General features: G+C 32.4%; 3 protein-coding genes across 3 annotated transcripts; 1 reads left to right on the forward strand and 2 right to left on the reverse strand.

The window, feature by feature from the left end:
• Positions 1 to 7843: 7843 nt before the first annotated feature.
• Positions 7844 to 18532, reverse strand: LOC120085487 (apyrase 1-like). Its single transcript, XM_039041475.2, is given in 10 exon segments — positions 7844 to 8157; positions 8993 to 9182; positions 10633 to 10847; positions 10933 to 11024; positions 11907 to 12112; positions 17610 to 17702; positions 17787 to 17843; positions 17925 to 18020; positions 18022 to 18060; positions 18136 to 18532. Coding segments are annotated over 10 exon segments (1401 nt in total). The 5' UTR covers positions 18415 to 18532; the 3' UTR covers positions 7844 to 8023.
• Positions 18533 to 30245: 11713 nt separating this feature from the next.
• LOC120085224 (cysteine proteinase inhibitor 5-like) lies at positions 30246 to 30593 on the forward strand. The gene has a single exon (XM_039041121.2). The coding sequence runs from the start codon at positions 30246 to 30248 to the stop codon at positions 30591 to 30593; it is 348 nt and encodes a 115-aa protein (XP_038897049.1).
• Positions 30594 to 38719: 8126 nt separating this feature from the next.
• Positions 38720 to 41058, reverse strand: LOC150033907 (uncharacterized). The gene is made up of 4 exons (XM_090317121.1): positions 40912 to 41058; positions 39763 to 40674; positions 39154 to 39307; positions 38720 to 38961 (listed from the first exon to the last, which is right to left on the reverse strand). Exons 1-4 carry the CDS (start codon positions 41056 to 41058, stop codon positions 38720 to 38722), a joined length of 1455 nt encoding a protein of 484 aa, XP_090173247.1.
• Positions 41059 to 72089: the final 31031 nt, after the last annotated feature.

Genomic DNA, 72089 nt, shown 5'->3' on the forward strand with positions numbered 1-72089 from the left:
AATCTAGAAATAGTTCCAAATATGCACTTGCCTGTCACTCTTTATTGTGACAATAGTGGAACAGTTGCAATTTCAAATGAACCACGAAACCATAAAAGGGGAAAGCATATCAAACGAAAGTACCATCTCATTAGGGAGATAGTACACAAATGAGAAGTAATCGTCACCCAGATTGCTTCCCAAGACAACTTAGCTGATCTATTTACGAAGGCCCCCTCGGCTAAAGTGTTCAAGGGTCACCTAGTAGGACTAGGTCTACGAGTTTTGTATCACTAAGGCAAGTGGGAGAATTTATGGGTATTGTAATGCCATAGTTTATTGTATTTGTACATTTTATTCTCTCTGTGTAAACTCAACATTGTATATATTTGTATATATTGATCCACTGGAGTTTTAGTCCAAGTGGTAGTATTGTTGGGTTTTATGTCCTAAAACTCGCAGTTTGTAGAATGATAAACATTTTCTATAATCAATAAACTTATTATTGATTTCATAAATTGTATGAAAGTTTAAACCCAATAAACTAAGACCCATGACTATTGTATGAGTACTTGAACTTTATGTGGAGACATAAGAGTAGATCAGGTTCGAGTAAATAGTCAAAATGATCTATGGTACATGAATAAGGTTAGGTACCTTATTATGGTAACACCATTGGATGCGGTCTACTATGTAGTTGTTACAAAGAGTTGTAAAGTGCTACATACGAAGTGAACCTAATTTGTATATGTTATGACATGAGGAGTGGGGGCGTCCTATGCAATGAGTTTGCATAAGATTGGACCAAGAAATAAGTCACTCTTATTTTATAACGTTGTTTACTGTATAAGACTGACTATTTCACCTAGATGACCTAGGTAACTCGATCTTATCCTGAGCTAACTATGAACTTCTGTATATTCGTGATTGTCCTAAGATTTGCATAAATGAGGGTTGACCCAACAGCGTCGGCTTAATAAGACTCCCATTTCAGGGGTAAGACTGGATAGATAGCTAGGGACATAAAGTGCATGACGGAGTTCACGCCTACACGATTTAGGGATAGGAGAAAGGTTGTTCTTTCAAGTACTGAATCCAGGTCTTGAACAAGGGGCCTTACTCTCTCACTAGGTTGAGAGAGTTTGGTTTAGTGATTGGATCACAAACCAGTTGTTCATTAGAGGTTCAGTAGGAACTTGAGGAATAAGATGTAATCTCGGGGGTAAAACAGATATTTGATCCAACCGTTATTACGAACAACCTGTGAAGGGTCGACTTGCTGATTATGGTTAAATCATGTGGACATAATATATCTACCGTGAGGGGAGTGCAACTATGGGCTTTAATAGAGTGACCCATTAGTTAACGAATGTGGATTAATCTGGTCTAATGAGTTTAGCCAATTAATCTCGGATCGTTGGAGCCCATGATCTATAGGTCCGCTAGGTCCCCTTACTAGCTCGTAACGGGCTAGCTCTAGAATAGCATGATAAGTTAATTTGAAACATTCAAATTAGAATTAAGGGAATTAGTAATTATATGAGATATAATTACGTGTTTAATTTGAGAATTAAACGGAATAGGAGAATTTATATATTTAAATATGATTTAAATATATAAAGATGAATTTGTGTAAAAATTAATTTAATATTTGATATTAAATTAATTGAGTTTTATTTAAAATTAATTTATGAAATTAATTTTATTTTTTAGTTTTAAAATCAGGTTTTGATTTTTAAGATAAAATTGAAAAAGAGAAAAACAAAACACAAATGGAAAAAGTTGATTTTCCATTATCCATCTTTCAACTTGCTCACACAAAAGCTTTCATCTTTGCCTTGTCTTCTCCAAGCATGAGCTGTAACTCATTCAACTCTCTCCTTTGCATGTTGATCTGCAATATAATGAAGAGATTGGAGTGAAATTCGGGCATGCAATCTATAGAGAATTTTAGAGAAAATTCGAGTTGAAGAAAGGGTTCTTCACCAAGATTGTTACTGTGAGCTTTTCTTCTTCATCCCTTGATTCAAGCTTGTTTTGAGTTTCACAACTCAATCTAGAGTACCAAGAGAATAGTGGGGAAGATCTTGAGGTGGTCTGCAACAAGATTCGGAGAAGATAGCAGTTGAAAATGGAGCTTTGAAGAAGTTCTACAAGAGGTATGTCTTGAAACTCACTTGTTTTCTGCAAGAACATGCTTTAGATTTTGCCAAAATCAATAAATTAGAGTGCTTAGATGATCCTTGTACTTCCGTTGTTGCTGATACAATCCTACAGAAACCTGTGGATCCATTATGAGGATTTGTGTTCTTAATCTACATTTCTTTTTCATATTTTTATGATTCTTGAATGTATGTTAATTTCTATGCTTAGATTTATGATTGGATTGATCATCCATCATATTTTTGTTAGGCTAGAGATAAATGCATCTTTGTGTATGAATTATCTTATTAGGGCAAAGTCCAAAGCATGCTTGTTTGTAAATTCTAGGTTGTTTATGACAACTCTTTTACAACATTGCATGATTGGGTGATTCAAGAATGAAATCGGTTAGTAACCTAGACTGTCCATGTTATTAATTGTCTTAGTTGAACCCATTGAACCTAATGTAATTGTTTATTTGTTATGGATGCTATCGAATCCAAACAACTAAGCAATTAGTCTAATTAAGAATTAATTAGAGTTGATGTAAGATTTTCATGGACACTATTGAACCTAGTTAATCAAGCATATATTTTAATGAAATAATTAATTAGTAATTAGGGTACTTGCCTAGACTTTTTGGGCAAGTTGATTCAACACATTAATGAAGGGATGAAATCCCAAGCGGAAACGTGTGATTGCCTTGTAATTTGGTTTTTTATTTTACATAAACAAAATACGGTATAAAAATAATGACATAATAGATAAACAATCAAGATTAGCATGCAGTTAAAAGAAGAAAATATGGAAGAGCTAAACCTTACCTTTGTAGATTCCCAAATTCTTCACGATTCCCTTTGCGTCTTCTCCGAAACATCTCTTCCATGATCAACGGACACCATCGTAAGTGAAACCTTGTTATTCTCTAGAATCCCAAGAATTGGATATGGGGTCTCCAAGACTTGGAAGAGGATGAAGAAGTAGTAGAGAAAAGAAGAGAGATTTTAAGAGAAGTAGTAGGAGACTAAGATTGAGAATTCCTAATTCAAGTATGTCACAAACACGGGTCATGAAGACCTATTTATAGATAGGAGGAGTGACCCCCTATGAAGCACAGACACAGATACGGCTACATGATACGGATACGATCGGATACGGTGATTCATCAATTTCTAAAAAACTAAGATATGGATACGTCTAAGGATATGCCATTTTTTTATATATTTTTTAAATATATATATTTCTAAAAAATGAGGATACTGATATGTTGAAGATACATTTTTTTTCTTTAAAAAAAAATAGGATATAGATAAATTTAGCATACAAGTTAATAACAATAGCACAAAATAGAATACAAACACTGAAATACAATACAAAAAAAGCAACATCTAAGATGTTGAAGTACAATAGTTAATAAAATGCAATAGAAAAGTGACTCATATTACAAAGAAGAAGAAGAAGAAGATTAGAGGGAGAAGTATGAAGATAAACGAATAACTTCTTCATTGAATTGTTGAAGATATCCAAATGGTTTATATTTTGGTAGACTTTGTGGGAACTCAAATGTGAAGATGGAGAATATATAATTCTAGTCTAGGGTTTGGTCCGTTATTTATTAATTTTTTTATTTTAATTTTGGACTCGAGAAGTGAGCTTTTTAAATAGGTTGTCTAATTTTAAATTGGGAAAGATTAGATGAGTTACTTGTCTTTTTTCTTTAAAAAAAAGTACGCATAGAAATAGATACGTGAAATCGTGTGCCAGATACATATCTGAAAAGTATCTGAAAATATAGATACGTCAAATTACGTGTCAGATACGTATCTGGGAAGTATCTGGAAGTATCGGTATGCGATACGTGTCTGATACTGATTCTTTGCCTCACATGAAGTATCTGTGCTTCATAGGTGACCCCCTTCTCCTAGTCTTTCCTATTCCTACTCTAGTTCTAATTTAATTAAATAATTTTTATTTAATTAATTAGTCCAATAATTAAATAACTATACATATTAAATCCAATTTAATATATATAATTAATTAATAATTAAATAAACATCACGTATTTATTTATTTCTACTTCTCAAAAGTTAATTAATTAATTAATCAATTAAACAACTATATTAAATCATATTTAATATAGAATTAATCAACATATAGTTATTACACACACACATATATATGCATCTCTTTAATATTTGAATCTTATTCAAATATTTTTTCCTCTTAATTATAGATCACATCTATAATTAACCATACTATATTAATCTCATTAATATGCAATTGAATTGAACAATTCAAACCATTCATCTTATATATCCTTTAGTGAGCTAACCAGAGGACCTTATGGACCTACAGATTCGAAGCTCCGATAATATAAGATTAATTAATTAAACTCTTTAATTAAATTAATCAATTTTCATTAACAATCGATCACTCCAATAAAGACTGATAGTTGCACTCTTCGCACTGTAGATTTATTTCTGTGTCCACGGATATAACCAATCAATAGTGAGTCGACTCTTCATAAATTGCTTATAACTATAGCTGGGTCAAAATACTGTTTTACCTCTGTAATTATATCTAACTCCTTAAATACCACTAATCCCTCTAATGAACAAACAATTTACAGTCCAACTATAAACAACACCTATCAGGCCAGTGAGAGTTTGAGACATCAATGTTTAAGACTCATAATAAGCTATTAAGAGAGCAATTTATCTACTTTCCCTAAGGTTGAGAAAGGAGTGATTCCATTTTGTATAGTTGTGTTCCCAGCTCCCTACTCGGACAAACCCCAAAATAGTAGGCTTGTTGAGTAGGCTAACAAGGTCACTCTCACCCATACAAATTAAAGGATTGTCTTCACAGATAGAAGTTCACAACTCACTCAAGATTAAGGTCAAGTTACCTATGGTCATCCTAGTGAAATGTAAATCTCTTCTAGCAACGGTGTTATATATAGAGATTATTCATTTTGCAAGTCCGATCTTATACAAACTCTATGTATAGAATACCCTTGTTCGTATGTCTCCAAATGAACGACTAGGATCAGATCATTTGTAGCACTTTACAACAATTGTAACATCTACAAAGCAGACCGTATTCATAGTATCACGAGGATAAGATACTCAACCTTATCCATCTACTACAGACCATTTAGGTTATTACTTAAATATGATGTACATATATGTCTCTATATACATGTTTAAGTTTCATAAAATAACCTTGGATTTTAGTTTATTGGATTGAGTTAATGCAGTCTAAACATTAATAAAATACCTTTTATTTTGTTAGATATATAATTTGTCTTTACAAACTACAGAATACACTGATTTAGAACATTAACTCCAACAATTAATTCAAGAGAAATGTTCCTTAGTAATTCTATGATCAATCAAACATTAGGTGGATCCTAAATTCTGAGCTTGGCGTTTTTACTTTTCTTGCACTTTACTTTTCGGCAATTCAAAATTTTGCATTTTATTTTCCTCGCATCAAATTCTCCTCAACAAATTTTCCAGAGTTTCTATAATACTAATACTCAGATAACTTCTTAATCAGATTTGACAAAACTTACCAAACTAAACAAAATTAAACTAATATGGGACTCAAACATAATAAGCCGACTAATACTTAATACAAGTTCTCGACTCAAACAACTTAAAATAACTTGAAACTACAGTAGGATCCACCATTAAAAAATAAACTCATATCGAAAAGAAACTAAAAGTAACATCTAGTTTCAGAACTAGCCGAACACTTTTCAACAAGAATCTAAAGCTATCTTGGTGAGTTTTAGGTTTTAGAACTCAGTTTTGACCATTTCGATCTGATTTTAGGTGTAGTAATTTAGTTTCTGACTCATGGTTGTTCTTTAATTGTAGTTAGACTTGATTCGAGGTACTTAACTTGAGGTTTAAAACAATTTTAGGTAAGATTTCTTATCCTAAATAATTGTTAAGACTCTAAATAAGGTTACGACTTAAATTCTAACATTTGGAATCATGTGTTACTAGGTCACGAGCCTTCAAATTCATTTAGAAACGCTTTAGGATGCGTAGGTAAGTAGATTCCTACGTGATGGGCTTGGTTACTATTTGTTGCTTGTTATTTTATTTATGTCTGTTATATATAAATGTATGTTTGACTCCTATGATCTGATTATGAATTGGTTGAGCATGTTTGATGCAAATATAAGCATGTTTATGGCCTACTTCTGCTAAATATATATGGATTTGTATCCGTGTATAAGCCTTGCGATTTTGGATCTAAAATGAGCATATTTAAGTAGTTAAGCATGTCTTAATGTTCGTTGTGATGGTTGTGCATGATTTGTAGTTTATTACAATTAGCATGTTGCATTTTGAACATAACATGTGTGAAGGTTATAGAGCATGACGCGTAAATCATGTGTGGGTAGCGGAGCATGACGCGTAAATCATGAGAGTGGCAGAGCATGACATGCAAATCATGTGTTGTGCGTTGTTGCATAGCATGGTGAATCAAACCATGTGTTAGCATGTTTAAATGAGATTATTCTGCTTTAAACTAAGAATGTCCTTTTGTTGTGTGTGGCATGGTATGATCGACATTACTTTGGTTGTATATTTTTCTATATGTATATATTGTTTGGTGGCCCTTCAAGTGTGGGATACTTATTATTAGTACAAGTGTGTATTGACCACCATTAGATTTTGTATGTGTCGACGGGCATGGTAAGCTTGGTGATACTAAGGAGGAAGCCTGAGAAAGACTAGGATTAACTTTTAGTTTCTTTTCGATATGAGTTTGTTTCTGAATGGTGGATCCTATTGTAGTTTCAAGTTATTTTAAGTTGTTTGAGTTGAGGACTTGTATTAAATTTTTATCGGCTTATTATGTTTGGAGACCCATATTAGTTTAATTTTGTTTAGTTTGGTAAGTTTTATCGAATATGATTAAGTAGCTATCTGAGTATTAGTGTCCTAGAAACTCTAGAAAATTTGTTGAGAAGAAGTTGACGTTTTGAATGTTATTGAGAGTGCTATTTTTGAAAAACAGGTGTCGAAGGAAGATTTTGGTTTCGTTGAGGTAGTGTCATTATGCTGCCAATTTTTTTTCTAAAATATAAGAGTTAGTGAAAGTTAGTTTAGGTTAAATTTTGGTAATGATCCCTAGTTTAGTATTAAAATTTGGGGTCATTACACCAACTCCCCCTGTTACCACTTTAACTAGAAATCCTAATTAGCTTGAAACTACATTCGCATTTCCCTAAAGATCGACTCGGTCTTGCCACTTGTACTATATAGTAGTATAGGTAGTAGTGGTCAGTGATTATAAATTTTATTTGATTTTTGGAGGTTTGTAGGCGACAACAAATCGATACGATTAACTATCATTGTTTTCTATTACTGTTTTTGTTTTAATTACACTGAATTTGTGGATCATTTTTAAACATTTTTTGTGGATCTAATTTGGTAAGATCCAAAAATGTTTCTCTTTGGTCTTCCTTAAAAAGGGTTGAATGAGTTCTTCAACTACACTTATTTTCCTTCCTCCTTTTTTATGTTTTGTTTCCAACTTCTCCAAGTAAAGTTGTTTTTTGTTCCAACTCTTTTTTCACTACTACTCGTTTATTAAGAACGTTGTGTTAATTTATAGAGCAATCAGTGTGAGATGATTAGCTCCAAGATCATGTCGAAATTGCTTTCAAGGTGGCAGTCATTTCATGACACGATCATCGTATTCAGAAAAACTAGATAATTCTAACAGGCTTTTCGTTTATCTTCTTCGATATTTAAACCGAAGTTCCCATGTTGAAGTTGACAACTCTCTGGCTCTATCAAGTCCCATCTTTATTCAACTCAACCCTACAATTGTTACTTAAGAAATAAAATGGAAACAAAGCTCCTCTTTAGCTCCATCAATAATTTTCAGTTGAGTACTTTGATGATGAGATGATTGTTACAGCATTGCCCAATGGCCATGCTGCCTCTACAAGAGGACCATGATATGCCACTTGCTTCACCAATGTGATCTTTTTTCTAGAATCAATACCTACCACAAATATAATTTACAAATAGTTAATTACTTATTCACATAAATGTACTATTTTAATTACTTTTAGGATTATTGTTTCATATTATACAAAATTTAATGCCATATTTATAATTCATCGTGTTTAGGTGTGACCCTATTTTTAACCAAATTATATTTTCTATTTTGAATTTTAAAAGTTAGGGTTGTTTTTTCATATCATCCTTAAAAATACATTTTTAAATTAAATTTTGAAATAAAAACAAGTTCATTTTGGCTCCATTTGGCAACCAATTTTGTTATTTGATTTTGAAAATTAAATCTTTAGACACTCCTACCATCTCCAAATTTCTTCATTTGTTATCTACTTTTTACCAATGGTTTACAAACCAAGCCAAAATTTGAAACCTAAAAAAAGTAGGTTTTAAAAACTTGTTTTGTTTTTGAAATTTGGCTAAGAATTCGATCACTGTACTTAAGAAATATGCAAATCATTGTAAGAAACAGGGAGGAAATAAGCTTAATTTTTAAAAACAAAATGGTTATCAAACGGGACATTTGATTTTGAAAATTGATTTAAAGAGTCATTGAAAATGACAAAATAACTTTTTTTTTTATATAAAAAATGATTGTATGTAAATTACTACTTAAACCCCCAAATCTAAGTTAATGAGTTATAATAAATTTAAAAAATGACTTTTTTAGGATCTCAAGTAAATTGTTTTTTACTTTGATCATAGCATGTTATATCAAAACTTGAACCCAAAAACTTAATTAAGCTTAAGTTTTTAGGTTCAACGTTGTAACATTATCATTCAAGACCTATGTTAATAGATATAGTTGGGAAGGAACATACCGAATCCATCGACAAGTAGGGCGTACTCGTAAACGAGGTCCAAGCACGCAAATTGCAAGTCACTTGAGTAAACATTAGTGTATTTGGCCTTTGCATCAACAAAGTTAGTTTGACAAGCAATCCTTACTACTCTCTTGAAATCAAAGGGCTTCACTATGGCATCTGGTTTGTTAGAATCTATGAAACCAGCCTGTTCAAATGGGACATGTCACTATTTGAAGTCTCATGTGCTAAAATTTTAAATGTTTTTTTCCCTCAAGGGCTTCACTTGAGTAAAAATTACTAATTTAATTAATTTAATATCGGACAGGGATAGTTGCATCTATATGGAGATTTGTTAACTCTTCCGCTCCTTATTTGGTCCAAGGAGTTTTTAAATCCACTATAGTCCCTACGACTAAAACACATCCATTCTATGACTTATTAATTAACTTCATACATTATTAGCTCCACCACTAAACAACTTCCTAAACTTAACAACTTTACTCCTTACCTTGAACATCCCCTAAATCTTTACTTTTAATTCAATGAAAATAAATGAATCAAAAGTACATTTTATTGACTTGTTTTCAAATATAGGAAAATAAACCAACTTATTTACAAATATAACAAAATGTCAGTGTCTATCAATGATAGACACTAATGGACATTTGTCAGTATCAATGATCTATGATGCACAGATACTTTATGTGAGGTAAAGAATCAGTATCAGACACGTATCGAATACCGATACTTCCAGATACTTCACAGATATGTATTTAACACGTGATTTGACGTATCTATACTTTCAGATACTTTTCAGATACGTATCTGACACGCGATTTGACGTATCTATTTCTATGCGTACTTTTTTTTTTTTAAGAAAAAAGACAAGTAACTCATCTAATTTTTTCCAATATAAAATTAGGCAACCTATTTAAAAAGCTCATTACTCAAGTCCAAAACTAAAAATAAATAAATAAATAATGGACCAAACCATAGACTAGAATCATCTAATCTCCATTTCACATTTGAGTCCCCACAAAGTCCACCAAAATATAAATCATTTTGATGTCTTCAACAATAAGTTATTCGTTTATCTTCATAATTCTCTCTCTAATCTTCTTCTTCTTCTTTGTAATATGAGTCACTTTTCTATTGCATTTTATTAACTATTGTACTTCAACATCTTAGATGTTGTTTTTTTCTTATTGTATTTCAGTATTTGTATTCTATTTTGTGATATTGTTATTAACTTGTATGCTAAATTTATCTATATCCTAGGTTTTTTTAAAGAAAAAAAATGTATCTTCAACGTTTCAGTATCCTCATTTTTTAGAAATATATATAAAAAAGTGACGTATTCTTAGACATATCCGTGTCTTAGTTTTTTAGAAGTTGACGAATTGCCATATCCGATCGTATCCGTATCGTGTAGTCATATCTGTATCTGTGCTTCATAGTCAATGATAGATATTGATAGACAATGATATTTTACTATATTTAAAAATATTTCGAAAAATTTTGTCATTTAAAATAATTAACTGTTAATATTGACCTAAAATGAAAGAGTTAGACAATAGATCCAACCCTAAATAGTAAATTTTTGGGTTTTGGTGCCTATATATATGAAGTAGCCAATGAGGGATTTGATGTATCACCTGAGCTGCCTTGTCAAAGAAAAAGGAAGCAACATAGAGATTGTTGACGCCGGCTCCTCCGCCGCCACTCCATATGCCATCAAAAGTGCATTCGTTGTAGCCGCATGATTTGTTGATTTTCAAAGCCTCTAGAATTACCTTCCGGCAACGGGCGAAGCTCGACCCCGACCATGGGGATGACACTTTGTACTCCTCCCCACCGTAGGCATATGTCCCTGGTATTTGAATTTAGATCACGTTTATTTCTTTCAAAAAGTAATCCATAATCTAAAAAAATGAAAGGGATGAGTTTATGAATACCTTTATAACCAGCTAAAATACAAGGGTTGCCAAGTTCTTTGGTCACCTTCAAGATCTCTACTCGGCCAGCTTGTAAACTGTAACGCAAGTAACTGATTCACAACACAATTACCAAATTTTCAATTCCACTTTTACATTAATGTTTTACATTCCAAAGATATATATATATATTTAAAAAAGACCTCACTTTTGATAGCAATTATCAATATTTTCCGTAAATTATTTAAAATAAATTTAGGTTGAATTAGAAATACTAAACTTGAAAGAAAGAAAAAAAAAAAAAAAGCAAATGGTAAGAGAATTTAGGAAAATTTTAATTTTAGTTATAATATCAAACACTCCCCCTCATTTGTAGGCTTAAAATATATAGAAGAGTCAAACAAGTGGAAATCAATGTTCATCGGGAAGGAAATAACGATGCTCCCTTCATCATCTGCTTTATACCATCTTAAATCACAAAGTGACCCAAAAGTTTAAATTGATGGGTGAAGGTAAATTTAATTATATATCATCTAATATGCCTCATAAATTTTGGGTAGTATAAATTTTAAATCGTGAACTAATAATGGTATCAATTTAAAACTATAAACTTTCATAAACAAATCAATTTACATCCTTCTTCTCATTTCTTTCAAAAATATTGTGTAAAACATGCAATTGTTTCAATTAAACTTCTAAATTATTATGGGTGGACCAATTTAGACTCTTTTTAAATCATATTTGAAAATCATCAATAAATTTAGTTCTTACACGTGTATAGATTTCTTTAAAAATCATATTAATAAAATGGACAATTCGAATAGATACATGGATAATTTCTTAAAAAATATATATTAATTGAGAGTTAAAATTGATTCACTTATGAAAGTTTAGGGATTTAATTGACGAAGTTATAAGTTTCACAAAATGTTTATTCAAACAGAGAACGTAATAGAAGAAATAAATTGATACATTTACGAAAGTTGGAGTTTTACCTGTGGACGTAGAGGTTATAATTGGAACCTTTGAGATGATAATTTTGAACAAATTTGGTGTTTCCATCAGAAGCAATGGGTGCCTTAGCTGCATCTTCATCAGAAATTGCATATGCCATTTGAACAGAGCCACCTCCAAGATCAATTACTCCCACTGTTTTTGAATATCTCTTCCCCAAATTCTCCAACAAATAGTTTATTGTCAACTGCATCTCCAAACACAATATTAGGGTTTATATATATATATATATATATTAGGTTTGTTCGTGTTAATATTCAGAATGAATTATCAAAAATGAGTATAGTTCAACGGATATAGTATTTGTACTATCAATCTCAAAGTTTAGAGATTTGATTCTCCTAAAAAAAATCCTTTGAATGAAAAAAAAAAAAAAGTTGGTACTTTGGATTCTTTCATTGATTTTAAAAGTAAAATAAATTAATAGACACTAAAATTAACAAAAAAAAACGTTAAAATTTAAAAAAAAAAAAAAAAATGTTTTAAAGTTGAAGTGTTTAGTTTTCAAAAAGTACGGGAGTTTCTTGATTTATTTCATTATTTTTCTATCAAGATTTAAAATAATTACTTTATGAAATTTTATGAAATTAATATTAAATGCATTAAATTAATTTTACCCATTTTATATAAAAAAAATTACGATCATTTAAAAAATAATTTTAAACAAACGTAAAAGGATGAAATTAAGTATATTAATGTTTAAAAATGCCAAAGCTTAAAAAAAATCTGTTAAAATACATTAAACATTCAATTTTTCAATTTTTAAAAAAGTCAAACTTTAGTTTCAGTTGCCAAAGTTTTAACATATATAATGCTTTTAAATAAAAGTTAACGATTTTTTCTTTCTTTAAATATGATTATGAAATATAATACATGTAGTGATACGGTGGTTGTTATTGCTCTTTATAGGGGTATAAGTGGATCAGGTCAGGTTGGTTTTAAAAAATACCGGTTCGATCAGGTCAGGTTGCTCTTTATAGTTATATAATTTGATTTAATTTAAGTACAATAGCTGAATTCTTAACTAAATTCTAAAAATAAAACTAGGTTTTTAAAAACTACGATCTCATTTGGTAACCATTTTGTTTTTAGTTTTTTAAAATTAAGTCTATTTTCTCCTAATTTCTTACAATGATTTGTATCTTTCTTAAGTATAGTGGATGAACTGTTAGCAAAATTCCAAAAACATAAACAAATTTTTAAAAGTTACTTTTTTCGGCTTTCAAGGCTTTTTAAAACCATTACTAAAAAGAAGGTAACAAATGAAGAAATTTGGAAGTGAGTCTAGTGTTTATAGACATAATTTTCAAAAACAAAAAATAAAAAACAAGAGCCCTGTTTTGTAATGGGTTTGTTTTTTGTTTTTAATTTTTTATAATTAAGCCTATTTCATTTATATTTCTTACAATGGATTGCATCTTTTTTAAGTACCATGGTTGAATTCTTAGTCAAATTCCAAAAAAAAAAAAAAAAATTGAAAGCTACTTTTTTCCCTCAAAATTTGACTTGGTTTTTTAAACCATTAGTAAAAAGTAGATAAGAAAAAGAGAAACTTAAATGTGGAAGTAATGTTTATATACTTAATTTTCAAAAACAAAAACAAAGAACAAAATGGTTAACAATTGCACTTAAATGGTTATCAAACGGAGCCTTTTTTTTTTTGTAGTTTTTAAATTTTGGCTTGGTTTTTTTTAAACTATTGATAAAAAGCAAATAATAAATGAAGAAATTTAGAGGTGAAACTAGTGTCTATAACTTAATTTTAAAAAATATAAACAACAAATCAAATAATTACCAAATGGAATCAAGTCAAATTTCACATTTGTCTTTGTCATTATCATATATAGTCAACTTCTATTATATTTTTTTTAATGTACTAGTTTTTTTTTTTTTAACCCATATCAGTTGATTGTATTAAAAACGGAGTAAAAAGTAAAAGAAAATATGAAGATTTTTAAACATAATTTTAGGACAATATTTAAACTTTAACAAAATTAGACCTATTTGAATATTTTAAAATCCTAGCAACCATATCAAAGTTAAACTCAAACCATGAAGACTAATGATCTAAAACTTTGGTGAAAGCATAAAAATTAATTTTATAATTTAGATCTCGTTTAGTAACCATTTCGTTTTTTGTTTTTGAAAATTAAACTTATAAATGTCACTTCCATCTCGAAATTTCTTCATTTGTTATCTACTTTTTAACAATAGTTTAAAAAAATAAGCCATTTTTGAAAGCTAAAAAAATAACTTTTAAAAATTTATTTTTATTTTTAAAATTTAGCTAAGAATTCAATCATTACATTTAAGAAAGATACAAATTATTGTAAGGAATGGTAAAAAATAGCTTAGTTTTTAAAACTTAAAAGAAAAAAAATGAAATGATTACCAAATAGAGTCTTAACTTTTAAAAAAGAAAAAACTATTGCAAAATCCAAATCCACCCTTTTAAAACACTTGAAAACAAAATTCCTTAAATAAATCACAACCTCAAAGTTTGGATTTCATTGCTCTAAAGTTTCATGAAGTTAATTTTATAATTACCAAGTAAAAGCTGCTTTTAATTTTTTTCTTATTATTTCGGTAAAAAAATGTTATAAAATATAATATAGTGATATAGTATTTAGTTAATTAAATTGTCATGGTTGCAGGGTAGTTCAGTTGGGAGAGTGTCAGACTGAAGATATGAAGGTTGCGTATTCGATGCACACTCACTGCACATTGAACAAATTAACATTTTTTTGGTTTTAGTCCCCGAATTTTTAAGAATATGTGCATTTGATCAAATTTCAATTTGGTCGTTTTAGGCTCATTAAATATATTTTCTCTCTCCTCTCTCTTCCCATTCACTCACTTTTCTCACTCCTCTCTCCTCTCTCTTCCCATTCACTCAACTTTCTCACTCCTCTCCTCTCCCCTCCCCTCATTCTTATCTCTCCTTCTTTCCCTCCCTTCACCATTCTTCTCTCTTTATCGATCCATTTTCTTCAACAGCAAAGCGTTTATGCAAAGAAGTTGATCTAGAAGGAAGGAATATTAGAGATCTTGCAAACCACCACAATTGAATTCGATAACACCAACTTGGCGAGAACTTGTTTTTTATTCAGTACATTGGCATGGACAGAAAAAAAATAGAACATTTCAAAGAGTCTGTACAATTTCATAATCTCCATTTGTATCAAGCTCTACTCATCTTTATATTATAGAGTGCAAATATGATAATCGAAATTATCAGTGGCTTGTTGAAATAATTAATATAGGCACAAACATTCTCATGAAACTTAAACGTTGTTGAAGTTTAATCTTTCTCTACTTGACAACATGGTCTATCTCATGAAAGTTTAAAAGGTTTAAAGAATAAAAGAAAATGAGAGGCCAAAGGGAATGTGTTCATTGGAGAAGGGAGGAGGAAAAAGAAATGGAGAGTGGATGGGATGAGAGAGGAGAGAGAAAATATTTTTTTATTTAAAAATGTCATATCAAAATTTAAAAAAATATAAAAAATATCTAATTAATTTAGAAAATGAGAATAATAACTTTTTAAACCTATTTTGTAAAATTCAAAGACTATAATGGTCAAATTGAAACCAGAGGAACAAAATGCACATATTCTAAAAAATTCGGAGACTAAAAATGTATTTTTTTCCTCAAAATTTTTAAATCTTTGAGATCAAATTGAAACTAAATCCAAATTAAGAAGAGTAATTTATTACTTTTATAATTTAACAGTTTAACAAGTAATTCAGAAGAATCGGAACTCATCCTAAAAACATCTCAATTTTCTTTTGTAAGAAATAATTCATTACTTTTTTTTTTTTTTGCCAAAATTACTAATAGAATCCTTTTTCCAATAAAAACAGTATTTCCAAAAATAATAATAATAATTTGATATCTCTCTGTTTAAAAAGCAACATTTGGAATTATCATAAGTTTCGATTTGATATCTCTCTCTTTAAAAAGCAACATTTGTAGTATTAGGGAAGTTTTAGAAATTGCTCACATTAGGTTCCATTATTGAAAGATGGTTGTGTGAATTCTTTTTCTTTTTAATCTCTAAATTTGCATAATCTAATAATTTAAGTCGGTTTGATAATTATTTTAGTTTTTAGTTTTGATTTTTGAAAATCAAGCGTATTTCCTCTTCATTTCTTACCCTTTTTGTATCTATTTTAAATATAATAGTTGAGTTTTTAGTCAAATTCAAAAAACATAAACAAGTTTCTAAAAGTTATTGTTTAGTTTTTAAAATTTGGCCTGATTTTTTAAACCATTAGTAAAAATAAGATAACAAAAGAAGAAATTTAGAGATGAGAGTAACGTTTATATAATTTTCAAAAAGAAAAAAAGAAAAAAAAAACCAAACGGGATCTTAGCTTTTAAACTTAGTTCATAACAATTTTTTTTTAAAATTTATAGTAATTTAATCGTACTTTTAGTTTGTAACAATTTAATTTTTCATTTCAAATTTGTAATAATTTAGTTCATAACAATTTTTCTTTAAAATTAACCAAATTGGCAACAATAAATCTATACAAAAATCTCGTTAAAAAATCATTTTTTTACTATGTAACTACTTAGTTTATAAATATATTTGGTCCATAAGAAAGTTTATTGATTTAGAATTTCATTAACTCTTAGTAATATTTTGGAGAAATAATCAAATTTGATCTTGTACTCATTGAGTTGTATTGATTTTAACCCCAAAATTTAAATTTCATTACGTTGCACCTCAAACTTCCAAACTTGTTGTAATTTTAAATCTAAATTTTAAATGAGTTACAATTTCAACCATCTAATAAGTTCTTACTCTAAATATCGTTAAAAAAAAAAAACTCTTATTTATTGATTAAATTATAAAACATACCTATGATATAAAATTTAAAAAAAAATTGAGAAAAATGACAAACTTTTTCTTTTGTTGAAATTTATGAATTTTGGTTAAGTTTACCGATGGTTAATTTGTGTATTAGTCAGACTTATTTATTGAAATCATTGAGTATATGAGAAGTTTTACACTATTTTCTATTAAAAACTAGTGGGTGAATTAGTAAAAAATGAATCTAGAGTAAAAATTGCAACACTTATAATTTATAGTCAAATTTAATGAAATTGAAAGTTTAAGGTTAAAATTATTACAATTTGATCATTATAGTGTTTGACCTTCTCTCTAATAAACCATTAAATTGTAAAGTACACCAGTAAATATTATGACTTAAATTTGAGAGACTAAATTGTTACTTCCTTGGTAATGAAAAAAAGAACTTTTTGAACTCTTTAATAATAGAAAAAAAAAATCCAATTTTTACCGTCTAAATGAAATCTAACCAATTTTTTATAATATAAATTTTATAACATTTTACTTACGTCATTGTGACCTAAAATTATGAAATCGACCCCATTTTGTACATGGCCTATACCCAATCCTTACTTTCAATTATAGTCTCTTTTTGTGATTCATTAAATTAATCCTCATCCTTTTTAAAATTTTGAGATTTGAAAAAATGTCAAATAAAAAGAAGAAAAGAAAGTTTAATGAGTACTGAGATGGATGGATTCCATAATTTCACTTGTGATAATGCAAGCAAAAAACGGCCTAAAATAGACATTGGAAACTCATGCCTCAAATTCATTTGAGGAAAAATCAGAATGACAATGACTTGAAAACGAACAGAAAAACGTACCCATTGATAAGAGCCTTCTTGATTTCCATCAAGAATCGAAACTGAATCCTTTTCGTACTTGAATCCGCTCTTCGTTTTTAGAAGAACCCTAACCTGAAATGAAAAACAACATCAAAATCAAACTCACCATCAATTTTCATTGCCAACCAAACCGAATCGAATCGAATCACCAATTACCGCTTCCAAAATCCTCTCAGATTTGTCACCTTCCAAAAACCTCAGCCCCGCCGTCGCCTAAAACCACGAAGATTTGATTAACACAACAGTTTCGATCAATTTCGAGCAGAGGAACTTAAGAACAGAGGATTTACGAACCCCGAGGTGAACCGGCGTCACAGATTGCAGTTTTTGAGGAACTGTGTTTTTTGCTTTCTCCAGTAAAGGAATTAGAGAATCCGCGGCTTTCGGCTTTCTGAGGATCGTCGGCGTATGAACTCAGTCCTGGTTTTATCTGAAGGGCAATGGAGATGGATTAATCGAGGACATTAGAGATTAGACTTTGAGAGAAATGTGAATAGATAAGTACCTGTGAGAAAACCTCAATCTCTGAACTGATGAAGAGGAGATCTAGGTTCTGATCGAAATGGAAGACGTGGACGCGGCTGCCGGAGCTTCCGGCGTCGAAGATGACGGCGTAGGTGGAGTTTGAAGTGGAAGAAGAGGAAGTTCCAATGGCGGATATCTTCCGGTGGTTGATGGAGGAGGTTTGGCCGGCGGAAGAAACAGGGAGGAGGAGGACAGAAAGTGAGATAAGAAGCAGCATGGAGATGGAGAACGCATTTCGGAGTTTGGCTCCAGTCGTCATATTCGTCGTTTTAGAGCTCAGTCGCCGGCGACTATGGAGCGACGGAGAAGAAGAAAAGCCTGTAGGTTGTGAGAGTGTTGATGAGCTTCGCCTGTGAATTATCGCTCACGTATATTAATTTATAGATGAATTCAATGATATCATTCTCTTTTCTTTTTTTCTTTTTTCCTTTTTTCCTTTTTTCCTTTTTTGTCTTTTTTGAGAAGGATATCATTCTCTTTCCTTTATTTTTTAACACGAAATTCAATTATTATCTTTGTGGGTTACTTTGTAGTAAAGTTTAAGGAAAGATTAAACTTATGATTTCAATTTACTTAGCTCACTTTTACAAATTTATGATAGAAAAAAAATATTGGAACGTGACATTTTTTAAATAGATCGCACTCGATAATAATGTCACAGGTGATAGTTTTTTTTTAAAAAAATTTAATCATTTTATTTTATTTTTAGTGTATAAATAAAAGGATATTATTTAATCGTTGTTCTTTACAATAAGTTAACCATAGGTTTTCAAGTTGTCAATCCTACATGTATGTTTTGTGAAAGAAACAAAAAAAGGTAAATGATGATAATATATGTTTTAATGTTTAAGATAAAAATGTTAAGATTTCAATTTTGTCACATGTAGAGATGTCCAATTTCTCCATGGGACGGGTCTCACCTCGAACGAGATAGGGACCTCCGATTAAGCGGGGAATGGGGAGGGAGTGGGGGAAAAAATTCTCCGTGAGCTAAACAGGAACGGAAAATGCATTCCCCATTCCCCTTCCCCGCCCCAATTAGATTTTACATATTTATTTAGTATAGTTATCTAATGATATGTTATTATTATTATTATATAAATATTATATTTAAATTTCAAATTTGATTATTTATTGGAAAAGATAATGAATACGTTTAAATTTAGATTATATATGTTTATAATTTGATTTATATTTATTTCTTTCTACTAAAAAAATTAATTAGCTTTTTTAGACCAAATTTTGAGTAATTTATCTTTAAATTCAAATTGTCATTCAAAACTAACCATAATAAACAATTTAGTTATAAAATTAATTATTTAATTAAAATTTTCTCACATTACTAATTTAAATTAATTGATTTTTTTTTAAACAAAAGAAAAGAAAAGAAAGTAACGGGAAAAAATTCTCCGCGGGGAACCCGATCCCCGTGCATTCCTCGCAAGGAATCCCCGTCCCGATCCTCGTAGAAATTTTTACCGACATGGGGAATGAAATGGGAAAAGGGACGGGGATGGGGAATGGCATCCCCGGCCCCGTTTCATCCCATGGACATCTCTAATCACATGTATAGATAATTATGAGAATTTTGTCATATTTTATCTCATCTCCCTACATTAAAAAGGGCTCAGAAGACATTATTTTTAGATTATTTTGTCTAAAGTACTTTTAATTCTGTTTCATGTTTTCAGATTCACTAAGTTCAGCGAATATATTTGACAAACAATCTAACTGTTTCTAGAAACTGTTTTCCATATTTTGTGATTCAAACCGTACAAATTCTAAAAACTAGATTTTTATGTTTCATTTGTATCCAAAATTTTAATTTTAAAATTTAAAATGCATAATTATATTAAATAAGGATAAAAATATTTAGAAATATAGTATATCATGTTATAAATCCAGCTCAATTTTTTTAAAATTAAAATATATATTATATAATGTAATATAAATTAAATTGAGTTAAATTTCAAGTTTGGTCTCTATGGTTTGGATAAAGTTAAAAGTTAGTTCATATGATTTTAAAATCTAAAATTTAGTTCGTATGGTTTGATAATCCATATAATTTGTTTAATTCTCTTAAATAACCCCAGCATAGGGACTACTCACTATGAAGCTTTTATTAAATATAGAAGGTATAATTATAAGCCATAAGACTTAAAATTTAACTTACTTTGAATCATAGGATTTGAATTTTTCCTATAAAATATATAATATTACTAAACAATAGTTATACAATTTTTTTAAAATATAAAACATGTTTGTAAATAAATTAACAATAACTTATTGTCAACTAATATTTAGTGGATAACTATAACTAGTTTACAATTATTTAGATTAGAATTAAATTTCTAAATTCTACTACTAAACCATATATGAAAACATAAAACAACTCTATTTTCATTTAATTGATTGTTTTTAAATTTCTCTTTTCTGACTCTATATCGAACAAACTCTAAATTGTCTCTACTTCAAAAATAAAATAAAATGATTAATTAAATGATATATTATAGACTCATTTTTTATTGCCCATAAAGATGCAAAAGCTTAATCTTTGTCCGTTCCAAAAAATTGAATGATATATTATAGACTCATTTTTTATTGCCCATAAATAGTTTGTGCATATGTAATGTAAGAGGCTTGTTACTTAGCCAATAATCATCCCTTTTTTAGTAAATTGTTATGATTTTTTTGTTATTTTATTTTAAATTCACTTAAGATGATTTTCAAAAATAGAAATATAAGGAAAATTATCCATACGTAAAATTTTAATTTTATTTGATAGAGACTGATAGAAGTCTATCAGTGTCTATCAATAATAAAAACTAATAGAAATCTATCATTGATAGATGTTGGTAGAAGTCAATCAATATCTATCAATATTTTTGTTGGATAATTTGATATTTTTTCTATCTGTGAAAATTTTTCTTTGAGTTAAGTTGTGTCATTTAATTGTATCAAAAAATTACAATCAAATTTAGTAACCATTTCATTTTATGTTTTTAATTTTTGAATATTAAATATATTTTCTCTCTATTTCTTAAATTGATTTGTACATTTCTGAAGTATAAAAGTTGAATTTTCCACCAAATTTCATAAGAAAAAAATAATTTTTATATATTTTTTAATTTTCAAAATTTGACTTGATCTTTTAAAACAATAATAAAAAATAGATAACATTTTGGACTTAATAAAATAATATACAAGGCCTGCATTAGTGCAATGATTGTCTTTACTTTTTGTCAAGTAGATCAAAATGTGACATTTTTTTAAGCCAAATTGTTTTTATTTGTTAACAAAACAAAGCGCGCACACAAAATAAACTAATCGATAAGTTCAAGCTTTTAATTTCATATTTAATTTATTCAAAGACAATTTGAGAAGATAGTGTGACAATTTTTTTTACAATAAATTCGACCATATTGGAAAAGAAGCATATAAATTCTATTTTAAAGGGCGATTTTAAGTGTATATTTTAAATTTGGAGTTCAAGTTTATTATTAATTCAACTTTATTTATTTATTTTTGAAAGAAAATTTTAATTTTGTTAAAAAAGTAAAAATAAATAAATAAAATTTGTTTACAAAATATAAGAAAATGAATTCATCTATTTATAAATATAGCAGAATGTCACTATTTATAAGTGATAGACATAATATTTTATCTATAGTGTCTATCATTAATAGTTACATTTTAATCCTTTATAAATATTTATCAGTGTCTATTAATAACATTTTGTTATATTTATAAATATTTTTAATAGTTTTACTATCTAAACAATTATTTTGAAAGAATATTTGTGTGTTACCACATTTATTTTTGTACAATTCAAATAATTGATAATGGTAGAATAGAAACGTGTCATGTGGTAATATTTTTAAACATATCTAAATCATTTTTTAATTTATTTATAGATAAAATAGAGGGATGCTCATAAATAGAGACGTGTCACGAATCATATCTTCTCGTCATTTTCTCCATTATTTATTCTTTTTTTCGAAAAAAAAAAAAGAAAAATTGTTTTCTCCATTCGGTGGGCCCCAACGATATGAAATCACGTGTAGATTTTAAAATATTTTCACAAAACACGTGATCCTCTTTTGAATATAAAAACACTATTTTTCTTTTTCTTGATGAACTAAACCCACTATTGGCTTTATTAAAAGATGGGCTAAATTATCAAAATACCCTTTATTATGGTATAATGTTGGTTTTAATTATCACACCAATTTAAAATGTTTAAATCCCATCTGGTAACTATTTTATTTTTTAAAATTAAGTCTATGTACACTATTTTTAACCTAAATTTATGAGAAAATTGTGAAAAATAACATGTTTAGGTTTTCACCTTATAAAACTAGCACGTTTTTTGAAAATTCGTAAAAATAGTTTTTCTCGGTTCATCTCGCATAAGATCGACCATCGAGATTTTAGTTAAAAAATAAAAAAAAATTCAACTTATCATTGTTTTCGGCCTTCTCGATACATCTCGCTTGATTACACACCAAGATTTGCTATTTTTTTTTTTTTGGTAATCTTCCCAAATCTTATATTATTTCAAATTTTCTCTAAGTTCGGTTAAGTTTACCAAATATTATATTAAATTATTACGAAAATTTTCAAATCTTTAGCATAATTTGTGTTTTCACAATTTTATGAATTTTCAAATTTTCAAATGTGTTTAACAATTATCAAATTAGACTTTCCAAATTGATTCAACATTTTCAAATTTTGGAAAAGATAAAAAAATTTTGAAATTTTGAGTAAGCTTTGGGATATATGTAGAATCTCGGTGTTAATTCTGTTCAAAGTTCCACTGAGAAAGTTCAAATATATGAATTTTGATGTTAATTATGATGTTAATTTTACCACCGTGGGGAGGGATAGTTGGAAATACTCTTTTATTGCCTTTTGTGCTTCCTCTACCAACTCACTGGTTGATTATTTTCTACTTTTAAATTTTTTCCTAAAAATCCTATCAATCTCTAGAACAAAAGGCAAAAGATTAGAATCTCTAACAAGGTGCATGCACTAGAATATAATCAATCAATCTCAAAGGAAAACAAAAATAAATAGAATACACCTTAAATTAAAATATATCTAAATCTTAAATATTAAACTAATCCGATATTTTGATCCTCAGCAACAACGCCCAAAACTTGATGTGAATGCAAGTACATGCGCTAAGTGATATAGTAAAATGTTCTTGAAGGACCAAGAATCGTCCCCATGGATCAATGTTATAGATTTTTGTTTACCTATTCTAGAATTGTGTCAATTTTATCTACAGGATGAAAATTAGATGAAATATTTGAGGTTTCAAAATAAAAGTAAGCTTAGAAAAATAAAAGATTGGTCTTTTGGAGAAAAAGTATCCTAAGGTGTTCATTTCATTATTTACTTCATTAAGTCATGCAAAGGTTCTATGTAATCTTGTCTTATTAATATGTTTAAGTCTAGAAATTAAATTTCGATTTATTATTTTTCAACAATAAACTTCTCATGCAAACTTAATTGATTACTAATATCTAGAAACCAGAATAAGAAACTTGATATTGAGTAAAATCATAAACAACTTTCATTATTAACCTAATTATTTTTATGAGAGATTAACAATGATTCAATACTATAAGTACAGTTAAAAATGCAATATATCAAATTGAACATTCAACCAAACATATATTGATGGCCAACCAATATAAAAATAAGCACAATAATAATTAAAAACATTCAATTCCACGATAAATCCATAAAAACATCTTGCATGAACTCATATCCATAAATAAATTCATCAACACCCTAGAACAAACGAGTCTAACTACTCATGATTGTCAACAACATATTCTCATAAAATTTGACAAACAAAAACAGTAAAGATAGTGAGAAGATTAAGGAAAAACTACTGTTGGAATGATTCCTCGTATTGAAGCCCATCAATCTCACCTTGATTTGTACCTTGGTCCTTGAACGACCTCTAAATAAAATTTTTCACTCTCAACTATTTTCTGCAGCAAAAATCACCATAAGATTTCAAAATTTAGTGTCTAAATTGGCTGAGAAACCCTATATCTTACAAAAAAGATATCTAAAAATTGCACAACATATTCCTACAATAGACTGGCATTGCGGTGCCATCAAGCGTTCTTTCGCAGCTCTGCGGTTCAATGGCTATAGACACGCACAGACGAAGACATGTGCTGTAGTGTAGCATCATAGTGCTCTCCTACTATTGCTTTCTATAAAGGGCGTCGAGCGCAACCCCCAAGCCCCTCCTAATTTTTGGCATCTTCATCCTTCTTTTTAGAGGTTTAACTTGGTTTTGTTCTTGTGAGTTCCATCAAATCTTGAAAATCACTAGAAAAAAACATCAAATCTAATAATATACTGTAAAAAGAACTCTAAATACAAGGCCAAGAAGGCACTTATCAAGTGCTTTTCAATTAACATAGATGACCTCCAACTAATTGATGTTCTGCACACATTGGAAGGTGGGTGTTGTAAGACCCACACCTCAACTTCCCATTTTTCATGATATCTATGGTTTAAGTAAGCACAAGTTGGGTTAAATGTTTAAGTATGGGAACTTAACTCTCGGTTACTTACTGATCTAGCCTTACAAAGAAAAATTTTGGCTAAGTGTTGGTCGTGCTGAAGGGTGTTTGAGCATTGAGTGAGCGCTAAGCAAGCATCGAGTAAAGGCTGCAGAGCATCGAGTAGAGGCTGCCGAGTGTCGAGTATATATGAGCGAGGAAGGAGGCCAGTGTCGAGGATGAGTGAGAAAGACTCATGTGTTGAGTTCGAGCATCGAGTAAGGAGTGTGTGTTGAGCGAGCTCCCAGCATTGAGTTCCCCATCAAGTAGCGAGTTCTCCCAACGAGTATTTAGTAGAGTCTTGGAAATGTCTGTCGAGTAAGAACCTCTCCCCATCGAGTTTCCTCAGCGAGAAACGAGTTGTTCGAAACACTCAGATTTAAATGCTTAGTTTTAGACTCCTCTTTTAGTTATCTGGATAGATAACTTAATCTCAACCCTTGATCTCCACTAATGGGTAAGGTGGCTTAAAGAGATTTCAAGCAAAGAACTTGACGGTAGTATAAAAGGAATGAGAACTTCTATGGCTCAATTTGGGGCGATTTTCTCGAGAAAATTGGACGAACTTGGTAACATTGGAAAGCTCTATGAGTCTAGTTTCTGAAATCGAGCCTTTGGAAGGGAGATCTCATCAGAAGAAGGGCCGAAGAAGGAAGAAAGAATCGAAGGTTCATTTTTCAGGCGATCCGGGCACTCAACGAAGAAATGTAGATCTAGACCGAACCACATGGAATTTCAAGCTGAAAATTTTAGGTTACATTGTTATCCCCCTTATGAGTAACTTTGTAGAAGGAAATTTTGCATATTAAGGCCTAAGTTTGAGTTACATGTTTTAGAAACTAAACTTAGAAAGTGTTGAACAAGCAGACAGCTTTGCGGTCTAGGGTCACTGGGGAAAATTTAAAGCTCTAGATCAAACCATGAAGAGTTTTACACTAAAACTTTGAGGTAACATTGTCAACAAGATTTTGAGCAGAAGGAATTTTCTTAATACGAGTTATGGATTTTGAGCTATTGACATTAGAAACTGAATCTGAAATTTATTGGGCGAACAGGCAACTACTTGCTAAATGTGGGCTTGGCACCCTAAAATCCCTACTATGTGTTGGGTGTGGGCGTCAGAAAAGAGGCGACCTGCTGAAGTTTAGGCCATTTTAAATTTGACTAGGTATGCGACACCCTAAGGTAAGTTAAGAAGATTTGAAAGTGAATTGTATGAGTGTGAGTTTAATTCTGAAAGCGAGTCTAAAAAGGGAAACCATGACTAGTAATTAAAGTAATTTTTTATGTGTTCACAGGGTTGACATTAGTAAGAGAAGCTCATCAATCTTAAAGGGTTTTCTCAAAGGCTGTGAGTGACTCTAATGCTTACAAAGGTTATGAATGATTTAACAAGTCATGCTTTTATAAAAAGTCACTTATTGCTAGCCAGCTCTAAACGTTTACCTAGCTATTTACCTTGCAGATGTTTACGAATGCTTGGCAGATTAATAACTTATAGAGTACGAATAGTTATGGTTTTGGCATGATGTTCTTAAGTAACTAATGTCTAGTGCTTATGAGGTATGTTGCCCTAGACAGAATCTGAATGGTTAGCGTACGCTACTAGAGAAGATTGGGTCTATAAGACAAGCTAAGTGGGAGGTCTAGGTGAAGGACTCCTAGTAAAGTATGTTTAGCTCAATACCTCGGAGTGGTAACCGAGCTTAGAGACAGTTGATGATAGAACCCTAGCTTCGTACATTTAGGGTAAGTATGACTAGGAAGGTGATGGATAGAGGATCCACATTCCAAGAGATGAAGTCAAGTTTCAGTAAAACTTATTAACGAAGAATGTTATGCATTGAGTTGGCTCTATATTAGCAAGGACTACGAGGAGGGATAAACTATGTCATTCTTTGATAATTATTGATAAGTTCATAGGTCTCAAGCAAATAAGCTACATGTGATTGTGTAGCATCTTCCTCAAGTATGTGCTTGGTTGATCACATGCCAAGGTGATATGATGGCCTTATTGCATAAAAGATATCTCATGTTGAAGCATGCATTCTAAGAACTGTAGCTAAGTTCCACAAACTTTAACCAGCTTTAACCAGCTTCTACGTTAGTGACTAAATCATAAGAAATTTTAAAGTATAAGGACCAAATTCCTTTCTCGAGGACCAATAAGGTTTAGGTTGGAGTTACATTCAATGGAATCAAACAAGATTATTAAACAATGGAATCAAACAAGATTATTAAATAAAATCACTCTTAGGAAAAAATAAAAAAAAAAGTTTAGAAATTTTTCAAATTAAATTATTACAATTTTGAGAGTATAATGATTAATAAAATTAAAAGTATAGGAAGTAAATTGTTTTCTAATCATAAAATTATACTTGCTTGGATGCTTAATTAGTTGGAATCTCTCTTAGACATAAATGTATTAGAAGTTGCCATGTGGATTCCTTGGGTGGCCAACATATCCATATCTAAATATGCTCATTTAAAGGCACATATTCATTTTTTTTTAAAAAATCTTGAAAAAGCTTTCATGTCAAGATAAAATAAGAATGAAGTCTCAAATCTTTACATCAAAAAGCATTTGGATGCTTTCCAAAAAGAAAGAAAAATCTTTATTCCCATATGTAGTGGGGGGGCAGGTGGAATTCTAATTTCATGGCCATATAATCTTTCAAGATTTTTTTCTTAATGTATTTGGAGATCTAGTAATCATTTTCTAGAGTTGCAAATGTAGTAAAAATTTTGAATTTCGATTAATATATATCAAATATAAAATCGAGTAATATACTAAGCATAAACTATATCATTTATACGATTGGTATATCATCACTTCAATAGTATTATAGTGGATGATATTTGTTCGATTATAGTGAATCACTTTTTTCTTATCTCGTTTTGATATGAAATTTTCATTCGATTAATTTGATTTTGATGCGTTATATTTTTTAAATAATTTTGATGGTATATCTTATTTGCACTAATTGTGCAATTTATATACCAAATACAAAGTAAGTTAGTTAATTTGTTCTATTTTCCAACTTATGATAGGATTATGATGATATATCATATTCATTTTAATTTAGTATGAGTATACTTCATATTTTGTATACATATCATATTTAGAAGAGAAATTATTTTAAATGAAAAAAATTGTTGAAGGTATACAAACAATAGGAAAATATCACAGTTTATCCATGATCGACTGTGATAGACTAAATTTTATTTACGGTTTATCACTGACAGACAGTGAAATTTGGCTATATTTGTAAACATATTAGTTCATCTTCCTATATTTGTAAACAACTCTATTTAAAAAGAGAAAAAACGATGCATATTTAGTAAATATAGATTAGCAAGAGAACTAAGAGAGACTATAGAGAAAATTTTGTAAAGGGAATAATAGTATATTATGAAGCACAAACACGAATATAAATACGAGATATGGATACGATAAAATACGGCGATATGCCAATTTTTAATAAATTAAGATACTGATACGTTGAAAATACGTTTTCTTAAGAGTCTAGGATATATATAAATTTAGCATACAAGCTAATGACAATAGTACAAAGTACAATACAAACATTGAAGTACAATACAAAGAGCAACATCTAAGATGTAAAGTCCAATAGTCAATAAAATGCAATAGAAAAGTGACTCATATTGATCAAAAAAGAAGAAGAAGATTAGAGGGAGAAGTATGCAGATTAACAGAAAACTTCCTCGTTGAATTGTTAAAGATATCAAAGTGAGTTATATTTTGGTGGATTTTGTGGGGACTCAAATATGAAAATGAAGATTAGATGATTCTAGGATTGTGTCTTTTATTTTTATTTTTTTTTCTTTTAGTTTTGGACTTAAGTAGTGAGCTTTTAAAATAGGTTGCCTAGTTTTAAATTGAAAAAAATTAGATGAGTTGATTGTGAAAGATTAGATGAGTTGCTTATCTTTTTTCTTGATAAAAAATAATCGTAAAAATAGATATGTCAAATCGTGTATCAGAAGCATATATGAAAAGTATCTAGAAGTACTGATATCTGATACATGTCTGATATGGATTCTTTACCTCACATATTTGTGCTTCATAGATAATATGCATATGGTGAGAGTTAGATTGTGGGTCTTATTCTGAAACTAGTTTTTGTTCAATTAGGTCATGAAATATATCACTTTTAATTTCAATTTACATAATAGCTCTAGTAAATTTTTCTGCTAAAAAATTGTATAGGAAGTTAATTGTCCAAGACATTGGATTCTTAGTTAATGTAAAATAAATATCATTTAACAACTCTTTTATTACTGGTCCCGTTTGATAACCATTTAGTTTTTTGTTTTTCTTTTTAAAAATTAAGCATATAGACATTACTTCCATCTCCAAAATTCTTATTTAGTTATCTACTTTTTACCGATAGTTTAAAAAGTCAAACCAAAATTTGAAAACTAAAAAGAAGTAGCTTTTAAAAACTTGTTTGTTTTAGAACTTGGCTAAGAATTTTACCATTGTACTTGATAAAGTTGTAAATCATTGTAAGAAATGAGAAGGAAATAGGCTTAATTTTCAAAAATAAAAACAAAAAACGAAATGGTTACCAAACGATACCTTAATAATTTAATTTATATGAGCAGAGTTAATAAATAATCAATCAACATATTTGGATTTTTTTTCAGCAAAATATTTAAAAATAATGACTCAAACAACTAAAAATATTGAAAAAGAAAGGTAGAATAGTACAACAAAATTATATACCTTGTTTAGTCATGCTACAAAATTCATGTCAAAATCAATCAGGGATGATTTATTTATATAAGCAGAAAGTTAGGTGAGATAGGGGATGATTCGAAAGTTAGGTTTATTTGATAACAAGAGATTCATCTCAAAATTAATTAGAAATGAGAGGAGTAACACGTGCAAATCTTTATATCAATTGTGACGACTCTTCAACTGAGATCCTCAACAAGTCCCATAAAGTGGTACCTTTTTAAATTCACCTTTCTTGAGTAGGTCACAATTTTGAATTGAATACTCGTTTGAGTTTAATGGATCTTTATACTATATTAGATCAACATGAGTTTCATCTCAAAATTAATTAGGTTTTAGATGAAAAGCACATATTTAACTAATAAAGTTACGTGTTGAGGATCCCACATTGAAAAAATAATCAAGAGATATTCGTAATTTTTATAAGATATATATATATATAAAAGTTACTTCTCTTATTGTCGATTAGTGTTGAGATAAAACCCATATTATCTAATACGTGTCTATATTAAATGAAGACATGCTAATTTCTACGCAAAAGATATTCCCCCATCAACCAATGGTCTCAAATAATTGTATAATTGGATTCGTAGCTATCTCTACTCTCTTTGATGAGGTCCACAAGTTATTCCATGATATCAACTTACAACTATAAATATCGAACTCTTACTCGATATCAAAATCAAACCACCAATACTCATTACAAAGTCTTTTTCAAACTATTCATCAGACGTTACGATGAGTTCATATGTGGAGGTTGCCCCGGGACAAAACGAAGCCTTGATCCAAGGTCCAAAGGATGTCGAACTCGGCCGGTGGGAACCGATCGAGAACATCGAAGATCCATACGTGCAAGAGATGGGAAGGTTTTCAGTGATGGAGCACAACAAGCAAACAGGGGCAAACCTAAAGTTCATTCGTGTGGTAAATGGTGAGAAACAAGTTGTGGCTGGAATAAATTATAGGCTTAGGATTGAAGCAAGGAATGAAATGAATTTGGTTTGGACTTATGAGGCTATGGTGAATGATAGGCCATGGGAGAAGAAGTGGAAGCTCATATATTTTGTACCTCTCCTCAAGAACTGATCTACTTATTGCTTCTCTTCTTGCATTATCTATGAAATAATAAAGGGAGACCAATAAAATAAAAGCTATCTTTATGTCTAATATTTTGGTTGTGTTTCCTTTTATGATCTATTAATGAGAGAATAAAATAAAAGTTTTATCCATGCATGCTATGAGTAATATTGTCTCTTATTTGGGGTTTTCTTTTCTCTTTCTTTTTGATTATAGGTTTAGAGCTAGTTCAATCAAATATGATTCACTCAATTGTGTGAGAATTTCATATTAAAATATAGATCTCATCAACTTTGGAAGATTTACAAGTTTACTCTTTTCATAGTCAATTGATTTAATTTTAAGATTGAACTACATATTTACCTAATGAAACCCAAATACATGATTTGTCCAAAAAAAAAAAAAAAAAGTGTCCGATCAAAGAATGGTGAACTTAAAAATTCATCATCTTGAAAAGACATGTTTCGGATCACACATTAAAAAGATGAGGAGATATCACAATCTTTATAAGATTCATGAATTACCTCTCGCTCATTGCGAATTAGTTTTGAGATAAAACCAACTCATATTTATCTAAAATCAACTAATTAAGGGTGTATTTGGCTTAAGTTTTCAAGTGTTTAACTTTGGAAATAAGTCACTTTGAAAAAAAAAGAAAAGAAATGAGAGCGTTTTGACAACTACTCAAAATAGGTTTTTTTTCCCTAATCAATCCAATCTGCCCCCAAGATTTTAATAGATTAAAAAGTGGTATTTATCAATGATGCTTCACTTCATATTATTGTTTTCATGCTCATACAAATGATATTAAACCTTTTCTTTCTCTACTAGTAGATTTTTCTCATGCACATTTTGTAAATATGTTTGCTCTTATCACTAATATGATTTGTAAAAGAAGAGGGAGACAATCCATAGATACAGGGTTGGCAACAGGATCAGATCGGGGTAGGGGAGGGTTCCCCGTCCTCGTCCTTGATTGGGGATTTTATCCCATCCCCGTTGGAGAAACGGGTTCCCCTCATTTCCCATTTCCCTTTTGTTTCCCTATAGAGACTTTTTTTTTTTTTAATTTTCTTTTCCTATTTTTTTTTTAAATTTGGGCTTGGACACTTTAGTTGAGCTTAGATTAGATTGAATTAAAAACTAGGCTAAATGTAAAAAGTTAAATAACTAATATATATTTAAAAAATCTAATCGGGGTGGGGTCGGAGTCAAGGTCGGGGATGGTTGGGGATACCCTCCCCATCCCCGCCCGGGCCGTCCCCGGTTTAGGGACCCTAAAGAGGTCTCCAATTTGACCCCATCTTCGATCAAATTGGAGATTCTCCACCTCAATTAAGGTGGAGGCCCGACCCTCCGAAAAATTTTACCAACCCTAGGTAGAGAACCAAAATGAGGAATAATAATGTCCACTAATTCATTAAAGGAAAAGAGAGCAGAATATAAAGCCAACGTAATAGGCAAGGCCATAACTAACTAGTATTAGATTCTTTAACAAAAAGCAACACAAGAGTATATCTCAACATATTCCACCAAAATATCAAACCTCCTATATTATTGAACATTTGGAGAATATATATATATATATGTACATGTAGATATATACATATGTACATGTATATATATACATAAGTACATGTATACGTATATGTACATGTACATGTATATGTATACGTATACGTATATTTGTGTTATATAAGGGTAAAAAATATATTAGATAAATTCTCTACAAAGTAAGATGGTTGTTTTCATTTTTTTTAAATGAAAAATGTCATATTATTGAACTAAAATCACTTATATTCAATGAACATTTTTTAGAGTAACAGTTTGGTCCCTGAATTTTAGTATATAATGATTTATTCCCTATACTTTTAATTTTGTAAAGATTTGGTCCTTAAACTTTAGTATATAACAATTTAGTCATTATATTTTCAAAATTGTAACAATGTAGTCCTTCACATAAAAAAATTAATCAAAATTTGATGTCAATTTTTAATATTTTTATGGTGCAAACTTTATATTTTGCAAAAATATTGAGTCTCTAATCAATTTAAAGGTTTATTTGTGTATGAATCTCATTAAATCTTATCATTAATTTCTACAATAAGGACTAAATTTTACAAATTTTAAAATACATGGACGAAATTGTTACATAGTAAATTTTAGTGACTAAAATGTTACAAAATTTAAAAGATAGGGACTAAATTATTATAAACCAAAGTTTGGGGACCAAATCGTTACTTCTATGAAAATCTAGAACTAAAAATGATTTTTAGCCATTTTCCAATTTGATAGATTATCAACCTTTTCAGATTTTTGTTTTCTACAATCATACATCTTATGATAGCCGTGCGATGATTTGGCCTTAAAAGTCCATGTTGGAATACTTTGAATATGACATGTGGCACTTCAAATGACCAAAATACGGGGGCAATGCCCCCAAAAACCTAAATTATTTATGTATTTGTCATATTTGCATTATTTACACTTATGATCCTAGGGTTTAATGAAGTGTACTATACAAACTCTCTAGGGAAGTGTACTATATAAATTCTCTAATTCTAGAGACACACCTCTATTCTATATTCTAAATAATTGTCACTAGTAAAATTGTTCTCTCTCTCTGCTCCATGAATGTAGCTAACATATTGTTAATGAACCATGGGTTGATTAAAATTCCTATGTTGATTCATGATCATCGTGGAATCGTTAGAAGAAGAGCAATTTCCATTATATACCTTTTTCTTTTAAAAAATTAATAAAGGACTACTGATTTTTTTTTTTACACTTAGCTCCACCATTATTAGATTGGCTATTTTCAAATATAGGAAAATGAGCCAACTTGTTTACAAATATAGTAAAATGTCTCTCTATCAATGATAGATGTTAATAGATATCTATCAGTATCTGTCGATGTTAATAGACACGGATAAATATTTATCAGTGTCAGTGATATACAGCGATAGATGTCTATTTATGTCTATTAACATCTATCACTGACAGATAGTGCTATTTTATTATATTTGTAATTTCCAATAGTTTTAGCATTTAAAACAATTACTCTTATTAAATTGGACAAGATTTTTGTAAATTTCTTTTAGTTGTCTTTTTCAAATATTTTCTGCTTAAATTGAGTTTCGTTCAAATGTATATAGGTGGAATTCTCGCCTTTTAACTTTTGGATCGAAGTTTATTTTGTTAACTAGTTGAACTATATATTTAGTTGACGTCTCTTTTACACTTTTATAATTTATTATGACTAATTGAATTATGTTAGATTATCAACTTTCTTAGACTTAAATTGTATTAGAAATTGTAATGTGAATTCTTTCACTACCAATATACATAATTCAATTTTTTCACTAAATAAAACTAGTCACAAGACATGTTCTCTTGATACGAAGAAATTAAAAGTTTAAATTTCACATTGCACAACGTCGAACTAAAAAAATGGCTGTTGCATTTTTTCAAAAAAAGTGAATAGAAGAAAAAAATTTTAGTCACAAATGTATAGCATCAACATTCATATATATATATATATATATATAGTTTTTAATAAGAGCATCAACATACATTTGGATGCACTCATTTGTAAGAATCTTGTATTTTTTATGTAAAGGAGTGGTAATATATACTAAAATATTATATGAAAACAACCTAAAAAACAACTACATAAAAAATATTTTTAAATCATTATGTTTTTTTATTATATATACCAAGCATATAATTTTCAATTTTTAATTACTTTGGTTTACAGAATGCCAAATTCGAAGAATATGAAGAAAATGTGAGAAGTTTTGCATACTTATATATAGAGACAAATTTTAAAAAAAATTATTATTTCACATTAATTATAATTAATAATGTAAGTTCAAAGTCACATAAATCTCATCAATTGTTGAAGGTATCAAATTTTTATATATTTTAAATCTATTATTTATAATATATTAAAGGTTTCAATCTTTTTTAGACAATTATGTCCCTTCCTTAATTTATATGTTTTCAAAATATACCATTTACAATTATTAATTATAAACAATAAACTAGACTTATGAATATAGATAAATAATTAATAAACAACCATGATAAATTTATAGGTAATTAACAATAGCATTTGAGTATTGAAAATTTTAAAAATTTCAAAATTTTCATATACATTTTTTTTAAGAAACACATATACTCTTTAATTGAATTGATTTTTCAATTATGATACTAAAAATTAAATATAATTCAATAGCTTAAATATTTTTTTTTTTCAAGAAATAAGTTTATTGGTAATTGCTAATTTAAGGATTATAGGTTATTATAGTCACTGTTGAGGTTTTTTAAACTATATTTTCAATTTTTTTTCGTAATTACATTTTTTATACTTTTAACTTGAAAAAAGAATTTTATTATTTGTTTTTATGCTTCATTATTTATAGCGGTACTAAAACTTTTTTTTTTTTAAAAAAAAACAAAGTTTAAAACTTTCCCATTTTGGTTGTAATTACATTTTTATACATAAATTTAGGAAAAGAATTTGATTACATTGTTTTATAACTACACTAAAAGCAACCAAAGAATGTAAGGTTTTTTCCCCAATTTTTTATAATTACTTTTTTATATTATTCATCATCCTTCGACATAAAAATAGTTAATAAGTAATAGACATCTATAAATAATAAATGTAAAAGGATCATACGTGAGAGAAACAAAATAAATTATTTATTAGTGATAGAGGTTTTTTTTTTTTTTCAAAGGTTATTGTTGAATGAGAAATTTTGGACCAATCACAACTGTCACGTGATTTTACTTGAATCAAATAAGATTAATTTGATCCAATATTATTATTTGGGTTAAAAGTCCAGTTGAACTAAGAAAAATATACTTAATTTGACCCAAATGTCAAATAAGACATAAATCTAATTGATTGGGTCCAATAATATATTAAAATCTCTTGAAATCTCGTGCCAAACAGAAATATATTAAAGTATGATAAAGCTAGAAGGACTTCAAACTTGGGCCAAAGCAAAACAAAGAGCCGAAACACACTAACCCCAGACAAGCAAAAACATAGAAAGCACGAACCTACATAATAAATGAAAGCCTAAACATAAATTAAACACCAAGGAACCCAACATAATCGTGCTTGAACAACATAGATCACCAAACAAAAATTTAGAACACGATTTTTCATTTCATTTTAATATTAGGACCCTTTTGATTGACTTGAAAAACGTGTTTTTAAAAAAATCATTTTTATTTAAATATTTTTTTAATAAAAACGGATTAAAATACATATGCAAAACTATTTTGAGTGGTTGTCAAATACTCAAATTTTTTTCCAAATGACTTATTTTTTAAATTAAACAATTGAAAACGTAGTCTAAACACACCCTTAATCTATTCACAATAAACATTTTCACAATAATGATATTGGAGAAGCTATACAAGATATTTCAATTTTAGCAAAGTTACAAACAATAGCCTTATGAGATTTATTGTATTTCATGTATTAACTTGAAAAAAAAAACAAAGGTGACACCTTGATATACATAGAAACATCCAAAAAATAGGAAGTAAATCCTAACAAAATAGGAAGTAAGAAACAATAAAATTAATTAGCCTAAGATTAAGCTAAAATACATAAATATATTAACACCCTCCCTCAAACTCAAGATGGTATAGTTGAGACCAACTTGAGTTGCCAATGTAACTGAGTGAAATACGCAGGAGATAGCGCTTTGGTGAAGATATCTGTGGGTTGCTCAGTACTGGATATAGGTTGTAGACTAAGGGTGGAGCTATAAAGATGGTGGTGTCATACAAAGTGGCAGTCATTCTCGATATGCTTTTTTCGTTTATGAAAAACATCATTACGAGCAATTTGAATAGTAGTACAATTGTGACAATGAAGAATAGTGGCAGAGTGTTGAGGAGCTCCCATATCTACAAAGAGCCAATGAAGCCATAATAACTCTGAAGTAGCATCAGATGGCACACGATATTCAGACTCTATGCTGGAACAAAAACAACAAATTGTTTCTTACTACGCCAGGAGATGAGAGAATCACCTAAATAAAAGTATTAACCTGTGTTAGATTGTCTATCAGTAGGATCTCCAGCCATGTCTGTGTCAGAGTATTCAGATAGAACCAAGGATGACTGTGAAGAGAACTAAAGACTATGGCCTAGAGTGCCTTTAATACAGCGTAAAATGTGAAGCATTGTAGTGAAAGTATAGTGTGAGGAGCTACCATGAATTGACTGACAATATGAACTGCATATGCAATATTTGGACGAGTCACGGTTAAACAAATAAGACTGCCAATAAGTTGTTGATATAGGGTGGGTTCTTCGAGAGAAACACTATCAAAAGGAGTCAGCAAACATTTGAATTCAACGGTGTTGATGATGTGACAAGCTCAGTAATATTATATCAAGCCAGAAGATTAGAGGTATATTTTGCTTGAGATAAGTTGTATCCAGCAGAACAGGATGCAACTTAAAGACCAAGGAAATAACTGAGTGGTCCCAAATTTTTCATTTCAAAGTGTTTGCCCAAATAGTACAAATCAGATATGGCTTGGGAATCATTACCTGTAATAATCATGTCATCAACATATAGAAGAAGAAGAACAAGACCATGAAGAGTCTAGTGAGAAAATAGTGTTGAACCATGAGAACTGAAGGTGAACCCTAGTCGAATGATGGTTGAACTAAAGGTTGCAAACCAAGCTCGTGGAGCTTGTTTGAGCCCATATAGTGCATAACGAAGAATACCCACTTTTAAAGGTGGAATAAAGTTGTCAGGTAGTGACTTCATATATACCTCTTCAGTTAAAGTGTCATTGAGAAAGATATTTTTTACATCCATCTGAAGAAGAGGCCACTATTTGGCAGCAACTACGGTCAAAAGACTGCGAACAGAAGTCATACAAGCAACATGAGAAAATGTCTCCTCATAATCAATACCATATTCTTGACTACCTTTGGTAGTCAATGAGCTCTATAACTTTTAATAGATCCATTAGAGTGAGTTTTTATTTTATAGATCCACTTACAACTAATAGGTTTCTTGTCAAGTGTAGATCTACAAATCCCAAGTATGAGTCTTTTCTAAAGCCTGAAGTTCTTCATTCGTTTCTTGTTGCCAAAGAGGGTTAGTACAAGCCTTATGATAGGGTGAAGATTCAACTAAAGACATGATAATAGTGAAACAATGATAATCTTTGAGATGAATGAGAGTTTCTCTTACCCAGGTTGATCGACGAATAGTTGCAAGTTCAGTTTCAACACTGAGGGTAGATGGTAGGTTCAGAATCACATCAGCAAAAGCAGATTGATTAACCTCAAAGATGGATAATGGGAAAGACTCGATGTTGGGTAAAGAATCACAAGCAAGAAATAGATCATTAGAAAGATCAGTGAAGAACGAATGTGGGTTATATAAGGACAAACGAAATGGAGAAAGACTAGAAAACATGCGATGTTCCCAAAACATGACATGACGAGAGATAAAAAATCGATTAGAGATAGGATTTCAACACCAAAAACTGATGAAAAATAAGAAAAGAGAAAGACAAACACACAGTTTATGTGGAAACCCTAGAACAGGGAGAAAAACCACGATAAAGATCTTTTTCTTATTATTTTAATTGATTCACTGAATACAAGAGAACATGGTGAATAAATAGAAAATAGAGAGCCCTAGGGTAAGAGGCAATTACAATAATACCCCTAGAGTAAAGCCCTATTTTCAACACTCCCCCTCAAGTTGGTGCATAAATATCAATAAGACCCAACTTTCTAAGACAGTAGTCAAAATTTGGTCTCAGTAACCCCTTGGTGAGAACATCTGCCACTTGTTGACTTGAGGGAATATAGGGGATGCAAATGCTCCCATTATCTAGTCTTTCTTTAATGAAGTGTCTGTCGATCTCTACATGTTTGGTTCTGTCATGCTGGACTGGGTTGTTTGCGATGCTTATTGCTGCTTTATTATCACAAAACAACTTCGTTGGAAGCTCACTGTCTTGGTAAAGATCAGATAGCACCTTATTCAACTAGATTTCTTCACATATCCCTAAGCTCATTGCCCTGTACTCCGCTTCAGCACTACTCCTAGCCACCACTCCCTGTTTCTTACTTCGCTAGGTGACAAGGTTACCCCAGACAAAGGTGCAATACCCAGTGGTCGGCTTTCTATCAACGACAGAGCCTGCCCGATCAGAATCTGTATATGCTTCAATAGTCCTTTTTCCAGACTTCCTGAACATCAGACCCTTACCAGAAGTCCCCTTCAAGTACCGAAGAATACGCTCAACCACATTCATATGTTCCTCATAGGGAGCTTGCATAAACTGGCTTATTACGCTTACTGCATATGAAATATCTGGTCTTGTATGAGACAGGTAGATCAACTTCCAAACTAACCTCTAGTATCTTTCCTTGCTAACAGGAACTTTATTGTTTATAACACCAAGTTTTGCATTATACTCCACGGGTGTGTTAGCAGGTTTACGCACAATCATACCTGTTTCTTTGAGCATGTCCAGTGTATATTTTCTTTACGATACTGAAATACCTTCTCTTGATCGGGCCATCTCCATTCCAAGGAAGTATCTCAACTTACCAAGATCTTTAATCTCAAATTCTTTGGCCATTCTCGTTTTAAGCCTCGTAATTTCACCCTCATCATCGCCAGACAGAACAATATCATCAACATACAATTCCCACAGCTAAACCGTTTCATAAACAGTGTATGATCTGAGTACCCTTGGTTGTATCCTTGTGCTTTAACAAATGTGGTGAACCTATCAAACCAAGCCCTTGGGGACTGTTTCAGTCCATATAATGATTTTCTCAGTCTGCAAACTCTGTGCTTGAACTGACTCTCGAATCCAGGAGGAGGGCTCATATAGACTTACTCTTCAAGTTCTCCATTCAGGAATGCATTTTTAACATCTAACTGATGCAATGGCCAATCTTTGTTTACAGCAATTAACAACAAAACCCGAATAGTGTTGAGTTTAGCCACGGGAGAGAACGTTTCAGAGTAATAAACTCCGTAAGTCTGGGTGAAACCTTTAGTAACCAGTCTGGCCTTATATCGGTCAACTGTCCTATCTGATTTGTATTTTACAGTGAACACTCATTTTCATCCAACTATCTTGTGCCCTTTAGGTAAAGGCACCTGTTCCCATGTACCATTTTTTTCAAATGCCTTCATTTCTTCCATAACAGCCATTTTCCATTCAGAGTTCTCCATTGCTTCACGAATACTGCTTGGGATTATGATAGTGCCCAAGCTGGTAGAGAGAGCTTTAAATTCGGGAGACAGATTGCTATATGTCATGTAGTTGTGCATAGAATACTTTGCGCATGAATGCGTACCTTTCCTTAGTGCTATTGGAAGATCAAGAGAGACATCATGATTTTTCAACTCTCTAGGTTTCTCAGCATGATCGGTCACCTGTATATCAAGGATTTTAGTAGTATCTTCCACTTTCTTGTCACAAACTGAACTTTTCCCTTCATTCTTAGTTGTTTCCTCATCTGTCACATATTTAGTATTGCCCCCTCCTTCATCTTTATCTTCCCTGCACTTGTCAATCTCTATACATATATCAACATCATTAGTTTTAGGAATACACGTACCTGAACCAGATGCAAGGTCTGATTCATGGACCGGAGTCGGCTGTTCAACAGGTGGCAATCCTTTCTTTCTAAGATTCTTCCTATAGTAGGTTATCCAAGGAATCTGGTTGGTAGGGAGGACAGGACAGACTTTTTCAGAACTAGGAGAAGGAATTAGAGCAGATTCCCCTAAGGGGATATCATAGGAGGACCAGTTAGGCTCTTCACTCAAGCTCTCCCCCTGAAGATGATTAACGAGGAAGAAGGGTTGATCTTCAATGAAAGTAATGTCCATGGAGACAAAATACTTACGAGAGGATGGACGATAGGATTTATACCCACGTTGGTATAGAGGGTACCCAACAAAAACACATTTATGAGCACGAGGGGAGAATTTTGGGCGATTTGGACCATGGGAATGGACAAACGCGACACAACCGAAGACACGGAGGGGGACATCAGAAATCGCCTGATTCAATGAATAGGTTCAAGGGATTATGTTCAAGGGATTATGAAAGTCAAGTAGTCGGAAAGGATTCTTTGAATAGGTTCAAGGGATTATGAAAGTCAAGTACACAATAGGGCATACGATTGATGAGGTGAGCCGTTGTAAGAATGGCATCCCCCCACAGGTAGGACGAAAGTGTGGCAGACAACATTAAAGACCGAGAAACTTCCACTAGATGGCATTTTTACGCTCGGTTACTCCATTTTGTTGGGAGGTATAAGCACACGAGCTCTGGTGGACAATTCCTTTAGACACAAGAAAGTTATGGACAGAGGTGTTAAAGAACTCTCGTCCATTATTACTCCTTAAAATCCCAATCTTGGCATAGAATTGGGTTTCAACCATGGTATAAAATTGTTTAAAGATAGAAGACACCTCAGATTTATCAGCAAGTAAGACACCCAAGTGAGGCGTGTGTGGTCGTCTATGAAGGTGACGAACCAATGTTTACCCGTGGAGGTAGTAATAGGTGAGGGTCCCCAGACATCACTATGAATGAGGGAGAAGGGACTGGACGGCTTATAAGGTTGAGAATAAAAAGGAATACGACTTTTTTTTGGCACAAATACATACATCACAATTTAAAGATGCTATATTAATATTGCGGAATAAATGCGGAAATAAATATTTTATATACTGAAAGTTTGGATGTCCTAAATGATAATGTCATAACATAAAGTCATTTTCGAAAGTCGAAAACTTTAAAGACATAAAACCAGTTCTATGATCCTCCCTAGAAGAAGCATCGTCAGAAAGGAAGTAGAGCCCCCTATCGTGCCGGGAAGTGCCAATCGTCATCCCCAATTTCTGATCCTGAAACACAAAAAAATCGGGTGAGAAAATAGCCTTACAGTTTAGATCTCTTGTAATGTTAATGACTGATAAAAGATTATATGAGATTTTAGGCATATGAAGTGTATCACATAATACTAAACCATCAAAAGGAGAGGTATTTCCTTTCCCTGCAACCGGGGCAAAAGATCCGTCTGCAATTCTAATACGTTCATTTTTCGCACTCGAACAGTATGAAATAAACAATTCTGAAGAACTAGTGAGATCATCTGTGGCCTCTGAATCTACAATCCAGGGTTTCTTGCCATTAATGCTAATAAGGCCAAAAGATGGAAATGTACCTAATTGCACAATGGCACTCACCCCGATAGCACTCAAATTGGACTCACTATTGGCTGAGGACTGATGCTGTGTATTCCCAGAGTTTGATTTGTCATCTGACTGTCATTTCCTACTGTTTGGAGGCCTGCCGTGCAGCTTCCAACATTGGTCCTTTGTATGCCACTGCTTCTTACAATGCTCACAGATAGGTGTGGGCATTTTATCACTGTCGAAACTGGACGCCTTTGTAACAAAGGTTGATGCATCAGTGGAAACGACCATAGGATTGTTCATAGCATATGATCGATCCTCTTCCATTCAAACCTCTGAACAAACTTCTCTGAGAGAAGGGTTAGGTCGTTGACCCAATATGTGACTCCGAACACTATCAAATTTTGGGTTCAATCCAGCCAAAAACACATATACTTGATCTGCCTCTTTAAGCTTCAAGTTTTGCGCCCTATCTTATGCGCAGTTCCAGACAATCTCTCAGCAAAAATCCATCTCTTGCTAAAACACTGATAGTATTAAAGTAGGAATTAACATCCATGGTCCCTTGTTTACACTCATGGACCTATTTGTGTAACGTGTACAACCAGGATGCGTTCTGTCGCTTCAAGTATAGGTCCCTGGCTGCCTCCTAGATATCTTTAGCAGTTGCTGCATACAGTAAGGGTCGGCCAATCTATGGCTCCATACTATTGATGAGAACAGATCGTAATAGAGAATCCTCCCCTTTCCAGATTCTTTCTTGAGGATCGCCTGGGATAGGTTTCAGAATTTCTCCTGTCAGATATCCGAATTTGTGCCTTCCTTCTAGGGCCATTCTAATCGACTGGGACCAGGAGAAATAATTCTCCCCATTTAGTTTCTCTCCAACCAAAAATCCTTCAGAATTTCCCATTGAGCCAGTTAGGTAAGTTGTATTGGGCAAAATAGAGAACAAGTTTACTGGATTCTCTGAACAAACTGGTTGAACTAGTTGGGGATTTGCGCCAAACATTGTATCCAAATCTGAGATCTGCTGTTGCAAAGAGGCCAACTGTTGTCTCACATCGTCTGGGTAATGGACCAAACTACAAGCGGCTGAAAATTGGGCTGCCACTGTTGACTAAACAGACGTCGCGGCTGAGAGGTCGCCGGCATATATGAGAATCCCAGCCGGCTGGGCTACTCGAGGTGGCCGCTGGTCTGTCGCTGGTCAAAAGTTCCTAGGGCAAAAAAGGAATGGGCCAGATCTGAAGCAGATCTCAAATCACCCGGTGCAGGAAGCAGCGCAACCCCTTGCAGAACGGATGGGTTCTTGGATCTGAAGCGAATCTTCTAGGGCAAGCCGACGCAAAGAAAATCGACACGAAACGAGAGGGTTGCAATGGCGCAGGACCCATTTTTCTTTTGAGGGCTTGCGAATTGATGGCGATGGCACGCGAGTCGGAAGGGCTTCGAATGTACCCGATCGAAATCAGATCTGTTGACGGCAGTGCAAGTCGGGAGGGATCAGATCCGTCGGTCTGATCTTCATGAGATCGGCTGGATTCTATTGGGTGAGGTGGCTTTTACTGACGGAAGCTCTCCGTTGACTGCAACTGGATGGCAGAAAGTAATTTCGGTAAGGCAGCTTGAAAGCACTCTTTCACAACTGCTCAATAGCAGTTTTCATGTCAAAACTCGAAGATCTATCAGTAGAAGACATTTGTGGATGGTTCTCTTCCATAACGGCTAGGGTTTTGTCCCCAAGCTCTGATACCATGATGAAAAATAAGAAAAGAGAGAGACCAACATAAAGTTTACGTGGAAACCCTAGAACAGGGAGAAAAACCACGATACAGATCTTTTTCTTATTATTTTAATTGATACACTGAATACAAGAGAACAAGGTGAATAAATAGACAGTAGAGAGCCGTAGGGTAAGAGACAATTACAATAATACCCCTAGGGTAAAACCCTATTTTCAACAAAAACCTTTAATTTCAGTACCATAACTAAGAAAGTAACATAGCAGACACGAGGTTCAAGTTTGGTATGTTTATGATGATGCAGTAAAACAAAACATGCACAACTAAATACTTCAAGATGGGAGTAAGGGGGAGTAGTATCGTACAATCATTCATAATGGGATAAGTTGTGGATACCTAAGAAAGGAAGACGATTGATAACATACACAAACATGAGGGTAGTTGCACCCCAAAACTTCTTAAGACAAGAAGCAAAAAGAATTTGAGCACGAATAGAATCCAAAATATGATGATGTTTTTATTATGCTCGACCATTTTGTTAAGAAGTGTGAGGGCATAGATGTTGAACAAGTGTGCCCTATTATGTGAGAAAAGAAAAAAGATGGGAGTCTTTGTACTCCATTGCATTATCTGTGTGAAGAATTTTGATGGTTCCAAAAAATTAAATATGAACCATATTGGCAAATTCAATATAAATTTGAGGTATGGAAGAATAATTTTTAAGAAAGTATATTCAGGTAGAAAAGGAGTAGTCATCACTAAATAGAACCAAATAGATAACCACTAACAGTAGTAGTAGGAGCAAGACCCCAAATGTCAAAATGAATTATTGGAATACAGAAACAAGCAGCGGAAGAAAACAGGATTATTAAGCATTCTAATTCCATAATTTTGACATCAAAATAAGCATGTTCATAAGTAATTAAGAAGGTTTCAACACATACCTTTGATAACCCTCTAATGCAAGCTGTTCCTTATGAATCCTCAGCTCAAAATCTTCAGTGAACCACTATGAGATCTTCTTTACTACTAAGCCTTGAATTTGAGTGGTGGAACTCACAAATAGATTGAATTTGTGAAGGAAAAGAGATGAGTTTTCAGATCAAGGAAAAAAACTCAGCTGGAACCTTTTTCCCTAGTTCTTCCATCTTCTATCTCTCGGATTCACACAAATTAGAGTGGTTTTATTCTTCAACTACATGTAGGCATCATTGAATTCAGTCAAAGACACCTCAAGCTTGAAGATAAATTGGGATAGATGTATGAATTGTAGAGTTCCACCTACTAGTTGGTGGAACATTGGATTTTTCCACTCTGAATTTCAAATATAATTTTAATTTCAATTAATTCAAAATTAATTTAAATTATAATTTCAAAATTCAATTTCTTACCTTGAATTAAATTAAAAAAATAATTTGATATTAATTAATTAAAAAAATTAATTAATTAGATAATAATTTAATATCTAATATTAAATTAATCACACATCTAATTTTAAACATGAATCCTATTCATGTAATTAATATTTAAATCAATATTTAAATATTATAAACTCTTCAACTTTGTTTAATTCTGATAAATTAAACGTTAATTAATTATATCAAATATAATTATACAAACCCTAATTTGAATTCAAACTATTCAAATTCAAACCCTAAATTCAATTTGAACACTTCAAATTGATATCATTCCAAATTCATTAAATTTTATTAATTCAAGGTCTTCATGTTTTACGAGTTAGTAGAGGAACCTTATAGACCTATAGATCATGAGCTCCAACGATTTGAGATTAATTGGCTAAAAACTCTTTAGACCGAATTAATCAATTCGTTAACTACCGAGTCACACCATTATAACTCAATAGTTGCACCCTCTTCATTGTAGATATATTTGTGTTCACTTAATTTAATCATAATTAGTAAGTCGACCCTTCACAGGTTATTTGTTTAACGGCTGTGTCAAATGTTGTTTTACCCCGAAATACGTCTTACTCCTTACGTTCCACTGATCCTCCAATGAACAATTTGTTTGTGATTGAATCACTAAATAGGATCCCTCTTGGGCCAATGAAGGGGGCCCTTGTTCAAGACCTGGATTCAGCACTTAAGAGAATAACCTTCCTTCTATCCCTAAATCGGGTAGGCATGAATTTCATTTTGCAGAACTATGTCCCCAGTTATCTATTCGATCTTATCCCAAAATGGGATGCTTATTGAGTAGTGATGTTAGACTACTCTCACCTATGTATCAAAAGATAATCTCGAATAAATAGAAGTTCATAGTTAGCTCAAGATTAAGATCAAGTTATCTAGGTCATCTAAGTGAAATGGTCAGTCTTAAACAGTAAACAACATTATAAAATAAGGGTGAAACGCCCCCACTCCTCATGTCATTACATAAACAAATCAAGATCACTTCATTCGTAGCATCTTACAACAAATTGTAACTATAGAGTGGGCCGCATCTGATAGTGTTACCAGAATAAGGCACCCAACCTTATTCGTATACTATAGATCATTTTGACTATTTATTTGAACCTGATCCACTATTATGTCTCCACATAAAGTTCAAGTATTCATATAATAGCTATGGATGCAATTTACAAATTCAATAACAACTTTTATGAAGAAATGTTAGATGACATCTTTATTAATAATAGAAAATGTTTAAACTCTACAAACTGCGAGTTTAGGACATACAACCCAACATGAATAAGATCAAAAGGTGTATCATATAATTATGATGAATGAGGGAAAGATAAAGTGGGTTCTTTTGCAAGTTTACAATGCAAACAACCAAATGAACTAACTTCAGAAACATTATTCAAAGTACCAATAGAGACTAAACTACAAAGTTTGTTCGAAGATACATGACCAAGATGAAGATGCCACTGATAAATATCAAATCGCTGATAGAGGTAGAGATAGGAGGCAGATCTGGTGCTTGAAATGATGTGAGCTTAAATAATCTTCCCACCTTGCAACATATACCAATCACCAATCTCGTCTGTGGATTCTAAACCTGACAACGATGGGAAGAGAAAAAGACAGTTTGACTAAGATCACATAGTTGACAAACAGCAAGGTTAAATATTAGATTAGGGACATGATAAGTATTTGAAAGATTCATGGTGAGTTTGTCAACAGTGCCAATATGAGAAATAAGCATGCGATTGCCATCAACAGAATGAATTGGGGGAAGAAATTTACTAGGGGTGGAGGAAGATAATAATGAAATATCAGATGTCATGTGGTTACAACAAGCTAAATTAAGAAGCCAAAAAGTACCTAGTGTGACAATAAAAGCATGAGAATTGGAAGAGATCACCTGTGTTTAGTAAACCATGGAGGTCATTGATCTCGAGACTCGGAGGGTTGGTGACTTTAGTAGAGGTGGCAGTAATAACAACAGATGAGGAGCCCATTTTAGAAGAGTTCTTTAGTTTAGTGGATTGACCTGGAAGATGAGAAGGTCGAGTAGGGCAATTGTCTAAAATATGACCTCACTTCTGGCAATAACTGCACTGAATGGTGGTACAACTATTAAACTTATAACCATGAAGTTTACAACTTTTGTAGAAAAGTGACTCATTTGCAGGTCGTGGATGAATGGTTGCACAAGCAACATCAAAAGACAGTGAGGATACTATGTCAAGTCTTTTCTCTTGAAATAAAATTTCCTGAATTCTTGCATCAAAAGATGGCAAGGGATTGCGATGTGATAAGATCATACAAACAAATTCTTATTCTGGACAGAGTTCCATGAGGACTTTCATGAGCCTTAGATGATGAGAGCTGATTTTAGCCTGGTCCAACTATGTCTAAATAGGTTACAAAGCAACGAGATACTCATTAACATATTGTCCAGCTTCCTGATTGAGACCGACAAGGGTGGTGTGTAATTGGTAATAATGACCAAGATCAATAGTTTGGAAGCGTGTAAACAAAAAATCCCAAAGTTTCTTAGCTGTATCAAATACATCAAATTGAATATGTATGGTAGGAATTGAAGTCCTACCCAACCAAGTTATTATTTGGTTTGCTATCTTAATCCTCTAGACGTTCAATAAATTTGGCATCATCTTCAATAGAGGCTCTAACAGGTTTAGTCGCGTCTCTCCATAACTTGTGGCCAATAAAAAAAACTCCTCATTTGATGAGTCCAAGTGATATAATTCATTCCAATAAGTAGGGTGCTAATGGGACAAAACAAATCACTTTTCTTCATTAGAACAATAATAGATAGCCAGAGAAAATGGGATAAAAATCATATTTAAGACTAAATAATTAATATCTTTTACCAAGGGAGTGGCAATATCAGATCTGGAAAGAAAAAAAAAAAGATTGCTAAACCCATACCAAATAGAGAATTTTTTAACCAGATCGATGGTGAACAAAGAAGACTGTTGATCGATGGTTTTTTATGGTGAACGAAGGTTACAGAGCAGCGTACAAATCTGAAGAGGAATGAGCAGAGAAGGATCTGTACAAATCTGTTTTGATCTACAACTGAACAGACGAGCAAAATTCAAACATCTTTGATGGGTCCAAAAATCATATCCGAATCGAAAAATCGGATCGAGCAGAATCTGAACAATCTATCGACGAGCAGAATCCTAAAATCGTTCATGGGTTGGATCTTAATAAACGATCAATGGCCGACGAATAGAGCACAATTGGAGCGGGACATCGGTTGAACGGACGACCGACGAGTAGTGGCAGAACAAACCGGATTGAAGAGATTTGAATGGTTTGGATCGTCTCTCCGCAGGTTGAAGCAGACTGAAGCAACAATGACGAGACTGCATTTATCGACGGTGGATCTGACAGACTAGAGCAGCTATGACCGGACTGAGGTTTTCAGTAGCGGACGAAGATTAAACCCTAGATGTAGGTGGTGGCTCTGATACCATCAGAGATTTACTGCATTTCATGTATTAACTTGAAAAAAAATATATAGAGGTGATACCTCGATAAATTTACATAGAAACAACCAAACAATAGAAAGTAAATCCTAACAAAAAAAAAATAGAAAGTAAGAATTAACAAAACTAATTAACCTAAAGATTAAGCTAAAATATATATATATATTAACAAGCGTAACAGTCAACAAAACTACATAATATATTTCAGACCTACACAAAATGCTCAAGATCTATCAAAATTTAAAAATATCCTTCAATATGCCTAATGTGTACCAAAAGTTAAGAGTGAAACCAAATAACATATGTTATACTACCACCTAATATTAATCATTTGACACATTCTCCATCCACTCAATTTATACATCGTCGAGTTTTTCTTGTGTAAAATGGCTCTCAATATAAAACTATTGAAAGCAAATGGATTATAGTAAATTCATTATTAATAAGTACAATATATATATAATAATTAGTAAGAAAGAAGAGTGGCATACAAATGATTTGATAGGATTAGAGTATCTAAATGATGCAAAACTTCTCTCATGAACCTTATCATACAATACTCACGTTCCATGCAATCTTGTTGACGAGGACATTATAAAACATAAATAACAACATTAAAAACTGTGCATATAAGAATAGTAGTCGATGATAATTCAATTTTTACTTATCTTTACAAGAGAAATCATTATAGTATTGACATTTTTTTTATTCAATGAATGCTTTAGGTCATATACATCTTCATCGTCCTAAATAAAAGATTACAAATATATAAACCAAGTGCATACCTTTTAACAAACTTTAAGAGAAGGTAATGTAATCTTAACACAATATTAAACAAACCTACATATTTACAATTTGTTTGAGATCATCTATCATGTTAAGATGTAGTGAGAGCCTAAAATATAAGCTGTATTTGCATGCAAGTCTACAATACACAATATCCAATGATCGCTATTACAACAAATGAACATGTATGTATAATTATCCTACCAAAAGCTACATAAATCAACTAATTAACAATAATTCATAATCTTATGGCTAGGATATAATATGGAATGGCCATCAACTATCGTTGTTTTTTAGAGAAAATAATTGATAATATTCTTGCCCGATTCACTTCTTCTCGTTCAAGTCCACAACTTTGAATATATTTAAATTATACTCTCAAATTGGAACTCAAGTGTCCAATTTCAATATTGAACTTCAAGTTTCCATAAAGGAGCGGGGATTAATATTATGGATAAGTCTAAAAGAGGAAGTCAAATCCGAGGGCATAGAACAAGAAAGTTGTTTCAACCCAAATGGACAAGAGACATTCCAAAAATAGGTCTAAAAGAGATGTCGATAAAGAGTGGACGAAGCAATTGAGCCAGCCCATGACTAGATTTTGTGATCAACAACACAAGATAATACATTAATGGAAACAAAAAGAAAAAAAGGAATATGGTCCCAACCAATTGAATTAGATTCATAGCTATCCAAGCCACAAAGCCATGAAATCAACATTATTGTTGGTCCTGGTCCTATTCATTGAGGAGGTCCAACACGAGATTCCATTCCATGATATCAAATTCCACCATTGATATCACCAATCTCCAAGAACAAGATTCAACGTTATAATCTTATAGGTTCAAACCAAACCACAACTATAAATTTCAACTCGAACTCAATAAAAAAACAAAGCAACATTACAAAGCATTTCCAAGCCATGAATATCATCAAACACTACTTACAATGAGTTCTTTGGCCGCAACTCCATCTTTACAAAACGAGCCTCAGCTCCAAGACCCACAAGTTAACAAGTTATGTGGTGACCCATATGTGCAAGAAATTGGAAGGTTTGAAGTGATGGATCATAACAAGCAAAGTGGAGAGAAAACATAAATTTCTTCCCCAAGATTGAAGCAATAAGATATGGCCCAAGATTGATATGATCAACATGGAGATATGGAATATAATACTGATGTTCTTTTCATAAAATCATTGAGGTATAAACTTATAGAGACTTCAAGACAAAGTTGGGTAAGTGTCAAAGATAGCTTTCAAAGTTTTTTCATCTTTCACAAATAACATCTTTTTTTGAATAATTGTTATAATGGTTCATCTTAGTACATCTCGACCCTATCGAGATCAAAACAAAAATTTAGCTTATTTGAATAATACATTCAAATTAAACTATCAATTTTCCTGATTTTCTCGATGGAATCTCGCGTAGGACAAAAACGCGAGGACTATTATTATGTATATCTTTCCAAATCGTTCTTAATCTTTCTGAATTCTCTATTCCTAATCCAAATCCTAAATTCCCTCCATTCAAATTTAATCAAATGAAGAAATAAAAAAGAATGAATGGATATTGAAATAGAATTTTGGAGAAAGATTAAGTAAGATTTGAGGAAGATTACATACGAATAATAGTCGGTCTCGATCTTTGTACAAAATAGGATTCTACTGAAAACGTCCAAAAATAGATGTGTCATTTAGAAAAATTAAAATTTTATTTTGGTCTCGATATAGATGTTGGTGGAGATGTACTAGAATGAGCCAAAAAAATAATTGGCCAAAAAAGATGCTATTTATAGAAGGTGAAGAACGCTTTGAGTTCTATATCTAATAATTTCCCAAAAGAAAAAGTTATGGTGAGTTTACTTATAAAAATGGTAGATTTTAATAAACTAATATTGGCCACTTTTAAGTTTTAACTTTAGTGGGTTGAAGCTATGATGACCTTAGGGAAAGGAGTAAATTGCCTTAACCGCTGAACTCAGCTATTTCATGTTAACTAACGATTTTTAATTGAAAAAAATGCTATTAAAGATGGGTGATCCGAATGTAAAGATGAGGGTTTTAAACTAATTAAGTCACCAAAATTGAGTACAATTGTTGTGACATAAAACTTGTACTATCTCGATCGAGATTTGAAATCTCTCAATATAATTATATTAAAAAAAAACTTTACTATTTGTTTATTAATCAATTTTTGAGCTATCGTTATTTGCGGTACATCATTTATAGGAAAAACTATTTGAATTGGAAAATTTTCAGATTCTACTAAACATTTTCATAATACTTTCATTATTTTTGTCATAAAATAAAAATTTAAAATTTAAGAAAGATGTGTAAAGTCTATGACTAAAATAATACATCATTTAATGACACATCAAATCACTATAAGAAAAAAGAATTATGACAACAATTTATTTAGTCTATAGCGGCAATTAGAAATCACTACAACATTTATAGCAACGGTCTCACAATTATTGAAAAAAGCGGTGTTAGATGTCAATTGAAACGATTTTTTAATTAAAACTGTTAGAAATCAAAATTTAAACTGTTACCATTTCCTCATCTCTATAGCAATACTTTTATGGTCTATAGCAACAAATATTTCAACCTATAATAGTACTTTTGTTGATGTATGGGAAAAAAGTGTTTCAATCTATAGCAGGACTTAATTTGTTGGTTTATAGCAACAAAATATTTCAATCAATATCATTTTTTTATTATTATTATTATTTATAGCAACAAATATTTCATCCTACAAAAGTAATTTTTATGATTTATAAAAACGATTAAATTGCTTCCTATAGCAACAAGTAACATCATTTTACAACCATTCTTTAGTTATGTTGTCGGATATTATTCTTATAACAAAATTTTCAAGGCTTATTATTTAGAAACAACCATTTGGAATTGTTGCATGACTGATTGTTTTGTTCTCTTGAAATATAGGAACTAATATAAAAATTGCTTTGATGGTTCATTTAGGATGTTAGGAGTAACTTAGAAATATTTTTTTTTTCAAAAAGTCATTTTCATTTAAATACTTTTTGATAAAGGCCGTTTAAAATAGAATGACGCATAAGTTCAACGACTTTTTCTCAAAAATATTTTTATTACATGTTTGTTTGGTTTATTATATACTAAAAGTGTTTTTATTAATGTCAAATTATTATAAAAGATGACTATAAAATATTGCAAAATAATAATTTAAAATAATGATCATTGGAGGTGGTGGATGGCTAAAGTTGGCGGTCGCTAGTAGGCAGAGGTGGTCGTCGATTCTAGCCATCGGAGTTGGCTAGTGGCAATGTTGGCCGCTGAGTTGGTGAGTGGCATGATGGACAATGGTAGCAATGCTCGGAGTTGGTTGTCGAAGAGCGGTAATAGCCATGACAATATAGTGGAAGTGACATAAATGACATGGGGGAATTTTGATAATTTTAAGAATTATATAAATTAAGGAGAGATTAACTATTAAACACTTAAAAGTCATTTTTCTACAAGTTTATTTGAAGTGTTTCTCCTAATCCAATTATTTTATAATCTCTTTATTTTTTCAAAATTTATTTTGAATGGTAGTAAAATACTTAAATTCATTTTTCAAAATGATTTTTTTAAAAAAAAAATTAAATATTTGAATAGGTATTCCAAACCCACCCTTAATAGTGCTAGTAAAGTTTTTATTTTGAAACAGTTATTAAATTGTTGTTAGCAATTACAACATTAAACAACACTTTTATTAATTATTTTATACCATTATTTCATATCTTGTAATTATATTTTAATGCTATTCAAGGATGAAAAACTTGCAATGCTTTGACGACATACTGTCAAAATATCGTTAAATTCGTGGCAACGAAAGAGATATAAAGGGATAACATCTTTTTTTCTCAAATATCCACGAAATATTATCAATATCGTCCATATATTGTTGATATCTTTACAAAAACGTAAAAATATTGTCAAAATATTATGGATACGTTTGTCAAAATATCGTGAATATATTTCCAAAATATCGTTAGTTGTCATTTTTTTTTTTCAATTTCTAAATTAAACTTTTTTCAACCTTATCTTCAATCTAAAATCTCCATCTCCAATATTGAATTTGAAAAAAAAAAAAAAAACCCACAAAAGAAGTACATTCTCATTTAAACCTTTTGAATTTATTTGAATTTTTCTTTTTACCATTTAAAATCTTCATTTCCAAGAAATAAAAATTTAAAAAATAATTCATATTTTATGTTTTAATCTCATTCAAATATTTTCGATTGAATTTTCACTTCATTTGATCTCAAACTTAAATTGATGTAAATTTTGCATCTTTTACCATTGCAAATTTCATTTCTATGAAATAAAATTTTAAAAAAGAACCTATATATTAACTTCATCCAAATGATTTCCATTGAATTTTCACATTATTTTACCTTACATTTGAATTGATTGGAGATTTGCTCCCTTTTCATAGTTTTCTACTTGTATAATATGAAGTTGAAAATAAGGGATATGCAAGCTGAATCAGAAAAGGTTGAGGAAACTACTGGCACTATTTGGATCTGCTTGAGGTTGGGGCTGAGCTAGGTGATGAAGAAAATTATCGACTTGCTTTTAATGATTATATCCATGTATGCAACTTATTTTACACAACTGCATAAAGAGTGCAACAATAAATCTATAGTGGAATGTCATATAGTTAATGAATGAAGATTAATTAATTAAATAGTTTAGTTAATTAATTTTGTATCGTTTAAACTTATAATATGTAGATCCATAAAATCCGCTTACTAGCTCATGACAGACATACAGGGATCAATTAGTATTGAAAGAAAATTTAAAATGTTCAAATTAATATGTTAAATTGAGGAAAAATATCTTTATTGTATTAGATATAGTTAATACCATATATAAGTATTAATGTATTAAGATACATTATTATACTTAATTTGAATAAGATCAAATAAGAAATATATAATTTGAGAGAATTAAATTATTTAAATATGATTCAAATAATTAATATTTTTTATTTTTATTAGGGTTGATGCTCTAAATCTCGTAGGGTCATGTAGTTTGTAATTGTATTGTACAAACATTTTATTTATTTAATAAAATATGAGATATTTTATTTGACATTTAGCAACATTAAGCCCACAAACCAATGAACTAACATCCAAAGTTATCATATGTAGCTTAAACATGTATGTAGAGACATACAAGTGGATCATGTTTAAGTAATAACCTAAATGGTCTGTAGTTACAATTATTGTAAAGTGTTGCAAATGATCTGATCTTGATCATTGATGTGGAGACATGTGAGCGAGGGTATTCTATACAAAGTAGTTTGTATAAGACCAGACCACGAAATGACTAGTCTCATTATATAATATCGTTCATAATTGAAACTTACATTTCACCAGGATGACCATAGGTAACATGACATGAATCTTGAGTGAGTTATGAACTTACTCCCTAAGAGCTAATTCTAAGACTTGAATAATGTGGTGCCACACCATCTCTTGGCCCGAGAGGGGTTTGGTCATAGTTAAACTATGACTTATTGTTCATTAGAGGGATCAGCGGTACTTAAAGAGTTAGATATAACTATAGGCACAAAACGATAATTTTGGCCTAGTTGTACTTACGAGCAATTTGTGGAGAGTCATCACACCAGTGATTGATTATATCCAATGGACACAAAAATATATCTGTAGTGCGAAGAGTGCAGTTGTCGATCTTTAGTAGAGTGCCCGACAGTTAATGAATGTTGAATAATTTAATTAAATGAGTTTAATTAATTATTCAAGCTATAGGTCTATGAGGTCCCCTCTGTAGCTCAACAAGAATTTAATGAGAATCAATCTTATTTTAATTGTTCAAAATAATTGAGGAAATTAATTATATGTGATATAATTATATAATGTATTTGATACATTATAATATAAAGTTTATTTGAGAGAAAATAAATATTTGAAGAAAATGCTTCAAATATTAATTATATGAATTTGATTCATAATTAAATTTAGTATAAATGTGATTTATATTAAATACCACAAATTAATGAAAGAATTGAAAATTATAGGTTATATTGTATTTGATTATTATAAAAACTATTGGTTATGTGTTATATATGATATAACATATAGTTATATATATACATATAGTAAATTGGTTATTATATATGTATATATGTATGTATATATATAATAATAATTATTATTTAAATTAAAATTATTTATTAATTTGAATTTAATTTTGAAATTGAAAAAGAGGGAAATTACTTATCTCCCCATGATTCTCTCATCTTTTTTACGTGGTCGGGGTTGCAGTTTTGTAGAGAGTCTTCATCTTCTTCACGTGGCTTTCACAGAGAAGGTGAAGAGATCTTATGTAATTTTTTCTCCCAAAAAAAATTTCCTTTTCTCTCAAAATCAATCTCCCTATTCCCAAAAGAAACATAGAGGCCACACACTCCTATTATTCTCATCTCCTATAGAAAATACAGAGGAAGATCTCATGGTGGTTCCCTCTTTGAAGAGTTCGTGACCGGATTGGAGAAAAGAAAATACGTGAAGAAATGAGTTCTTCAAACATAAGGGTTTCTTCAAACCTTAATTTCTTTTCTATTTAATTTTGTTTTATGGCATATTGTTAATTGTTGATTGTATGCAAAAAAAATTTTGTAAAATTATGTATTCTGTGAAAAAAAATTGGACCAATCTCCATGTGTCCGCTCAAAGCCTTCACAAGTTCCTACAATTCTAATATAAGATATTAAAATAATAATATTTTATTAGGATAACTTTAAAGAGATTCCTATAAATAGGACCTTATACCGGTGGAGAAATAATAATCAATTTTTGAAGTCGTGTAGCAGAAAAACTCTTAGCAAACTCTCGTACTCCCAAGAGAAATCACATATAAAAGTTCTCTGTGATTTTTCTTCTTTAGCTTCACTTCTTTCAAAGAGACTCTCACAAGCCTAATTCTTGCTAAGTCATAGCAAGGAAGACTTTGTGGCCGTGATTACAACCAAAGAATGTAGATCGCTAGAATTCTTGGTGGCACGTACTATAAAGGTAATATTTACTTAACCATCTCTTCAGTCTTAAGCTTCTGTTGTGGGGTTGAAGAGTTAAATTCTTTCAATTGGTATCAGAATCAATATTTGATTTTTATTTAGAATTAAAATTTTTAAATGGTGGATATTTTGACTTTTTCATACATAATGATATACGTGGTTCTGGTTTGTGAATTGATCAATAGGCATATTTGAGGCATATAGATTTAAAGTTTTTTATTAGATCAAATGTAAAACCCACAAGGGTTGAGGGTTATATCTATATATTTTTGGCTTCTGTCTCCTTGTACAGAGTTTGCTGTAAATTCTATAAATTCTGAATTTTTTTAGAAATCTAGAGTTTTTGGGATCCTTGCAATATGGAAATCACGGAAATCTGATGTTGTGCGTCATTAAAACCGCGGGAGTTCGACTGAGTAAAGTTTTTTTTTTTTGTTTTTTTCTATTGAATGCATTTCGAACACGTTCACACTTAAAATAATTTCTAGGATATGACAAATATGTCGGTTAATTTTTTTTTTAATTTAATTATGAATGTGATGTATGTTTTAAATTAAATTGAATGTTGCATAAAGTAGGTCACTTATATTAAATTCCCACTCTAAGTATAAGCATAGTAATTTTGAATATAAATAATATATTTAAAAATTTAATTAGGTAATTACCTATTAAGATTGAGATGCATGTTTTCTTAATTGACTTTTTTTTTTTTTTCAATACTTTGAATATAAATTGTTATATTTAAAAACAATTTGAAAAATTAAGATTAAGATATATATATATATTTTTAAAGGGATGCATGCTTACCTAATAAAATTAGATTTTCTTTGAATAAAGACAAGATTAATTCATAATTTTAAATAGGTTAAATTTTTAAGTTAAATTTACTTTTATAAGTCTAACTAGATTAGAATCAAGTAAGTATTTTAATTTTGTTTTAAATAGTTTAAAATGGTAAAATTAAAAGATTAGTAATACAAAAATTAACTATAATGAAACTCTGTCTAAGGATGCTTCTGTCTAAGGTTAGGGTATTTAAGTTGATCGTTAGAGAACACCCTTACTTGGGAATTAACTTGGGAACTGAATTAATCAAATCTTTAATGAAGCATATTGGTGAACCGTAAAGCTATCAAGACTTTCGATTTGTTCAAATAATTGTTTTGTTTCCTACTCTAATTTCATAATATTAAGGTAGTAACGGGTCGATCCTCAAAGAGCTGGGTCAATTTTCCTATTAAATTACCTGTTGTAAGTAACCAGTAAGGATTTTGATTGCAAGAAATTTGATTAAAAATAGTAACGATTGAATACAAATTTGATGTTGACTAAATTGAAACTATCAATGAAACAAAACCTATTTGAGGGTTAATTGAATTTATTTCTAATTTCTACTCAAATCATTGATTAATCAGAAAAGTGCCTTACAATTTAATTGGTTTTAACTTAGCCAATCACTTCTAGAAAAGCTAGAAGGAAGTTAGAAGGAAGTCTAATTAATCAAATTAATTCTTAAGCCTAGGGGAAAACCTACTAAACATGCAAACTAATTGGCATTAAGGTCTAGGAAAATTGTTAAGATGAGCAAAATAATTATGAATGGCCTAATTAAATATTTGATGCAAATTTCTCCTAATTAGATAAAAAGAATGCCATTAAATTAGAAAATTTAAATCAATATGCAACTCTAACTTAACTTTCGTTACTTGAAGATCTAAGAACCTAACAATTACAAATTAGGTATAAACCTATAATTGTGAATTAAATATGCTTGAAAATTTGCCAAATTATCTCAAATACATTCAATCAATTAAATAAGAGCAAGGAGAAAATTCAATAACCAGTTAAAATTACGAGACAACAAATGTTCATAATCTGATGAGGTAACAAATCAAAATATAAATCCTAAATCCCGAGTTAAGACAATAGTACCTTAGTCTTGATGCATGCTTGAATCAACAAAATAATGATCTAGAAAGGTCTGATTTGAGTGGGGGAAGAAGAAATATGGAGAGGACGTCAGAAAAATTAGGAGAAATCTGTTCAAAATCATGTGTGTCAAGTGTGGACGACTAGGTTAATATAAATAACCCATGTCGTGGTATTGCAACGTTGGGGTCAAGCGTTGCAAAGCTGACCTCAGCCTAGCATGCGTGTTTTCTCCGTCAAAGTATGTAGTGTAGTTACGCTTGATGTAGTGTTGTAGCACTTTGAGAATAGGTGCTCTGGGTCTTCAACGTAAGGCACTAGCATAACGCGAGCATCGTTACAGTGTGGATGATGCTAATGCTTCTACCTTCTAGCGTAAAGGGAAGTAAAGAGAGCATTGTTACACTCCCACAACACTACACTATTGCCTTCCAACATAGCTCTACGCTCGAATGGAGGCTACAACGCTCTCCTATGGGCATTTTGTCAATTTTGAACACTTTTCCTCATTAATGGTATAGAATTCCAATTTTGTTTGTTTAAGTCCCGTTTTAGCTCTAAATGCCTATTGTACCTCTTTGCTGCTCAATGTTTACAAAATAACAAAATAGACACATAAAATTCTATGGACAAGCCTGAATTAAGCTAAGGACAATAACACTTTTATGGAAAACACCCTCAACTTAATTTTGATCGTCCCCAGCAAGGTAGAAACACATAATCACACACATGTTTGCTTAGTTGTGTGGCTCGTTACTCTCATTTTAACAGTCTAATAAGATCATTCACACCATCAACAATATACTCCAAAAGCAATCAATCAAATGAAACAATTTTAAGAAAAATTCTTCAAATCAATCCATGCATAAGCGAGTTCAAAACCGTTCTACCCAAACCTAGGCCAAACCCGTAATAGATTTATAAGGCATTCAATTCATTTTCCCCCTACTTTGGCTTAAAAGATAAAAAAATAAATAAATAAATAAACTTTCTATATCCCAAAGTGGCAATAGCATGTAAAAAGGAAAAAAAGAAAAAAGAAAAAAGAAAAACATCATTTCTTGTTATCCATTTTCTTTCTTCTGATCTAATGGAGAAGAAACCTTTTCCAGAGAAATTGCTTTTGTTTTGGCTTGTCCACATAGGTTCCTAAGCTACTCATTTCTTGGGAACACTTTTGGTCAGAGGAAAACTACGGGTTGTTCCATTTTTAACACATAATGCTTTCTCCGTTTCAATCTTCGACCGAGTTGTTCCATTTTTTAACTCCTTCCTCAGCAACACTTGCCAAACTCATAGACACGGACTTACAGACAAGATAGCATAAATGAATGCCAAAAACAATGGGCCCTTACAATTTTGATCTCATCAAAACAGTAAACTAAGTTACCAAATATCGAAAGCATCTATTTTGTAATCTCAACGTTTAAAATGTAGAAATTCACCCACCTTTTTTCTGATTGTCATTTCAAAATCGAAAATCAAAAGCATGAGATGGCTCTAATATCAATTGAAGGAATTGAATTCTTTGTAGAACGTATGAATGTTGTGTCAATACAGTCAATTTTGAAAACTTCAAAAAACAAAGAAACACAAATAGAGAACATGATAAACATATACAATTATAACATTCTTTTTGGGAGGAGAAAAGTTAAGAAATACAAACCCTTGACAACCATCTTCACATATTTTTTTTCTTGGATTGATCTCTTCGAACTCACAAACTCACAAACAAAAAACTCCTCCATGGATCCCAAACAAACACATATAAGAAATACCTTCTAGACACCACCACTTGGAATCCTCACTATTCTCAAAATAAGAGATCTAGGATGTGTTGGCTCCTTTGAATTTGGTAGGTAGAGTTATGTGAGAGAAATTTTGGGAAGATGATCAATCCAAAGAAAACTCTTTTCTCTTTTTTTTTTTTAAAAAAAACATTGGAATGCAATGTTCTCTCTATCAGAACTTCCCTTTCACTATTCTTTTACGTGAGATTTGAGATGGCCGGAGAGAGAGTTTTAACTCCCCTCCACCACTCCACAAATAACTCCCATCGGGAGTTATTTAATAACAATATTATTTAATAATGATAATATCATTTAGTGATAATATATATATTAAATCAAATTCTATATATATATAATAATAATTAATTAACAAATTAAATATTTCATATGTAATTTAATTTGAATCATATTCAAATAACAACCTCACATAATTTATAGTTTTAATGTGAATCTCATTCATATTAATTATTACTTGAATCTTATTCAAATATATTTCTCACATATTATAAAAGTATAATTTTGAATCTTATTAAAAAATTAACTTTAGGTTTATTGTATAGACATTATATTTATTGTATCTTATACACTTAATTCTCTAATTTAATTTGAAGAACTCAAATAATCCAAAAACAATTGATTCTTATTTTACCCTTTATGAGCTAGCGAGAGGACCTTATGGACCTACAGATTAGAAGCTCTAATGATACGAGATTAATTAATTAATATTTTTAATTAAGTTAATCAACATTCATTAACTACAGGTCACTCACTAAAGACCCACAGCTGCAATCTTCATAGTGTAGATATATTTCTATGTCCATATATAACCAATAAACGTAAGTCAACCCTTCATAACTAGCCCGTAACAACAGCTGGGTCAAATTACCGTTTTACCCATGTAGTTACATCTAACATCTAACTTTTTAAGTACCACTAATTCCTCTAATGAACAAAAAATTTATAGTCCAACTATAAACTAATCCTTCTCGGACTTATGAGAGGGTGAAGCCTCATTGTTTAAGACCCGGAATTAGCTTTTATGGGAGCAATTCATCTATTTACTCTAAAGACAGGAATGAGGGACTTTTATCATATGTAGTTGTGTTCCACTACAAGAAATATGACCATCTATAGCTTTTGATCATAGCATTTTATCAAATAGGCCATGAAACATAAAGGGAAAAAAGGGTCTAAAAAAATTTGTTTAGCGCCTAAATATTCGAAAAAAGAAACCCTTTATCTGCCCTCTATTTTCTGCTTAAGTAAAACCGGTTTCTCTTCTCTCATTCTGCTCCCCTAGTTTCTTCCTTCATTACTTCTTTCATTCTAAATCAACTCTACTTTATGAATGGTTTTTTTTCCTCCTTCAAGATATGAGACACGCCAAAGGTATTTTATTTTCTCATCTTCCTCCATTATATTGTTTCGTTCTGAATCAATAATAATCCAAGGCACCTTTATCTTCATCCTCTTCGATAACTCCATCTTCATTGATAGGTCTTTAAGAGAGATCTATTTTCTATGTCAATTCCCTCAAAATTGTATTATTTGTTTGCTTTTAATGTTCATTTTCTAGGTAAAATAGTCCTAAGAGCAATTAGGAATTATTTCAAGAAAATTGGGCTAAAAAGGATTAAGAATAACCAAGAAGTAAACAAAATTGAAGAGAATCAAAGTAATTACCATAATGCCATCAGACCCTGCATCACGACCCTTTCAGAAGCATTGAGCAACACTTAAAGATAAAAAGAATCCATTTGTTGCAAAACAAGGCAGCGTTGCAATGCTTTCAACAACATCGCAACCCTTCGGAGATTAACAGAATTGTCTATGCGTACACGCACCTTGCGCAACCGAGCATTAGCCCAATGTCAAGACCCTCGCCCAATGCTTCTTGGCTTTTTTATGATTTAGCGTTGCAGCGCTAATGTTACAACCCATCCCAGACGACCCTCTGAGCCTAGGAAAGGACATGACTGCTGCAGTTATCAACCCTTTTGTTGACACTTACTGCCTAATAACTCTTGCGGAATAACTCCGATACCAACATATAACTCATATACAGTGGAGACCTTGTAGGCCAAAAATTTATTAATTCAAAAACATAACATGTTTAGAGTAATTACATCAGTAGATTCACAAGTCCCGATGCCCAAAACCCTAGTCTCTATAACAACTGTAACATGTGTACAATATTTACAGTAACCACCTAAACAGACGGGTTACAATATCCTTGTCCGAGTGACAGAGTAGATGCAGAGCTATCTCCTGAGGATTTGACCGCTACCTGGGGGAAAGGAAAACATTTGAAAACAGAGTGAGCTTGCTAGCCAGTGAGTGACTTAAGAAAGATAACTGATTCTCATGCAAAAGTCTCAATAAAGAGATCAAACTGAAATATAAACTTCTATAGTAACTTTGCACTGCAGTATAAACATTTTCCAAGCATAAAACATATAAAACTGTTTTTATCAGAAAACATTAAAACTGTTTCTTAGTTGAGAATAACCCTGCTGCGGTTAAATCCCAACACCAACTGCTACAAGAGAGAACCTTTTGCTCAATCTCTAACTTCAACTACCTACATGCACATGGCCATACTAAGTACCGTCATACCTTAGGTACTTTTGCTCAGATACCTTCTCTAAACTTGTCCTTCAGTATCGAGCTGCTCAGATACCTTCTCAAATGTCCTTTGGTATCGCGTTTCAAGTAAAACTAGTCATAAATGACTTTCTTTTTAAAATATGTAAAGTATAACACATATAAAACATGTCTTTAAAGATACTAACACATGCTGGGTGTATTTAACACAAATAAATAGTTTTTCAATAAACTTTTCATACATGCATGTGTTTAAAACATAACTCATGGTTTGCTTGAAAATTACTTTGTAAAACTAGCTGGCATGAGAATAATATTTCTTTAAAACATGATTTCTTTAAAAAATTTTAAATATTTTAGTCACTCACCTTGATCGTTTAGGAACCTTCCTCTCTAGAAGTTCCTTGTTTACCTCGGGCACCCTTTTACACCCCTAAAATCCAGATTCAATTTAAAACTCAAATTACTTATAGTTCTAAGTCTTATTTTGAGATACTTTCTTCTATAAACATGTTCTAAAATATCTCAGGAAGCTTACCCTAAAATTTGAGCTTAGAAAATCTCGTGGTTTGGCCGGAATATCAAAATCTTCAAGACTGGCCCAAGCTTACCCGATAGCTTGACCCCTCTATCTTTTCCTCAATTTCCAGCCCGATCCCTTGGAGCTTCTTCTCCGGCAGCCCTACTCTGAAAACTAGACTTGTAGCGATTTCAGGTGGCTTTGGAATCACTTCAAATGCACGAGTATACTGGGAGAACTTCTTGTCCCAAATTGATTCTGTTTCCAGACTTCACTGTCTACTGCGTCCCCCTTGAAGCTTTATGATCAATGCATGGATTTGCTATGAACGCAATGTTTACTCAGCTTTCCCACTCTTCTTAATATCTTTTGAATTGTGATCTGAAAAGAAGCCCTTGGCCCTATTTATAGGCGTCCAAAAACTCTTCAAGGTTGACACCTCCTACTTGGCCCCATGTCCAAGTGTTTCTTCCTCACACTATCAATGCAATATTCAATCAACGCAATCTAAGGTGTCTTCTTCATCCTTAGCCAGCACAAAATGCTTAATTTTGCATGTCCTCTTGTGCAACCACCTCATTTGCTTAAGGCTTAAGATTTCTTCCCAATAAACCACATGTTAGGATGACGACCTTGCATGCGTCTACCAAATCTCATATGCGTTAACCAAAAATGCGCCCATCCATTGCTGTAACCTACCTATGTCCGGAAACCATCAACTGGCGTATGCGTTCATAAACCCTTGGATGACCAATGCATAGCACATCACCAACGCATAGCACATCACCAAAGCATAGTGCATCACCAACGCATAGCACATCACCAATGCATAATGCATCACCAATGCATAGCACATCACCAACGCATAGTGCATCACCAAGGCATAGTGCATCAATGCATAGTGCATCACAAATGCATAGTGTATCACCAACGCATAGTACTGCAGTGTCCATCGCGTCCATCGCATCCAACACATCCAACGTCCAACACCCTTGGATGTGCAACTTGAGCTGCCGCATGCATTGTTCTAACCTCCCAAGACACTCGGCTGTCGCATGCATTTCTCTTGGCCACACTTTGGCTTCTCTTAACGCATCAAATAACCTCTAAATGATTAAGGCTAACGCATTGACAACACTTAGTCAATTTTCTTGCTTCCAACGCATGGGTTATACTTAGCCAATTTTCCAAGTTTTCCCCAAAAATCAAGCTTCCAAATTCACACTTTTCTTCTAATTTTTCACCCTTTTCTCTACCATTACACATTAGTTTTGTGAACCCCGAATCCTAATTTCTCTACTTGAGTATGTTCCCTACTAAGACTAGCGTGATGAGTAGGTTGATGTGGAAACTACTGTGGAATGGTAGAGGAAAAAGTGGAGATTTGAAGAAAAGAGGAAATTTGGAAGTTTAACTCTTGGGAAAAATTTGGAAAATTTGGCTAAGTATAGAATTTTGTGTGGGATGCGTTGGAAGGGACCAATGCGTTGGAAGGGTGTGTTGGATGATGGATGCATTGGATGCGTTGGATGATGGATGCGTTGGATATGTTGGATACATTGGATGCATTGGATGTGTTGGATGATGGATGCATTGGATGATGGGTGCGTTGGATGCATTGGATGATGGATACGTTGGATGATGGATGCGTTGGATGATAGATGCGTTCGATGCGTTGGATGCGTTGGTGAAGGAAGGAAAATGGAAATGAGTCATTGGATGACACGAGGGCTGGAGGGTGGCATGCGTCGAGCAACCTCGACAAATGCCCAGCCATGCGTCGAGCAGCCTCGGCCAGTGCCCATGCAATGCGTCGAGCAACCTCGGCCAGCGCCCATGCAATGCGTCGAGCAGCCTTGGCCAGCACCCTTGCAATGCGTCAAGGTGCCCTGCCATGTAACCAAGCGCACAACCCATGCCATGCGCCCATGCAGCCGAGCAAGCGGGCGATGGCTAGCACACGCCGCATGCCCATGCGTCGAAGTAGCACGCTCATGCGCCTAAGCACCCAGCCAAGCATCAAGGCGCCGCGTGTAGCCCATGCGGCCAAGCACGCCCATGCGTCGAGTGGCCAGCCCATGCAGCGCGCCTATGCATTGGTGGCTAGCACCATGCACCCATGCCAAGCAAGCCGTGCGAGTGAGCATGCGTCGAGGATGGACGGTCACCCCAGCATTAGTGATGGTTAGCTCCCTTCGATGGCTAAGTTGAATTGTAATGATAGTGAATTGGCTTGCTATGCGTTGATTAGAGGCTATTGTTTATGGACTAGGCGTTGAGCATCTAAGAGTTGGACGCATACAAGAGTGAGGTCACATAGAAAACGTCACCAAAACCATGTGTCTTCTTGGGAGGAAAGCCTTAAGCCTTAAGAATTTAAGGTGGTGGCATCAGATTGGAGGCTCATGCGTTGGCAACATGAGAGTAAGACACTTAGCTAGCGATGATCACAACATTGCATTGATGAGGTGAGAAGGAGAGACTTAGCCATGTAGCCAAGTAGGTCAAAGCCACCTGAAAGCTCTGAAATTCTTGTTTTCAGGATCGGTCTGCCGAAGGAAAATCTCGAAGGGATCGGGCTGGAAAGTGAGAAGAAGATAGAAGGGTCAGGCTGTCGGATCAGCTTGGGCCAGTCTTGAAGATTCTGTGATTCCCGCCAAACCACGAAGATTTCTGAGCTTAAGTTTTAGGGTAAACTTCCTGAGACATTTTAGAATGTTTGTAGAAGGAAGTATCTCAAAATAAGGTTTAGAACTATGAATAATCTAAGCTATAAATTGAATCTGGATTCTAAGGGTGAAAAGGGAGCCCGAGGTTGAAAAGGGAGTTATTAGAGTGAAAAGCTCCTAAGTAATCAAGGTGAGTGGCTAAAACGTTTTGAATAAGACATTTGCTTAAGATGTTTGATTACAACGTGTTATAGAAAGCATGTTTTAAAGAAGATTATTCTCATGCCAGCTAGTTTTACAAAATGAATTCCAAGCAAATCATGAGTTATGTTTTAAACGCATGCATGTGTGAGAAATTGTTGAAAAACGATTTATATGTGTTCAATATACTCAATATGCGTTATTTAACCTTTAAAGCCATGTTTTTATATGTGTTATACTTTACATGCTTTAAAGAGAGAAAGTCATTTATGACTAGTTTTACTTAAAACGCGATACCAAAGGACATTTTGAGAAGGTATCCACCCAACTAGATACTGAAGGACATTTGAGAAGGTATCTATTGGTACTGAAGGATGTTTGAGAATATATCTGAACAGTAGTACCTAAGGTATGACAGTACTTAGTATGGCCACGCGCACGTAGATTGAGTCAAAGATTGAGCAAAAGGGTTCTCTCTTGACTAACAGTTGGTGTTGGGATTGTTTTATCTATAGTAAGGGTTATTCTCAACTGAGAAATAGTTTTACTGTTTTATGATTAAAATACCTTTATATGTTTTATGCCTGGAAAATGTTTATACCGTAGTACAAGTACTGTAGAAGCTTATATTTCAGTTAAACACTTTATTGAGATTTTGCATGAGAATCAATTATCTTTCTTAAATCACTCACTGGGCGCAAGCTCACCCTGTTTTCAAATGTTTTCTTGTCCCCCCCCCCCCCCCCACAGGTAGCGGTCAAATCCTCTGAAGGTAGCTTTGCATCTGCTCTGCCACTAAAGGAATGAGAGATTTGTAACCCGTCGGTTTAGGTGCTTACTGTTAATATTGTACACATGTTACTGTTGCTCATATAGGGACTAGGGCTTTTGGGTTTTGGGACTTGTGAATCTAGTATTGTAATGACTCTAAATATGTTATGTTTCTAAATAATAAATTTTTGGCCTAAAGACATTCCGCTGTATATAAGTTATATTTTGGTATCAGAGTTATTCCGCAAGAGTTATTAGGCAGTAAGTGTCAACCAAAGGGTTGATAACTTCTACAGTCACGCCCTTCTCTAAGCTAAGAGGGTGGTCTGGGGCGGGGTGTGACAGCTTGGTATCAGAGCAAAGGTATACGTAAACTTGGGAAAGGTTTGAGCTAGTTTAGTATTAAAACATAAGGTATTGGGTGAAAGAGAGAGTTCAAGCATTAGATTGAGTCCCATAGATAAGTTCCTAACATGTGTACCTAATAATTAGGCAAAGATGTTGAGGAGAAGTGGCAAGCAGAGCAAGCAGACTGAGGAGAGAATGTTGACCCTACCAGCGGAGGTCCTGAAGTTGGACGGGACCCATATCCGAAGGGGAAAAGAGTTAGAGACTTAGTAGAGCAGGAAGTAACTTCTACAAACGAGTCGAGTACACCAAAGGTGGGTGTAGAACCCCAGATGGAGGATCGAGTGTTTGATAGAATCACTCAAAGATTGGCGATGAGTGTAGGATCGATTCAAAACGATCTAGAGAAGAAATTCGACGTCGAAAGGCTGAAAGCTTTAGGTGCCACGACGTCCGATGGAGCCACTGATCCAGTAAATGTTGAGAACTGGTTGGACTTGATTGAGAAATTTTTTAAGGTTATGAGGTGTCCTGAGGATCGTAAGGTCGAGTTAGCGGCATTCTTGCTGCAGAAAGAGGCTGAGAAGTGGTGGAAAGTGATAGAGGCTAGAAGGAATAGTTTGGAAACTATGACTTGGTCTGAGTTCAGACAAGTATTCGAAGATAAATACTACCCTAGTTCTTTTAAAGAAGCAAAGAGGGAGGAATTCCTTAGGCTAACTCAAGGAGTGATGACGGTTGCTGAGTATGAACAAAGATTTACTGAGTTATCTCAGTATGCCCTTCCGATCATCGCGGAAGAGAAAGAGAGGTGTAAGAGATTTGAGAATGGCCTAAGAAGAAAAATAGTACACCCGTTACTTCTACATCCAATTGGGTGAATTTCACTCAGTTAGTTGAGACCACTATTCGACTAGAGCAGAGTGTAGCGAGGGAAGATGTACTCCAATCAGATGAAGGACAATTTAAGTAAGAGATTTAAACCCCCGTTCTCTGGACAGTCGAGTATAAGGAGCTTTGGAGGCATGAGCCAACAAAGTTCAAGTCGAAAAAGGTCAAGACCTACAGCTGGACGGAGTGGTAAATCAGTATCGGGTTGTGCTAGCGTGTCAGTAGCTAGTATATGGAGGAAACCACTTTGTGTAAACTGTGGTAGGCCTCATACAGGAGTATGTTATAGTAATAGGAATGTGTGCTTCCAGTGCGGACAAGCGGGGCATTTCAAGTGAGATTGTAAACAGAATGAGCAAAGAGGAGTTACACAGACTGTAAACCAACCTAGAACGACCGGAACTAGAGGTGAGGGATCCGGTGTAGCTAAGTAGAAAGGGGTAGCTGGACAACCTCAACAACAATAGCAACAGCAGCAGGGTAGAGTATACGCTATGACACACCAGGAAATGAAAGAGCTCCAGATGTCGTAACTGGTACGATAACTTTATGTAATCAATCCGCTTATGCATTATTTGATCCTGGTGCTACGCACTCATTCATATCTAGCATATGTGCATTACATATAGATAGAGTGCCTGAGCGTATGAATGAGGATTTGTTTATCTCTATGCCTGTAAGAGATACTCTAGTTGTACATGAGTATTACAGGAATTGTGAAGTAATTCTTGGAAATCAGAGTTTTTGGGTTAACTTGATTCCATTAGAATTACTAGAGTTTGATGTTATCCTAGGTATGGATTTTCTAAGTAAACACTATGCCATTATGGATTGTTTTAAGAGAGAAATAGTGTTTAGGAAACCAGGTGAAAAAGAAATAACCCTGATGGGAAGTAAAAGAATACTTCCGGAAGTTTAATATCAGTAATGAAGGCTAGGAAGCTGTTGAGTAAAGGATGCGAAGCCTATTTAGCCTATGTAGCAGTTTCACAGGATAAGAAACTGAGACCTGAGAATGTACCTGTGGTACAAGAATTCTTAGATATATTCCCTGAAGAGTTATCAGACTTACCACTTGACAGGGAAATAGAGTTCACTATTGAGTTAAGTTCGGGTACAACACCTATATCCAAGGCGCCATATAGGATGGCACCAACAGAACTGAAGGAGTTAAAAGTTCAGTTACAGGAACTTGTGGATAAGGGGTACATTAGACCCAGTGTGTCGCCTTGGGGAGCACCAGTCTTGTTTGTTAAGAAGAAAGACGTACTCTTAGATTATGCATAGACTATAGACAATAAGGTGACCATTAAGAATACGTACCCATTGCCTCGTATAGATGATCTATTCGATCAGTTAAAGGGGGCCACGATATTCTCTAATATAGATTTGAGATCGGGTTATCACCAGTTGAAGGTGAAAGACACAGATGTTCCAAAAACTGCATTCAGAACTAGGTATGGACATTTTGAGTTCCTAGTAATGCCGTTTGGATTGACAAATGCTCCTGCGATATTTATGGACTTGATGAATAGGATATTTCATCATTATTTGGATCAGTTTGTGATAGTTTTCATAGATGATATACTAGTGTATTCTAGTAGTGCAGAGAAGCACAAGGAACATCTGAGGATGGTGTTACAGATTCTAAGGGAAAAGAAGTTATATGCCAAATTTAGTAAGTGTGATTTTTGGTTAAATCAAGTCGTATTCCTTGGGCATATAGTTTCAGTTGACGGAGTTAGCATTGATTCCCAAAAGATAGAAGCAATAGTCAACTGGGAACGACCCCTGAATGTAACCGAAGTACACAGTTTTCTGGGTTTAGCAGGTTATTATAGGAGATTCGTGGAGGGTTTTTCTAAGATAGCTCTTCCATTGACAAACCTAACCAGAAAAGATGCGAAGTTTGAGTGGTCGCCAGAATGCGACCATAGTTTTCAAGTATTGAAATAGAGGTTAGTGTCAGCACCAGTATTAACTCTACCTACACCAGGTAAAGAGTTTGAGGTTTATTGTGATGCATCCTGACAAGGGTTAGGATCTGTGCTGATGTAGGAGAGAAAGGTAGTAGCTTATACTTCTCGACAATTAAAGAAGCATGAATGTAACTACCTTACACAAGATTTGGAGTTAGCGACAATTATGTTAGCTCTAAAGTTGTGGAGACATTACCTGTTTGGTGAGCGGTGTCATATATTTACGGATCATAAAGTCTAAAGCATATCTTTGATCAGAAGGAACTAAACCTGAGATGGAGAAGATGGCTCGAGTTGATCAAAGATTATGACTGCACAATTGACTATCACCCAGGTAAAGCAAATGTGGTAGCTGATGCTTTAAGTCAAAAAAACTAAATCAGCTAGAGCTAGTATCAATTCAGTGAAGGGTGCACTGATTCATGAGTTGTATAATGCTAGGGTAGCATTATCAATCAGTCAAAAAGAAGGGTTATTAGCTTCATTTCAAGTGCGTCCTACGCTCGTAGAAGATATTCTACTGGAGCAATTAAAGAATTCTGATTTTCAGAAGTTAGCTGAAGAAGTAGATAAAGGATTGAGGACGGACTACCAATTAAGAGCTGACAGAGTGTTATTGAAAGAAGGTAGGATATGCGTATCTAAGGACTTAGCACTTAAACAATCTATTTTAGAGAAGGTGCATAGTTCGGCCTATGCTATGCATCCAGGCAGTACGAAGATATACAGAACATTAAAGAGATCATACTGGTGGCCTGGTATGAAAGGCGAAATAGTGGAGTATGTTGACAAGTGCCTAATATGTCAACAAGTTAAACCAGAAAGACACAGGCCATCAGGATTACTTAATCCACTCCCCGTACTAGAGTGGAAATGGGAGCATATTACGATGGATTTCCTATTTGGATTACCTAAGACACCAGTGAGCTATGATGGTATATGGGTAATTGTGGATAGATTGATAAAAACAGCTAAGTTTTTACCTGTTAAAGTTACTTATACCCTAGACCAATTAGCTAAGTTGTATGTTGATCAAGTTGTGAGTCAGTTTGGAGCTCCAGTTTCAATTGTATCAGATCGAGACTCCAGATTTACATCAAAGTTTTGGCCTAGTTTGCAGAAAGCTATGGGAACCAAGTTATATTTTAGTACTGCTTTTCATCCATAGATGGATGGTCAGTCTGAACGGACAATCCAGACATTAGAGGACATGCTGAGAGCATGTATATTTCAATTTAAACGCAGTTGGGATATACATCTGTCGTTAATCGAATTTGCGTATAACAATAGTTACCATTCGAGTATCGGGATGGCACCGTATGAGGCACTATACGGAAGGCCATGTAGAACTTCGATATGTTGGAATGAAGTCGGTGAAAGGAAATTACTAGGTCCAGAACTTATGCAACAGACATCAGACAGTGTTAAGATTATAAGAGATAATCTTAAGACGGCTTGAGATAGGAAAAAGAGTTACGTTGATAAGCGGAGAAGAGAATTAGAGTTTGAAGTTGGTGATAAAGTATTTCTGAAGTTATCTCCATGGAAAGGAATACTCAGGTTCGGTAGGAAAGGGAAATTAAGCCTAAGATATATTGGACCCTATGAGATAATAGAAAGAGTTAGCCCAATGGAATATAGATTGGATTTACCTCCAGAATTATCTCGTATTCATGTTGTGTTTCATGTGGCAATGCTTAGAAAGTATGTGCCAGATTCTACCCATGTGTTGCCTGAGCAACCGATACAGTTGAGAGAAAATTTGTCCTATGAAGAGGAACCAGTGGAGATTCTTGACCAAAAGGAACAGATCTTAAGGAATAAGACAATCCCATTGGCAAAGGTACTATGGAAAAACCATAGCATGGAAGAAGCAACATGGGAAACCGAAGAGCAAATAAAAAACAAGTACTCGCAGTTGTTTAGTTGATAGACTTGTAGGGAAATTTTGAGAACGAAATTTTTATAAGGGGAAGGTACATGTGAACCCCGAATCCTAATTTCTCTACTTGAGTATGTTCCCTACTAAGACTAGTGTGATGAGTA

The sequence above is a fragment of the Benincasa hispida genome, chromosome 9 (assembly GCF_027475165.1).
Source record: "Benincasa hispida cultivar pf3 chromosome 9, pf3_genome.v1.1, whole genome shotgun sequence".
Classification (NCBI taxonomy): domain Eukaryota; kingdom Viridiplantae; phylum Streptophyta; class Magnoliopsida; order Cucurbitales; family Cucurbitaceae; genus Benincasa; species Benincasa hispida.

What these genes read in the sequence shown, in the direction of transcription:
- LOC120085224 (XM_039041121.2), top strand. Translation starts at nt 30,246, where the DNA reads ATGAGTTCATATGTGGAGGTTGCCCCGGGACAAAACGAAGCCTTGATC.
- LOC150033907 (XM_090317121.1), bottom strand. Translation starts at nt 41,058, where the DNA reads ATGGTTGAAACCCAATTCTATGCCAAGATTGGGATTTTAAGGAGTAAT. An exon ending in ATACCTCCCAACAAAATGGA is followed by an intron (nt 40,675 to 40,911) that starts GTAACCGAGCGT and finishes TCATTGAATCAG; the next exon opens with GCGATTTCTGATGTCCCCCT. An exon ending in GATGGCCCGATCAAGAGAAG is followed by an intron (nt 38,962 to 39,153) that starts GTATTTCAGTAT and finishes ATACAAGACCAG; the next exon opens with ATATTTCATATGCAGTAAGC.